The sequence below is a fragment of the Eulemur rufifrons genome, chromosome 8 (assembly GCF_041146395.1).
Source record: "Eulemur rufifrons isolate Redbay chromosome 8, OSU_ERuf_1, whole genome shotgun sequence".
NCBI classification, from domain to species: Eukaryota; Metazoa; Chordata; class Mammalia; order Primates; family Lemuridae; genus Eulemur; species Eulemur rufifrons.
The window spans coordinates 34,299,017-34,371,105 of NC_090990.1; the positions used below are offsets into that span (position 1 = coordinate 34,299,017).

Genomic DNA, 72,089 nt, shown 5'->3' on the forward strand with positions numbered 1-72,089 from the left:
AGAGAAAGCGCTAAGGAATTTCAAAGAAGGAAAGTATCACTTCCACATGAGGATTCCAGGAAGGTTTCCTGCAGGATGGGGAGGGGATGCAGACGACTAGCATTTAAGCTGGGTTTTGAAGGGTACACAGGGCTTTGAACCTGTGGAGAGTTTAGAAAGAAAGGGAGCAATGTGAGCAAAGGCAAGAAGGCTGGAAGGCGTTTGTGTGTGCGTACTGCCTTTTCTTTCCTTGGAACAGAGAGGCCCTGGGTTTGATTGCTCAATATCTAACTTTTTGACTCAAATGCCATGGCATATGATAGTATGGTCTGGGAGGCTAGAGTCCCGGGTTCCAGTCCCAGCTCTGTGCTTATGACACTGTGTGAACTTGAGCAAGTCCCATCTCTTCTTTGGGCCCCAATGTCCTCATGTGTATAAGGAACAAGTGATTTCTGAGGGCCCTGCATCTCTGACACCCTTGGATACCTGATGCCATCTTTTCCACTGTTTTTAATTAGCCCCTCCCACTCCTTGTGGCCCCAGGACCTCCCGTGAACAGGCAGGACACAGAGCTCTCCTCAAATCCATCCTTTTCCTGGAGTTCAGCCTCCCACCAGGAAGTGGGAAAGCAGGATTTCCTCTGAGGATGTTCTCTGCGACCCAGACAGTTCCGGTTTGAGGTGCAGAGAGGAAGAGATAGCACCTTTTTGTGGGTTTTTGTTTTTCTTCCACAGACCTGAGCTCCTTAAAAACAGGGAATGCGTAATTCGGAGCTGGAGAGTCATACTGGTACCCCTTTGAAGAGATATTACTCAACATTTTGGTGGGGAAAACTGTATTCTCTTTTTCCTTTTAAATTGTGAAATATATTAAACATTATAAAAAGTAGGTAAATCTTTTCCTCACCTCTGCCTGTGGAAATCCTTCAAAATCTTTAAGGTCCATCTTCAACACTGTCTCACGGACAGCCTTTCCTTCCTCTGGACTTTCAAACCACTGCTCACATCCGATTTCAGCATCATCATTTCATACAATCAGAGCATGTGAGAGACACTTGGGAATAACCCCTTCACCTCAAAAACTGGGGAAATTAAAGCCTGTGACTTGCCCATTGTCAGAGTTTGGAGCAGAGTGACAACAGAAACCCAATTGTTGCTGACTCCTAATTCAGTATTTTTTCTACTTGTGTATTTTCTCTTTGCTATCTTTGGTTCCCTGCCCCAAACCGTCTCCCCTCCAATGCTATACATATTCATAGCTCCATGCTTTCACACAAGTTGTTCCCTTCATCAGAAATATGTTTTTTCTAAAGATGCCTAAAAGCTATCATAGCAACCGATTTGCCAAATAACATCCCATAGTAGAACACTCTTATTAGAGAACTTTCTAGAGTAGGCTTCAGTGATGGTCCCTCTTGACACATATTTAGTAGAAAGAGACGTGTTTTGTCGAATCACCATGCAGTCTAAATTCAGTATCTCCAAAACTGAACATCTTATCCTTAATTAGATGTGGCCTTCAATTGGGTGTAGTAAAAAGCGATCAAATTAGGTTTTGCCTAAAAAGCCTCAGGTTGTTTTTATCGTTCAAATAGCTTCTGGTTTGTTACAAACATTGCAGGGCTCTCAGTGATAAAGGTAATTGATGAGATTATCAGTTAATTCATTAACACTGTTTTTTCAACAGTGTCAGTATAAATTGTACCCACATTCACCTTTCGGTGAAATACTGAGGGCTAAAATTAAACAGAACACACTGAAAGGTGGCATCAATAATTCCATTTCTTAAATTTGCTTCAGTAAAATGTGTAAGTGGATATTTATGCTATTTATTAAAATAACTAAAGCCCCAAATGATGCTCTAGGAAACACAGGGAAAGACATCACCATTGCCATTTTTGTCTTAATTTTAACTTCAGGGAGCAATGATGTAGGGAAGGATGTACTAACTGGTCATGGCTCCAGTGGGGAACAGTAGGGAGCCACCGTATTACTACACTTGGGCTTGCTAACCATAAATTGTTTTAGCAGGTTATTGTCTCAGAAAACCACAGCTGGTTTGGAAATGAATCAGCCTCTTGAGTCCCTGAGATTACAGACATGAGCCACTGTGCCTGGCCAATGTCAGTTACTTGGTTTTGATAATTTACTATGATTACCATAAGATGTTATCACCAGGGGACACTGGGAGAAGCATATACTTGAACTCTCTATCATTTTGGTAACTTTTGGGGAATCTAAAAGTTTTTTAAAAAGTGGGGAAAAACAAACTATAGCAGAGAACAAAGGAAAACAGTTAATCTAGACATTTTTTTTATTAAGTTTTATTAAAAATATTAAGATACTTGAAAAACTCACAAAGGTTATAAAGCACACTCTCAGTAATTTTCTTATTCTGCGATAGCTACTGCTATATACTGAAGATGTTACATTAACATTAACCCACCACACTGCAAAACTTGTATTTCTAGAATTTAATAAATATGCATCTTAAGGGGAAATATACTCCTTATATAAAACATCTTAAGTTATTTAAAAAAATAACTTTCCCCTTAAACTCAAGAAGGGTTGATTGATTTTGCTAATTTAGCCAAGGTCATAACTTCATGTTCTTTTAGTGAAACGGGGTAGATGCAGAGATGCAACATGCTAGGAAAATGGACTTCTTAAAATGTACAGTATAAAACAGCAGTACAGATTCAGAGTTGGATGGTATATGTTTTCCTAAATTTGCTGAAATAACTGATCTCAAGGTTTGTTTTTCTTAAAATTTTCAGTGATGCTGAACAGCTCTATTTGAACGAGAACTTAGCCCTCCCACTAGCCAGCCATCTTCACAGATGATCAAGTCACTTGTTCAGCTCTTTGCAATCAGCTGCTACCAAGAGACTGACTCCTGGAATGATTAGGAATCCCCAAATCACCAAAAGGCTCTGGTTTCCCTACGTATCTTCAGGAGACACTGTCCTTATATCAGGACAGAGAGTTAAAGGTTTAAAATAATTTTGGCAACTGTCTGAGACGCTTTATATCTAAGAAGGTGCCTACTGAATTCATGCTATTCATTTGCTTTAAAGTTTCAGAAGGCTGCAAATTTTCAGGAAAAATTGGAGTGTCCCTTTCATTTTCCTTCTCAGGATGTTGGGTAAACTCTGCTTTCCCAGTTCGGAGGTTCACTACAGGAGTTGGTTTATGGTTTTTTAATAAGAAAGCTGGGTTTTCACTCAACTGCTGTGATGCTTTTGGCCGCACAATTTCATTTGTTATATTTTTCAATACTGGCATATCTGTGTGGGTGCCCATGGATTCACAGTTATAACAATTAATTATTTCACAGGCATTCCCAGAAGGCTCTTTCTGACGTCCAAGTTGTTCAGGTATAGATGTAAGGTTTTCATTCAATAAATGTTCGTTCTTGCTATCTGCATTGTTGGAAGGCTCCTCTTCATCTTCACTGTTGTCACTGCTTTGTATGAGTCCGTATCTCTTCATATATTTTTTGGTTGCAAATGACATGTTGTTTGGTGAAATTAAACTAAGCCCCACTGTGCTTTTGTCTGTATTAATATGTAGAAGGCTAAACGATGAGTCACAGTTGTTTTGGTTTGATCGAGTGAGAGACAACTGTGACAGCTGATGCTCATTTAAATATTTCAGAGCTATAGCATTTGCTTCCATGCTCAAATCCACACCATTGGGGCTTAAGCCACTCATGCCAACATTAGCAAATGACATGTAGTTTAATCCAGAGATCACTGCTTCTGGGCTGATGCATGCCAACACACTGAAAGACACAAAGTAGTAGGCCATTATTTACCTTATTTTGAGTACTAAATAGTGTCGTTCTAAATGTGTTCCATTCTATAAAATAACAAAAGGTCTTCAGCTTTAAATTCATGGTGCTTTTTATCTGAGTACTCTGATATAAGTCTTGATGATCCAGATACACACTCAAGGGATAAATACAACAACCTAGAAGGTAATCCATGATTCACAGATTTAAAGTGGGATACAAATTCATTTTCCTAAATTTGTACATCAGTCATGGTTTTAAGACCAAATACAAGGCCAAAAGTCCTTCAATATCACTGTGAGTCACTTGATTTACATCTATTAACCCCAAACAGTGGGAGAGACCAGCTAATGTTCAAAGTAAAGTAAGACACGTAACTAAAACTGAATACAAAACACATCTGATGACATAACTACAAGCTTTGGTAAGTAGCTCAGAAAATTAAATTGCTCACAGTTGAAGAGATTCCATTTGTAATGAATAAAAAACATCAACCAGTCTCTGGATATGGGCGTGTACACACACTTTTTTTCATTAGATATAATCTTCAACTTACTTTGGTTAGTGTTATCTCAACTGACTTGCCTTTTTCTTTATATCACATATATAATCGTAACAGTTGCTAATTCTTACTGAGGTCTTGTATGTGCCAGGCACTCTGCTAAATGCTTAACATGCATTACTCACATATATTCCTCACAGTAACCTTCCTCAAGGTTAAAATATCTAACATTTCAACCTTATTCTCCACTTCAACACTTTATATTCCTTTTGCCCTACTTTGTTTTCTCCTCAGCACTTACTGCTATCTATATGTTTAACACACATCTTATTTATGGTCTACCTCCCTCATGAAAGCCAATGAGGGCAGAGATTTTTATCTGTTTTTCCCCTCATTGCAGTATCCTCAGCGCCTGGAACATAGTAGGCACTCAGTAAGTATTTGCTGAATGAATAAAGAATTAGGAACTATTATTTATCTTTAGTTTCAGTTGAGAAAATTGAGGAGTAGAGATTTGAACTAACTTTCTTAAAGTTTAACAGCTAGTAAGTGGTAAGCCAAGACCGAAACCTACGTCTGTCTTATTCTCTCGGGCTCTGTAACCACTGTTTCACTCTACTGTATTCAGCAACTTGTGTTTTGCTATCAGACTCCTTTCTGCATTTGTTGTGATAAACATTATATTCTAGTCAAAGAATATACTATGGCTTTCTATATCATCCCATGAAGAAACTCAGCTGTTTTTATGTGCCAGCCACTGCTTGGATCCATAACCCCACAAAATCCAAATAACTATCAGGTATTTTCATTGTCATAAGCACCTAAAATTTGGAAGAAGCTCTTTCCAACCATTAGTATTCCCTGAAACCAGTGATGTCATCACCAAACAATGGAACAACATTTGTGCTCAATAATGCTGTCTTTATAACTACCTTGGCATTCTCCCTTAACCACCTTGGTACTTAATGCTTTGGAGACTGTTTTAATAAAATGACAGGGATATTACCAATTTATCTAGATATATTCTTTTATTCATGGTGATAATAATACTGTCTTAATATATAGGCCTTTTCTACTTTGCCTATTTCCTCAGAATAAGCAACTTGTATATTAAATCAGATAACTTGCATATACTGAAGTATGCATAAGTATAATGTCTATAGATAATATTACTATAAATAATTTGACAAAAGCAAATAAAAACTTCTGGCTCAAAATTTAATATTTGAAAACTAAATATTTAACATAAATGTTAAATATTTATTTAGAGAAAGTAGGTCTAATTTTAATTAGATCTTCTTTTACAGAATGGTTAAAAGATCCATGAAGCAGTCAACATCAGTTTAGAAGGTTCTTCAAGTTTTACTAACACAGATAGCTAGTTTCCATTTGGGGGGCAATGAGACATCATTGCTTTGATAGCAAAACCAATCAAGCCAGGTGCAATGGTGCACGCCTGTAGTCCTAACTTCTTGGGAGGTTGAGGTGGGAGAACAGCTTGAGCCCAGGAGTGGGAGGCCAACCTAGACACAAAGTGAGACCCTGTCTCTTAAAAAACAAAAAAACAAATCAACAATACTCAAAACCAAAGCAAAAGGAGGCTGCTCCACTAATCAAATCCTAAAAGCCTTCAGCACAAACATGTTAGAATCTCATTAGATGAACAGTCACAAAAGGATGATGAAAGTCCCTGAATAATTAGAGTAAGAGAGTCACATGCCAACAATTTGAGAGAAACTCTAAAATTATTCCAACTTAAAGATGAAAACCAATCTTGATTTATTGTCCTGTTTGAATCCAGATTAGTTATCTCCTACTTTTCCTACATAGGGTTTTCCAACTAATAAGCACAGAGCCAGGCAGCAAGGTAAAGAAGCAACTAGATAGGCTACTTGAGATGTTCTGAATTACAAATGGGAACCTGCCTGTAGAGGTTGCTGCCAGACCTCAAACCCACAATCTCCATCTCCTGTATAATTTCTAGGTATGTCTGACATTCTCTTTCCCTGCCTTCCTGGATCTGGACCCTCTAAGATTCTGGAATAGGAATGTAGAAAGGAAGTTTTCCTTCCCTTGCCTCAGCCACTCTTCTCGTGGAAGGATGTGCTTCTGAAGTCAGAATTGGAACACAAAATGAGTTTTTACATAGATACAATGATAAAGATAGGTGGGTTTATAGAACTAGATGTCACAGGCACATGCTGTAATCTATTGGGAACAAGGTATTTCAAAAGTACAAAACATCAATGCTCTCTGAGGGGTCCAGGAAACCTTGACAAAGGAGGTGACATCTGAGTCCAGCTTTGAAGGATAACAAGGACTCTGGTGGGCAGGCACAGTGGCTCATGCCTATAATCCCAGCACTTTGGGAGGCTGAGGCGGGAGGATTGCTGAGGCCAGGAGTTCGAGACCAGCCTGGGCAACAAAGTGAGACCCCATCTCTACAAAAAACATAAAAAATTAGCCACATACAGTGGTGCATGCCTGTGGTCCCCACTACTCAGGGGCTGAGCCAGGAGGATGACTTGGGCCTGGAAGTTGGAGGTAACAGTGAACCGTGATCATGTGATTATACTTTAGCATGGGTGACAGACAAAGACCTTGTCTCAAAAAAAAAAAAAAAAAAAAAAAAAGGATTCTGGATTTTGGCAAGCAGAAAGGTAAAAAAAAGAGCATACCAGGTAACAGTAATGTCAAGGAACCTTGCAAGTGCCAAAGGTGGGTAAAATGGAACTTCATAGGGAATGGTAGGTGATTATACTAAAAAGGTAAGTTTAAGACAAACTATGGGCCAGGTATGGTGGCTCACACCTGTAATCCTAGCACTCTGGGAGGCTGAGGTGGGAGTACTGCTTAGGGTCAGCAGGAGTTCAAGACCAGCCTGAGCAAGAGTGAGACTACTCAGGAGTCTGAGGCAGGAACATCGCTTGAGTCCAGGAGTTTGAGGTTGCAGTGAGCTCTCATGATGCCACTGCAACTCTAGCCAGGCTGACAGAGCAAGACAATGTCTCAAAAAAAGACATACTTTGAAACAATATGAATAAATTAGGTAGGCTTCAGATAGGCTGGAAGAATATTCCAGACATAGGACTAAGACAACTGACAAAATTTGACTTCTATGTCAGAGAATTGGTTTCAGTGAAGTTTTATTTTTAATAAAAAATAACATATAGAACACATTAATAATAAAATAAAAATTTTAAAAATATATGTTTGCTCTCAATTAGCACAGATCTTTAAAAAGGACAATTTTAATATAGCGTAATTATAACAGTATAAAAGTACTAATGTTAGCTACCTTTCCTATATGTTCCATAGCATTCTGTATCTTTCCTTTTCATAGCAGGCATCAGAACATATTATAATTGACTATTTATTTGTGCATCTTCCCCACTGAACTGTAAGCTCTATGAGGGTAAGAACGTCTGTAGCAGGTTATCATGTGTATCATTATACCTCTCTCACAGCGGGCCCATAACAGAAGCTCATTATATATTTATTGAAGTGAAAGTACTGGTGAAATAGTAACACATATAGCTGGTAGGACTATAAAACCTCACTCTTTCAGAAAGCAACTTAGCAATAGCTTTGACATTTTTCATACCATTTTTGACTGGAGTATTTCCATTTCCAAGACTCCTAAGAAAATAAACCCTAAAACTGAAAAACGCAGTATTTGCAAAAAAAAAAAGTTCATCATATCAACATTTAAATAATTAAGACATTGTGGCCGGGCATGGTAGCTCAGGCCTGTAATCCCAGCACTTTGGGAGGCCAAGGTGGGAGGACTGCTTGAGCCTAGGAGTTTGAGACCAGCCTGAGCCATATGGCCAGTCATAGCAAGACCTCATCTTTACAAAAAATAGAAAAATTAGCTGGGCATGGTGGCTCATGCCTGTAGTCCCAAGCTACTTCGGGGGCTGATCCAAGAGGATCGCTTGAGCCCAGGAGTTTAGGTTGCAGTGAGCTATGATGACACTACTGCACTCTAGCCTGGGCAACAGAGTGCGACCCTGTCTCAAACAACCAAAAATGAAACAAAACAAAAAATCAAGTTCATTGTATACTGAAAATTTATTAATTTCAATGTTTCACACTAAAGATGTTAAAATAGAATAGCCACTGTGAGTAAATACATTACCTAAAAACTACTCTTTAAGGGCAGCCATACCAAAACATAACGGTTTCACAAAGATAGGAGGGTGATTTCTAAGTGTTCCAAGAAAGATTATATAGCTTCTACCTCACAGCATGGAAATAAATCCTTCAAAAATGCTAGCCTCATTCACCTACACTATTAGTAGGAATATAAACTGATACAACTATTTGGCGGGCAATGGTAATATCCACCAAAACTTTAAATGCACATACCCTTTGATCCTGCCTACCTATGAGTTTATCCTACAAAGATACTTGTACAAGCATCTGTAAAACAATGTTCACTTGGCATCATTTAAAAAAACAAATAAGAAATTTGGCCTAAAGGTCCATTAAGAGAGGACTGGGTTTCAATATATTATAGCACAAGAGTAAAAGAATATTGCGCAGTTATTTAAATGCATGAGAAAGAATTGTATGTACCTATAAGGAAATGTATCTAAAATATAATAATGTTAAGAAAAAAAATCAAATCACAAAACTTATCGAACATATATACTTGAATATTCATAGAATATCTTTAGAAGAATACAAAAGAAATGGCTGAGAGAAGTAACTTTGGAGGAGACGGATTAAGAAGTTTGGGAGTGGAGATTTTTGCATATTATCTTATATTCTTCTATATTGTTTTTTAAAACATGAAATTTTATTACTTTTATAATTAGAAAACAACAAAAAATAATTAAGAGAAAACATGCTGGCCTTAATAATATAATTTCCAGACTTTATCCTCTTTTTTTTAGAGACAGGGTCTCGTTCTGCCACCCAAGCTGGAGTGCAGTGGCACAATCATAGCTCACTGTGACCTTAAAGTCCTGGACTCACTGATCCTCTTGCCTCAGCCTCCCAAGTAGCTAAGACCACAGGCATGCGCCATCACACCCGGCTAATGTTTTCCCTTTATAGATAACACAACTATATAACTGCACACCCAGTAGCTGGCATAGACCCTCTCACCTCCAGGAAGACTTTTCAGACACTGTCAAGTAAAACTCCTTTCTCTTTCCACAAGACTCACAAAATATTTTCTGGCATCTCTACACAGGAGTTATCTCACAATCTCTTTCAAATTACTTCTGTATGTAACCCTCTCTCTGACTAAAATGAAGAATCTAAAATGTAGAGATGATCTCTTATTCATCATACATGTAGTAGGCCCTGAATAAATGACGAATTAACTGAATCGAGGCACAAATATATCTTTTCTCATGACACTACTGCAATACATCTAAAATGTATTCATCTTTTAAAACAAGCTTTTTAAAGTTACCTGGCATGGTCCACTTTATGTGCATTTTTTTTCACTTTAGTGGGAGAATCAATTTTTACTCCAAGGCTTCTTAGTTGCTTAAGGGTTGCATTAAGAACACAATCTTTGTCCACTAGTCCTGAATCATGCTTTTTTTTCTTTGTATTGTAAACATTTTGGGTTCTGGTGCATTCGTGGCTGATAATTACTGCCTTGGTAGATGGCTGCTCAGTTTCTTTGGAGGAATTATTTAATAGGTGGTTCACTTGACCCTGATTAAAAAGAAAAATGACACATCTAAAATACCATTATTAAAAATCTTAGGCTAAGATCTTAAATAATACCATAAGTAAGGCCACAAAAAAGCAAAATATTATCTTATCAAATTCTACAAAGTATCAAGTACATTTCAAGTATTATGGGGTTTTTATAAAAGAAGCCCATCTTAATGAATGATTTCATCAGACCCTAGAGGAAACAGAATGTTTGTTCAGAATTTGTTCATTTGAAAACCAACGTACTTAAAATCATTTGAGTAATAATCCAAGTGTTTTCAAGGATTTAGGCTAAATTCTTTATAAACAAAAGTTTTAAATTATACTTTCATTTGAAAAATGATATGTTTCAGAGTTACTAATATAAAAATTAGACCTTTATGTTACTTCCAGAATTAGGCTCCTTTCTTTCCTCACTTTCTAAAAACAGGAATGACTTGTGATACTCTCTCTGCCTTTCTGACATTAAAGCATATTTCATTCCCTGAGCATACAAGCTGCTAGCACCAGTGTAGGTCATAGCAGGCAAATAATAAATATGTGTTCACTGGTAAACACACAGGAGCCTAAGAAGTGTATTTAATTAGTCTTCAATTACAAATGGAGAAATTAAATGTTCCAAAGTCTACAATTTGGATAGAAGTGACGGCCAGAGTTCTTTCAACTTTTAAGTCCCAAATCACATTCTAAGTTTTCCAAGAAGTTTTCCTCCAACCAGAATTGCTGCTCAACCTGTCTTACTGTTTATTACTAGTGTCAGTGTGCTACTGTTTCCCCTAGGCTCTCAAGGGCACGGATTGTCACATTCATCTTTATATTATCTACCTTATTTAGTCCACTTTCTTAGACTAAGCTAAGTATTTAATAAACATCTGCTTACTTGAACTGAAATCAGTAAATATAAATATCCTACCACTTTCCAATTTTCAAACTTCCTACAAACTCTTATTTTTTTCTAATACAAATTTTAGTGTGAATTTGGCAAAATATCAACACATATTTTTTAAATAAGTCCTTTTTTTTGCTAAGTAATTGATGACTGGCATGTTTATAATAAATTACTGAATTTAATTATCATAATTTATGAAAGGCTCAAAGAAATAAATGAAATATTGTTAATTAGGCAAAAATCTTTTTATCTCAAGGTCTCAATTGGTTTAAATCCAGGAAAAGCTTAACTAGTATAACCTATACTAAGTAACAATGTCAAAAAGATGAAATGGTCTACATTTTCTTACCAATAAATCCTGGTAAATTTTCTGGTTATCTGATGGTTGATGAGGCAAGGGTTGCATTACTTGTTCTTGCATTACTTGCTCAATTTTTGGTTCCTCTGATGTTTCAGAGTTGTTACTAGCACCCTCTGTTGGTCCTGTCTGTAAGCACACGTTTACATTCTCTGCCAGAAGGCCATTTGGAAAGAACACAGGTATATCAGCTTCTTTTCTTGTAACTGGAGAAGAGCTGTTTGAAAGGATATATAAGGTAAGGGTTAGTCATCAAGGTACCTTTAACATATATTTGAAATGTAGGAACTCTGGAAGAAAGGGATAAGACTTAAGCAGCATCCATCCCTAGAGGAGGTTATCAGCTCTTAGCAATGCTATATTAATATACCCCATCCTGACAGGCTGCGCATAAACTAACCATAATACCTTTCTAAGTTATGTTATTTGTTTACTTCAAATTTTAAAATAATAGTGAAGAAAAGGGAACTTTTACACACTGTTGGTGGAAATGTAAAATAATATAACCATTATGGAAAACAGTATGGAGGTGCCTCAAAAAATTAAAACATGAACTTCCATAAGATCCAGCAATCCAACTACTGGGTATATATCCAAAGGAAATGAAGTAAGTATGTTGAAGAGATATCTGTACTCCCATATTTATTGCAGCATTATTCATAATAGCCAAGATAGGGAATCAACTTAAGTGTCTATCAAATGATGAATGGATAAAGAAAATGTGGTGTATATATACACAATGGAGTACTATTCGGCCATAAAAAAGGAAATCTTGTCATTTGTGACAACATGGATGGAACTGGAGAACATTTAGTGACATAAGCCAGGCACAGAAACACAAATACTGTTATGACTTCACTCATGCGGTTATCTAAAAAAGTTGATCTCATAGAGGGAGAGAGCAGAATGGTGGTTACCAGAGGCTGGTGTAATTGGGGTGGGGGGAGATTGGGGAGATGTTGGTCAAAGAATACATATTTATAATCAGATAGGAGGAATAAGCTCAAGAGATCTATTGTATACCATGGTGACCATAGTTAATGATGATACAATTCTTGAAAAACATTGTAAGAGGGGAGTTGAGTGTTCTCACCATAAAAGTGATGAAGTGATGACTATGTGAGATGGTGTGGTGTATTTGTTGATTGGCTAGATTTTTTGCTTTTTTTAAGACAATGTCTTGTTTTGTTGCCTGAGCTAGAATGCAATGGCATGATCATAGCTCACTACACCCTCAAACTCTTGGGCTCAAGTGATCCTTCTGCCTCAGTTTCCTGAATAGCTGGGATTACAGGTTTGCACCACCATGCCTGGCTAATTTTTCTATTTTTTGTAGAGCTGGGGTCTCGCTCTTGCTCAGGTGGGGATGGGAGGGGGGTGTCTTGCTCTTGCACAGGCTGGTCTCAAACTCCTGAGCTCAGGCAATCCTCCCACCTTGGCCTTCCAAAGTGCTGGGATTTATAGGTGTGACCCACTGCGCCCAGCCGGGCTAGATTTTTTTTTTGAGACAGTCTCGCTCTGTTGCCTGGGCTAGAGAGCCATGGCGTTAGTCTAGCTCACAGTAACCTCAAACTCCTGGGCTCAAGCAATCCTTCTGCCTCAGCGTCCCAAATAGCTGGGACTACAGACGTGCACCACCATGCCTGCCAGCCTGGCTAGATTTAACTACCCTGCAGTGTGTATATACTTCAAAACATCATGTTGCACATAATACATACAATTTTATATATGACAATTTAAAATATAAATAAATGTTAAAAATTATAGTCAAGATCCTTGTCAAATGAAAGTCTATAAGCTTCCATTTATAATCACATTACATATTTGCTTGTATTCCTTTTCTTCTTTATGCTTTTTTGTATTTTTTCAATTTTATACAATGAACATTATTTTCAAAATTAGAAAATAAATAAAACATTTTAAAAATAACTAGAGAAATCAGTATTAAAAACATATTTCTTATTAGAACAGTAATCCGTGACTCCTATAAAATAGAGAAAAGTAAGAATAGTAAATATTAGCTAGCAGAAGGCTTATAATGGACCAGGCATGGTTTCAAGTGCATTTTCTTATATAATCCTTATCAAAACAATCTATGAGACAGATATTATGTATTAGCCCCATTTGACAGGTAAAGAAATTGAGGCATAGAAAGATTAAGTAACTAACCTACACCAAATATGAAGAAAATAAAAGTCACAGGTAATTTAATACCTACAGAGAACCACTGTTAACACTTCAGAGTATTTCCATTTGTATATAAATTGTATGTATTGTCTCTGAAAAACTGTACCAGATTATAATAGTTTTGGGAGCTGCTTTTTAAAACCTAACATTATATCATGAGTATTTTCCTATTTCATTACATATTCTTTTTTATTATTTATTTATTTTTGAGACAAGGTCTCACCATTTTGCCTGGGCTAGATTACAGTGACACAATCATAGCTCATCACAACCTCAAAACTCCTCGGCTCAAGGAGTTGAGTGATCCTTTGGCCTCAGCCTCCCGAGTAGCTGGGACTACAAGGTGTGCACCACTATGTCTGGCTCATTTTTTAAAATTTTTTTGTAAAAATGAGGTCTTGCCATGTTGCCCTGGCTAGTCTCTAACTCCTGGGCTCAAGCGATCTTCCTGCCTCAGCCTCCCAAAGTGCTGAGATTACAGGTATAAAACCACTGTTCCTGGCCTCATTACATATTCTTAAAAATAAGTTTTAATCTTCACATAATATTTCATTTTATAGACACAGTATTATTTTTCTAACATCTCTTCTTTAAAACTTAGGTTATTTCAGGCCGGGCGCGGTGGCTCACGCCTGTAATCCTAGCACTCTGGGAGGCCAAGGCGGGTGGATAGCTGGAGGTCAGGAGTTCGAGACCAGCCTGAGCAAGAGCGAGACCCCGTCTCTACTAAAAATAGAAAGAAATTATATGGACAACTAAAATATATATATACAAAAAATTAGCCGGGCATGGTGGCGCATGCCTGTAGTCCCAGCTACTCGGGAGGCTGAGGCGGTAGGATCACTTAAGCCCAGGAGTTTGAGGTTGCTGTGAGCTAGGCTGACGACACGGCACTCACTCTAGCCCGGGCAACAGAGTGAGACTCTGTCTCAAAAAAAAAAAAAAAAAAACCAAAAAAAAACTTAGGTTATTTCCAATATTTCTACATTGTTTAATTTTAACTTGATATGAACTGCCAAGCACACATTTGGTACATAATAAGCTCAATAAATATTAGCTGAATCCAACCTTTAAACACCAGTCAAGATAATAGTTCTAAGAAAAAGTCAATAAATTTGACTACATAAAAATAAAAAAAAATTACATGGTAAAAAACAACATAAACAAGTCAAAAGTCAACTGACAAACTGGGAGAAAATATTTACAACATATACCACAAAGAGCTAGCATCTCTAATATACAAAGAAACTTAAAAATGGAAGGCAAAGGACCTAAAAGTCTATACAAAAATGGTAAAAGACATAAATAGGCAATTCCGATATCAAAATGATCCTTAACCTGAAAAGGTGTTCCAACTCATACATAATTTAAAAACAAAACATAAAATAACACTAAGATACCATTTGTCACCTGACAGACTGGTATAAAATTTTGTTTTTAAAATGTCAACATATTCTGTCAGCATGGCTATGGGGAAACAAGTCCTCTCATACACCGCTGGTGAGGATGCAAACTGGTAAAAGTAAAACCCTTTCTGGAAGGAAATTTGGCAATACCTAAAAAAATTATATATGCATTTAACTTTGGATGCAGGAATCCCACTTCTAAACAATTCAAATATACACATACACAAAGTAATTCACTGTACCACTGTTTGTAATTGCAGAATAATGGAAAAAAACCAAATGCTTATAAATAGGAGAGTAGTTGATTAAATTATGACACATTCACACAATGGAGTACTATGCAGCTATTAAAGGAGGAGGAAGGCCAGGTGCGGTGGCTCACGCCTGTAATCCTAGCACTCTGGGAGGCTAAGGTGGGTGGATCCCTTGAGCTCAGGAGTTTGAGACCAGCCTGAGTGAGACCCTGTCTCTACTAAAACACAGAAAGAAATTAGCTGGACAACTAAAAATATATAGAAAAAATTAGCCGGGCATGGTGGCGCATGCCTGTAGTCCCAGCTACTCAGGAGGCTGAGGCAGGAGGATCGCTTGAGCCCAGGAGTTTGAGGTTGCTGTGAGCTAGGCTGATGCCACGGCACTCTAGCCAGGGTGACAGAGCGGGACTCTGCCTCAAAAAAAAAAAAAAAAGAAGAAGATGAAGAAGAATGAGGAAGATCTCTAAGAACTGATCTGGAGTGATTTCCAAGGTATACTGTTAAGTGAAAAGAGCAAAGTTCAAAACAGTACTTACGGTATTCTTCTTTTCTACGCTTCATGGAAGAAAGGAGACATAAAATATATACATGTTCCTTTGTGTAAAAGAAATACAGGAAGAATAAGTCAGCCAGAAACTAAAAAGATTGGCTACCTAAAGGGGATGGGTGAGAAAGGGAAAGAAGAAATGAGATTTGAAAATAGGGGAGCAGGGATAGGAAGGGAGCAACCCTTTTCTTTGTATATACTTTTTTATACAGCTTTGTCTCTTAGAACCATAGTAATGTTTCACGCACACCCAAAATAAGTAAAACCAACCACAATGTAGTGAGACCCCAAAAGGGGATACAAACAGTAAAAAATGAACCTAATGGAATAACAAACCAATAAGATAAGCACACTGATGGGAATAGGGAAGAAAAGGACTAATCTAAATAACTCTGGAAAACAGTATTTTGACTGGATACTGTAAGGGTAAAGATAAAAGAACTGTGCATAAATAGTATACTCCTAGTTAATCTGTTTCAAAATTCTGCTTTATGTGTTTACTAGATTGAATACATTGAATAAATACATATAGCAAACAAAATGAGAACCAGGTTTCTCACTGTTGGAAAACAAAGCTTTAAATAAGAAAAGAGGGTTTTAGATTGGAACTGGAGGGTTAGTATGAAGTCAAGAATTTTTATATATACATATATATCTAGAAATAAGTATAGGTTTGTATGTATGGTTAGCAGGCATATATATGTATATTTATGTGTATATGCATGCATACATATGTGCATGTGTGTGTATATATATAAATAAAATAGGTCTGTCTGCAAAGAGGGCCTAGAAGCACAGAAACAACAGTAATGAAGAATATACCTAGTATAGTGACCAGATCTTGTTCCTAAATACCATTCTCTCAAACTAGCACTCCTGCTTTCTGTGGCTGCTTCCCGTGCTGGAGCAGGGAAAATACCAGATGAACCTGGAACATCTTGTGGTACCAGAAAATAAGATGTCTACAAAAAAGGATGGGGACTTGTCCAAAGTAAACAGAAGCCAATCTAAAAGAGCCTCCAATGGCCAAAACTGGAAGGAATCAAGCAATAAAATAATGACAGTATTAGATTATAACATAGAATGAAAGAAATATCCAAGAGTCCTTACTGGCATAAATAAATGCATAAGTAAGTGGAAACGAAGGAACAGCTTCTTTCCTTACAGAAAATTCAATTTATAAATGTAGAAGGAATGAGTAAAAGTACAAAATTGTCATTAGACAAATACTACAGTGGTAATCACGCAGGCAAGATCCATAGATGGATACCCAAAATAAATGGAAGAAAGCTTAGAAGAGGATATCTGCGGTTTCAAAGTATCTTCCTCAAGGGATTTATTTATTAATAAATAAATAATAAAATTACAAATAGAGATTATCATCACCATTTGGTATCTCAGACACAAAGACATACTGGTCTTAAAAATTAGGATGGCGCTCTCCAAGTCACCCAGTCCATCTCCTTCCTAAAGATGAGACTGCATTTAAATCAGTAAAGATACAAGTCAATTTATCCTAACCTCAAAAGAATTTCAGTGAAATTACATTATATAATTTCCTTTAGTATCCAAATTTGGTATGCTGAAATAGATAATTAAATCTTATATACTGAGAAAAACTATCTTTCAAAAAAACAAAAACAAAAACAAACAAACAAACAAAAAAAAAACCTTAACCAGGAGAAAATACTTGCAAGCCTTATTTCTGAAAAGGGGTTAATATCCAGAATATACCTATAACTCAACAACAAAAAAAATCAAATAACACAATTTAAAAATGGGCAAAGAACTTGAGTAGCCATTTCTCCAAAGAAGATATACAAATGACTAAAAAGCATTTGAAAAGATAGTGGATACTTATCAGACAAGTACAAATCAAACCCATAATGAGATATCATCTCTCACCCATTAGGATGGTTACTATTCAAAAAAACCCAGAAAATAACAAGTGTTGTCAAGGATGTGGAGAAATTGAGACCCTTGTGCACAGTCGGTGGGAATGTAAAATGGCACAATCACTATGGAAAATAGCATACAGGTTCCTAAAAAAGTTAAAAATAGCACTACCATATGATCCAGCAATCCCATCTCTGGGTATAAATCCAGAAGAATTAAAAGCAAGGTTTTGAAGAGAGATTTGCACAGCCATGTTTGCAGCAGCACTATTCACAATAGCCAAGAGGTAGAAGCAATCTGAATGTCCATCCATGGATGAATGGATAAACAAAATGTGATATATACATACAATAAAATATTACTCAGCCTTAAAAAGGAAGAAAATCCAGTCACATGCTACACAACATGAATGAACATTGAGGACATCATGCCAAGTGAAATAAGCCAGCCATAAAAAGACAAATACTGCATGATTCCACTTACATGAGCTATCTAAAGTAAGAAAATTCATAGAAACAGAAAGTAAAATATGGTTGACAGGGGTTGAGGGCAAGCAAAAAGGACAGTTCAATGGGTACAGACTTTCAAATTGGCAAGATGAAAAAGTTCTGGGTATCTGTTTCACAACAATGTGAATATACTTAACACTACTGAACCCTACACTTAAAATGGTTAAGATGACAAATGTTTTTTACTACAATAAAAGAATAAATAAAAACTCTAAATGGTTTATTAAAATAAACACTTCTTATTCTGACAATCACAGCTCTCTGAAATTTGGTAATCAATCTGGCTTTTCAGCCAATTTCTTACAATGCCCCATTTCACAATATTATTTTGAACAAACTAGATTACTAATAATACTCCGAATTTAGCCACATATCTTCTGTTTGCAATGTGGTAGTTCTCAATTTTGTCTGCATATCAATATTGCTTATAAAGTTTTTAAAAATATAACTGCTTAGACCTCTTCTGCACAGATTTTCTAAACAGGCAAATGGCCTGGATTTATCTTGGTTTTCAAATGCCATGGAATCAGAATTACTGTTCTACTGCCTCTTTTTTATTTTTTAAGAGAGACAGGGGTCTTGCTATGTTGCTCATGCTGGCCTCAACTCCTGGGCTCAAGCAATCCTCCTGCCTCAGCCTCTAGAGTAGCCAGGACTACTGGCCTGCGCCACAACTCCCTACTCTAATGCCTTTAATTGGTACACTCTATTCTTGTCAAAAGCCTATCCACCCTTCAAGGGTCATTTTAAAAGTATGTTTCCTCTAGTCATTTTTCTAAAACCCTAGCTGAATACATTCTCTTCCTTCTTTTAACCCCCATTAGCACCTTCTTTATGTCTTATGTCATTTATATTACAGCTATTTGTGTTCATCCCACCATGAGCAAATTTCTTTATCACTCTGAGCCTCAGTTTTCTCATGTATTAAACAGAGAAAACAGTATTTACCTTACTGGGTTGAAAAAAATGTGACAGGATTAAAGGAGATGCAAAGTGCATGCTGGGTGATCCATAATTGTTCTCTTTATCTCCTTTTACCCTTCCTTGTGCCCCAAACATCAGACTGAGCCTTTATCTTCACCCATGCTAACTAATTTTACTTTAATGAAAACACCAGAACTCTCAGTCAGATGTAAAAGCAGAAATCCAACCTTTAGAGATTTTATGGCTTTTTAAAAAAATTCCTTGCACTGAGCAGGATTTTTATCATCCAAACATTTGCAAAGCACTTTATTTTTAAGGAGAGTCCATGTCAGTTACTGAATTTGCCTTATTCCATCTTTAGCTAAAAGATAACAGTAATTAAGTACGTAGGTACTCTTCTAAGTGCTTTACATATATTAACTCATTTCATCCTCACAACGATCATATAAAATAGGCACTTAGTACCTAACAGATGAGAAAATGGAGTCACCAAGAGATTGTGAGAACTGCCCATGGTCATACTATTGTAATTCAAATCCAGGCAGTCTGACACCAGAGCCCATGCTCTTAATCACTCTGCTATACTGTGTGTTCAAGGATTTTCTTTTAAAAAAAAATTTTTTTAATTTAAAATCTTTTTATTTTTGGCTGGGCGCGGTGGCTCACGCCTGTAATCCTAGCACTCTGGGAGGCCGAGGTGGGCGGATCGTTTGAGCTCAGGAGTTCGAGACCAGCCTGAGCAAGAGCGAGACCCCATCTCTACTAAAAAATAGAAAGAAATTATATAGACAGCTAAAAATATATATAGAAAAAATTAGCCGGGCATGGTGGCACATGCCTGTAGTCCCAGCTACTTGGGAGGCTGAGACAGGAGGATCGCTTGAGCTCAGGAGTTTGAGGTTGCTGTGAGCTAGGCTGACGCCACGGCACTCACTCTAGCCTGGGCAACAGAGTGAGACTCTGTCTCAAAAAAAAAAAAAAAAAAAAAAAAAACAACTTTTTATTTTTATTTTTAATATGAAGGGGTGGGGGGTTGTGAGGAGGGGTGTTCAGTTGCCTTGTTTGTTTTTGTTGAGATAGAGTTGCACTCTGTAGCCCTGGGTAGAGTGCAGTGGCATCACTGTATTTAACAGCTCACCACAACCTCCAACTCCTGGGCTCAGGTGATCCTTCTGCTTCAGCCTCCCTGGTAGCTGAGACTACAGACTATACGTAGTCTGCAACGTCTAGCTGGGTTTTTTTTTCCTTTCTTTTAGGTAGAGACAGGGTCTCACTCTTGCTCAGGCTAGTCTCGAACTTCTGAGCTAAAGCAATACTCCCACCTCGGCCTTCCAGAGTGCTAGGATTATAGGCGTGAGCCATCGTGCCCGGCCTCAAGGATTTTCAAATATCTGCCTTGGTGTCTAACCTAGCAAGAAAAAGCAAAAATTGAAAAAAAGAGAAGAGCAGAAACAAAATATTAAAGATTTCAAACCTCAAAAGATTTAAGATTAAAACAAAATTTTAACGGACGATTCTAATATGCCAAGTATCATGTCCAAAGCATGACTTCTAAAGAAAAATAGAGATCATTTTAAAAGAAAGCCTCTATAAATACCACATACCACACTACTCACCGAGAAAAGATAATCAATAACCAATTAAACTGCAAGGCAAATAAATTTATCTTTCACAGACTGCTGCAACATCAGAAAGACTGATCTAGCAAAACATCCAAGGCGGACTGAGAGCCCAGGTAGCTAGGTGTCATCTAGGGATACTCGGCAGTGGGGACCACAGCATGAATCAGACCAGATGTTTGGAAAGGATCTTAGAGAAGCACCAAAACCACCATGGGCAACACTGGAGATATTTGGTCCAAATCAATACATTATGTTGAACAAATATTAGATTTACATCCAGTTATGTGCTAGAATCAATAGAGCTGATTAATTGTTATGAAAAAGCAATTAACTTCATTTTATCAATTAATTCGGATCTGTTTCTGAAGTTAAAAACCACAACAGAGGCCAGGCAAGGTGGCTCATGCCTGTAATCCTAGCACTTTGGGAGGCCGAGGTGAGGTGAGAGGATCGCTTGAGGTCAGGAGTTCTAGACCAGCCTGAGCAACAGTGAGAACTTGTCTCTATCAAAAATAGAAAAAATTAGCTGGGCCAGTGGTGTGCATCTGTAGTCTCAGCTACTCAGGAGGCTGAGGCAGGAGGATCACTTGAGCCCAGGAGTTGGAGGTTGCAGTAAGCTGACACACCACTGTATTCTACCTAGGTTGACAGAGCAAGACTGTCTCAAAAAACAAACAAAAAAAGACACAACAGATTGTAGATTTTTAAGGCTCTAACTCGAAAACCCCCATAATTCTAGAAAGTAGTCTGCAATTTATAGAATTAAGTCAAGGAGAACAAATAAGGATAACCTTTGTTGTGTTTCTATAATTATTCCAAATAAATTGTAGACCTGCTTTGGGGCTCACCCCAAATTGCTCTTTTTATCAGTGAACATTTATGAAGAAGCTAACATGGGGAATCAGACACTGGATCAAGTTCTAAAGATATAGAACTGAATATGATCCCTAGCCTTTAGGAATTCAATCTAATGTACACAAAAGATCTTTTCAATAAGAAAAGATGTACTGTGGTACTTATGAGTACTTAATTGACTTATATGATTTAAACATATACTATACTGAAAGGTGTTTCTCTGTAGTTTTCTTTTCTTTTCTTTTTTTGAGACAGGGTCTCACTCTGTTGCCCGGGCTACAGTGCGGTGGCATCATCATAGCTGACTGCAGGCTCCAACTCCTAGGCTCAAGTGATCCTCCTGCCTCAGCTTCTCCAGTAGCTGGGACTATAGGCACATGCCACCATGCCCGACTAATTTTTAAAAATTTTTATTTATAGAGACAGTCTTGCTATCGCCCAGGTTGGTCTCGAACTCCTGACCTCAAGTGGTCCTCCCACCTTAGCATCCCAAAGTGCTAGGATTACAGGCACCTAACCTTCTCTGTAGTTTTCCGAAAAGCCATGCTTGTTTTAATCATTATTGTAATCAGAATATTTAAAATGTCAAATACTATCACAAGGCTTATGATAATAAAAAAAAAGTAATCCACTGCCTGCTCCATTCTACCTCATTGCCAAGTTCACCTCTTTAAACTGTTTCATGTGATATTAACCTGAGGCATTTTAAACCTACATTATTCTTTTACTTTAAAAAGTTATCCTACACCTGATCCCTTCCACCAATTCTACCACAAGTCCAAGGCACCTTCATCTCACTTGGTCTTTAGTCTATTAACCATTACCCCGACTTCCACTCTTAACACCTTTCAGTTCTCCACAAAATGAGAATGGTCTTCATAAAATGAAAACCAGATCATACCACTCCAGTGTCTAAAATCCTCCACTGGCTTTAATGAACATGGAATAAATTTAAAACACTTTTCTACATCATATAAAGCTCCACATAATTTGTTTCCTGCCTATGTCTCTGACCTCAGATCCTATATTCTCCTTCTCAGTTACTATGTCCAGCCATACGGGCTTTCCTGATTGTTTCTGGGACTGTCATGCTCATGCATACCTCAGGGTCTTTACGCTCACCGCTTCTTCCACCTAGAACACTGTTCCCCCGATATTCTCATGACTGACTGCTTCCCATCATTCAGGTCACTGCTCAAATGTCACTCCCTCAGAGATGGCTTCCTTCACCCATCTACTTAAGATATCATATCACCTCACTCCCAGGCTATTGGCCCAGTTACACTCCACTTGATCACCCTAAGTTTACTTTTTCAGAGCAGTTGTCACTACATGAAATTATGTTATTTGCTGCTCATGTGGTTAAATTCCATAAAGTTAAGAGCTTTAACTAAGCTACTGTTTGATCTCTTACGTATAGTTTTGTGGTAGCACACACCAGAAGCTCAAAGAATGTTTCCAAATTTGCTGAGGATCTGAATTACACTGGAATCCTTATTTTTTAAAAAAAATTTCATAATGCAAAATTTCAAACACAACAGAGAATTGTTTAACAAACCACCATATAAAATCACTTTCAAATTACCAACTCATAGCCAATCTTACTTCATTTATACCCCTAGACATTTCATTCTCCCACTGGATTCATTTCAAGCAAATCTCAAATATTTTTTCCTCTGTATATATTCAGGTTGTATCTCTCAAAAATAAAGACCCTTTTATATATAATTGCAATATGGGGAATCTTTAAAAACTTGTAAATTTCTGGGCCCCATCTCCATGTGGAACCTAGTATCAGAAACTCTAGGGTGAGGCCTAAGCATATGTATTTTTGAAGTTTTCTTAAGATGTTCTGATTCAGCGAGATTATTAACGTATCCAATGACTGATATCTGGGATGGTTCTAGAAGGCTCAGAGTTGTCAGTTACACAGAAACCATATCAAGTAAAAACACCAATGAAAAACCATTCTGAAAACAAATAGTTTCTAAGTTAGAAGACCAAAAGAACATTAGAATTTAAAAAGAAAAAAATTGCACATAATAACAACTATAATAAATAACATTATATTTTTCAAAATTGCTGAAAGAGTAGATTTTAAAAGTTTTCACCACAAAAAAGTTAAGTATGTGAGTTGATGGATTTGTTGAGTCTGATTTAATCATTACACATTGTAAACACATATTGAAACATCACATTATATCCCATAAATATACACAATTATTTTTTGTCAGTTAAAAATAAAATTTCAAAAAGTAGAATGAAATATTCAACCAAAGAGACCTTACTTGGATACAGAAAGTGGTTGATTAAATTCTTCTTCCACAGCAATGTTGCTCTCTTCAAAACTGGGAATATCAACTGCTTTTAATGAAGATGCACTATCTGGAGGACTTGGGACTTCATTATTAATATCAACAGAAAAATTCATGTCCTCACTAGAAATCTTGGTATCATCTTGCTTCAGCTGAGAGTCAGGCTCTTGATCATCACTTGGTGCATTCCAAAACAAACTAGCACCTGGAGGTTAAATGAGTTAACAGATACTGAAACAAATACTGAACTAGGAAAATAAAACTCTTGACAAACCTTTGTTAAGAATGGCTGTGTTATTTTAACACAATTATCTAGAACTGTTATCTGATTATATTGTCTTAGAAATGCCACGAAGAAGTAAGTGAAAGGCAGAAGACAGAAAACGCGGGTGGGGCAAAAGGGAAAGGCGACCTTCTGGGCCCTGCCTCTTCAAGAGTAGCTCTGAAATGATCTGCTTTACATATTAAGGTTTTCAATACGATTTATGGGCCAGAAAGGGGTGGGGAACCTGCAGCCTTGGGGCCACATGTGGCCTTCTGGATCTTTGAGTGCGGCCTTTTGACTGAATACAAATTTCATAGAATAAATCCTTTTAATAAATATAGTTTCCCCAGGGGGGAGTGTATTAGGGATGCATCAAACATAGGCAATATCAGGCAAGTATTTAAAAATCAAATGTTCCCTAATCTTTATCAACCACTTACACATATTTTCAGAGTTATTTGTACATAATATTATTTGCTTACTGTTTTTCTTTAAATTAATTCTATTTTTACTAAGCCTCATCATTTTTGTGAAATCATAGATTTGATGAGCTTGTTATCTTTTCCAATACTCATAAGAATAAATACATCTACAAAATATAAATAATCATCTGTATACCACCCTAAATCATCTCTTGTACCATGAGCTGTATGCATTATGCAGTATGGGAAATACTGCTATATATAATGGTTGAAAGAAATGGTTAAAACCAAGAAGTAAATCCTAGTCAAAATGGTTTCTACTTTGAGAGGGTCTACTTGGGTGATTTTATGAAAATAAATTACTAACAGCAAGATTTGATTTTGCATTCACTTTTTTTAAAAAGGACAATTTTTAAAAATTACATAGGTACTGCTACTCTTTCTGAATACATGTCAATATAAGCCTTTAGGGAGTTAGGTACATTATAAAATAAGTGTGCTTCTAAAAGTTATTTAGTCCAAATGACTATCAATAATTCATTTTTCTTCATATAAGTATCAATACTCGGAATATGAATCTATGAAGTTTTTAAATACTTGAATTCTATATATCATGTTTGAAAACTTGTTTTAAATAATTTCAGAATATCAGTAAACATATGAATGATGTCATTCAATTATCACTTATTTATCCAGCACTCATTATGTTTCAGGCATCATGTTAGGAAATGAGACACCATGATGAACAGCCACTGCTCCAGATTCCAAAAGCTTACAATCTAGTGATAACAGATGGTAAGCAACTATAATACAATTAAATACAGAATTTTACAAGAGGACATTGTAAAAGGAGGACACTGCATTTTTTGGTATGTTTACTTAGCTTACAATACTCACAAGCTCCTTTATCTTACACACTCACACACACATACACTCACACTTTCCTGGGAATTATCACCCCTGCAATCCACAAAGGTGGGACTCTACCTGATATGCCCCTATTACGTATTTCTTAACTTCCTTACCATTGAACTAGGGATAAAAACCTAATCCAAACTAGGCCATTCAGGTTCTCTGCAATCTGAAACAGGGACTGAGGGATAGTAAAATGGTTTGTATATGTTGCTAGAACTGTGCAATACACACTTAGCTTGTATACCACAAGCTCTAGGTCAGCCCAGGTGGCCTGGCGTGGTGGCTCACACCTGTAATCCTAGCACTCTGTGAGGCCGTGGCAGGAGGATCGCTCGAGGTCAGGAGTTCGAGACCAGCCTGAGCAAGAGCAAGACCCTATCTCTACTAAAAATAGAAAAAATTAGCTGGGCATGGTGGCGTGCACCTGTAGTCCCAGCTACTTGGGCAGATTAGGCAAGAAGGATCGCTTGAGCCTGGGAGTTTGAGGTTGCTGTGAGCTAGGCTGATGCCACAGCACTTTAGCCCAGGCAACAGAGCAAGACTCTGTCCCCCCCCAATCCCCCCCCCAAAAAAAGTAAAGCAGTGAAAGTCAGATTACAGATAGCATTGAGTAAAATAGCCGTGTAGAATAACTGGACAGTGCTAATGGTATTCCAATTTCTAGTTATAGTCTTGTCCTGAAGTCCAGCTCTATTCTTGGCCTTGGCTTCCATAAAAGATCCTCATATCCTTCCAGTAAACTTCTCTTCCTTGCTTAAATTAGTTCAAAGTGGCTTATGTTACTTGCAGCCAAAGAATTTTAACTAATAGTGAATAGTACCTGAATTTGACTTACAAATATATATATGGCTCTTGCTACCCTCCCTCCTTGTTCCCCCCTGCACAGATAGTTTAGATAATATACAGGTTCAGAAAAAGAATATAGAAATTTGTCTTCCTTATTTTCCTTCTTAACTTTTTATTCTCCAGAATAAATCTTCATCTATTACTTCTACATCTGTCTGTCTACGTCATCAACCCATCAGCATTCCTGTTCCTCTTATATTTGAGTATTTCTATCCACATTTCCATAAGTAGCTCAATCTCAACAGATACTTAGAGACTGATTTTATCCTCTCTCCTCTGCTTCTCTAACTTGTCTCTCTGTGCTTAATGCTACTACCATTCTCCCCTGTCATCCAGACTTAAAATCCTAGAGTACCTTTTATTTTTATCTTTAATAAACTTAATTTTGGAATAACTCGAGATTTACACAAACATATAAGGTTCCCACCTACCCCTCATCCAGTTTCCCCTTATGTTAACATCTTACATTACCAATATATTATTTGTCAAAATCAAGAAACCAACATAGTATATTATTATTAATTAAACTCCAGGCTTTATAGGGACTTCATTGATTTTTCCACTAATGTCCTTTATCTGTTCCAGGATCCATTCCGGGATACCGCATTGCATTTAGCTGGAGCAACTTTTTCAGTCCTCGATCTTCCCCAACTGTGACATCCAAATAGTTAACAAATCTTAGCAACACCCTACATGACTCCTTCTCTTCATTCTTATCACCACCAAAACTATAACTTAAAGTTCTATGTTTTCTCACTGAGCCCATATTATTTTCTTTACCCATTCTGTTCTCTCATCCTTCAACTCCACCTACTGAAATCCTACATACCCTTTAAGATCAAGACTCAATAACACTGCATAGATGAAACCTTCCCTGATCCCACTTATTTAGAAGTGGGTCCAGCTATAAAAGTAGCAAAACCAAACAATGTATCATGTTGTATGATTTCATATGTTTTTCAGGTGTAGTTTGTAAAATTACACAAAGACTTAAGTAATACTCTCATCACCTTGGTTTTGGTTCTACTGTACTGTGTACCAACCTCAATGTAAAAATTTAAAAATCAGATATAAAAATCACCTTTAAAAATTTTCTTACAAATAAAAAAATGAAATTACCTGTGCTCACAGCAATGCTTACACTTTTTTTCGTGTGCAAGCCAGGAGAAGATTGTGCTTCCATGGAAACTAACTCCATTTGTCTTGCAGCTTGCACTGTATCTTCAACAGTGGTTGTCTTAGGGGAACAGGGATTCAGAGACTGTGCTTCTAATAAACGCTGAATCTGTATCAATTAAAAACATACTTTAAACCAACAGTGAAGTAATCAACAAAATTGGCAGCAGAGTTTAATAATGAAATACAAAATGCCCCAGTTATAAAAAACTGACTTTTAACTCTATTTTCTCACATTTCAATTAGATCATACCATAAAACTTATTCATTGTAGAAAGGCATTATCAGTAGTTATTAAGAAGCACTTTCAGTATTAATATAAACTGAAAGGTGAAACATACAGATGTTTAGATTAGTATTTATAAACTGACACTCATATAGAAAAGTCTGAATCATTAATATTTCAAACCACCATTTTATTCCTATTACACTTAAAAACCAAAAGTTAGACTGGAGGTATGCTCTGACTCCGTGTACCAAATACTGAACATTTTACACAAAATTCTTCTTAGAAAGGTTAATCAGAATTGCCCATATTTGGCATGCTGAAACTGGAAATATTAATAACAACACTTACTGAGTGCTTCTTGTTGGCAAGATACTATCCTATGAGCTGAGTGCTTCTTGTTGGCAAGATACTATGCTATGAGCTTTTATGTATAATTTTTAAAACAACCTGTGAAGAGTGTGCTACTATTATTAGGCTTATTTTACAGATAAGAAAACTTGAGGTAATGAAAAGTTATTTGTCCAGGTCATATAACTAACAAGCAGCAAAGCTGAGGTGCAAACACTAAAAACCTCCCTTCTTCCTTTTTAAATTGAGATTTAATTCACATACCATGAAATCATACAATTCAGTGGTTTTTAAAATGTTTGCAAGTTTGCAAATATTATCACTATCTAATTCCAGAACATTTTCATCAAATCCCCCAGAAATCTTTGCACCCATTAGCAGTCATTTCCCATTGGCCTTCTCCATAGCCTCTGGCAACCATTAATATACTTTGTATCTCTATGGATTTGGCTATTCTCAACATTTCATATGAACAGAACCATATTGTGGCCTTGTACCTATCTTCTCTCACTTAGCATGTTTTCAAGGTTCAACCATGTTGTAGCATTTATTAATACTTTATTGCTTTTGATTGCTGAATAATATTCCATTATATGGGTATGTCACATTGTATTTATCCATTCATCAGTTGACAGACATTTTTGTTTCCACTTTTAGCTATTATGAATAATGCTGCTATGATCATTTATATACAGACTTTTATGTGGACATATTTTTTCATTTCTCTTAGGAATATACCTAGAAGTCGAAGAGCCTGCCTTTGTAAATACTGTGGTTTTCTATTTCCTTATAAATAGCACTATTGTGTTCAATTAATCTACTTAATTTTAGTGGATTAACCTTATTAATATAGGAAAGTAAGTATTATCAATAAATTATTAAGGTCAGTAGAAATATAAACTGTATTAATAATATAAAATAGCACATGTATTTATAGTGGTTTGGAGCAAGGGCTTTGGTGTCACGTGGCTGTAAGTTTAAATCCTTCTCGGCTATGTTTTGGAAAAGTTATTAACCACTATGAGCTTCATATCATCTAAAACTAAGGTTGCTGTAAGTATTAAAAGATATAAATAAAATGCTTGTAATTTGTTGAGTGCTTATTTTTACAGCCAGGTCCTATACTAAGCAATTTATATATATATTAAATATAATCGAATATAATGTACATTATATAAATATATTTGAATTAGCTTTCAAATCTACATATAATACCAATCATCTCTCCCATTTTATAGATGAGAAAAGTTAGGTTTAGAGAGATCACATATGAAACACTCAATAGAGACTTATACACATTCAGGGCCTAAAATTATTCAGTTAGTTTGTTTTAAAGGCTGGGGATGGTGGCTCACACCTGCAATCCTGCATTTTGGGAAGTCGAGGCAGAAGGATCGCTTTAGCCCAAGACTTTGAGACCAGCTTGAACAACATATCGAGACATTGTCTGTACAAAGAACAGAAAAATTAGCCAGGTGTGGTGGTGTGCGCCTGTAGTCCCAGCTACTTGGGAGGCTGAGGCAGGAGGACTGCTTGAGGAGTTTGAGGTTACAGTGAGCTGTGATGATGTCACTGTACTATAGCCCAGGTAACAGAGTGAGACCCTGTCTCAAAAAATATATGTATTTTCATCTATTACCTTTATTTATAGTTTTTAATATTTTAATACATTGGTCACTGAAGTTTTATAATGTACTTTAGCATCTGAAAGAGCTAGTACTCTTTCTCTTTCAGAACTTTTCAGGATTACTTGGCAAAAGGAGTTCAGTATTATCAAGTTCCTCTCCTCAAGCTGTCTTGTTCATTAAAAAAAAAGGCATTTAGATTAGAATATTAAAATATCTTATAAAGCTATAGTGATTAAATCAAATGGTAACCAGTGCTGGAACAGATAAGCCAATCAATGGAGCAGAGGCTAGGCATAGTGGCTGATGCCTGTAATCCGCCGAGCCAAGGTGGGAGGACTGTTTGAGCCCAGGAGTTTCAGACCAGTCTGAGCAACATAGCAAGATCCTATCTCTGCAAAATATAGAAAAATCAGCTGGGTGCAGTGGCATGCACCTGTAGTCCCAGTTACTCAGGGGGGTTGGGTGGGAGGATTGCTTGAGCCCAGGAGTTTGAGGTTGCAGTGAGCTATGATCTTGTCGCTGCACTCCAGCCTGGGCAACAGAGGGAGACCCTGTCTCGATCAAGCAACGAAGTAAAAATAAAAATGGATTTCTAATCATTAATAAAAAGATAAAAGTTTTTATAATCTTGAAGGGGAGAAATCTTTTCTAAACCTAATATAAAACCCAGAAAGAAAATGATTGATAAATTTACCTATATCTAAACTGGAATATTCTGTACAAAACAAATGGTTAAAATACAAAACACTTAAGACCAACTATAAGAAATACCACATATATATGATGAAGGACCAATTTTCTTAATATACAGTGAGCTCCTAAAAATAATCAATATTACTTATAGGCCGGGCGCGGTGGCTCACGCCTGTAATCCTAGCACTCTGGGAGGCCGAGGCAGGTGGATGGCTCAAGGTCAGGAGTTCGAGACCAGCCTGAGCAAGAGCGAGACCCCCGTCTCTACTAAAAATAGAAAGAAATTATCTGGCCAACTAAAATATATATAGAAAAAATTAGCGGGGCATGGTGGCACATGCCTGTAGTCCCAGCTACTCAGGAGGCTAAGGCGGTAGGATCGCTTAAGCCCAGGAGTTTGAGGTTGCTGTGAGCTAGGCTGACGCCACGGCACTCACTCTAGCCTGGGCAACAAAGCAAGACTCTGTCTCAAAAAAAAAAAAAAAAAAAAAAAAAAAATTACTTATAAAAATACAATGAAAATCAAAACAATTTCTATTTAAAAGAATGATAATTTAAGAGTTTGATGTGCCCAATGTTGGAGATGTGGAAAATGGTTTTGGGGTAAAAAATTGGCATAACCTTTCTGGTGGCCATTTTCATTCAATCAAGTAACAAAACACATATTTAGCAACTATTATGTGTCAAGTACTATTCAAGTTGCTAAGAAAACTGTTGAATGTAAGCTCCCTCTCTGGAGCTTGTTACTACATTAATAGTTAACATCTACTGAACACTAATTATACAGTATACTAAGCTCTTTACCTAGTATTCTAAGCTCTTACCTAGTAACTCATTCAATCCTTAGAACTCTACACAATTTATGTATATCCCTATTTTGTATATGGGAAAACTGAAATGAGAGAGATAAGGTAACTTTTCCAAAGTTGCCTACCTTATGCTACCCAGAAATTGGATTAGAATCCAAAGAGTCTGATACCAGAGCCCACTTCCTTAACACCTACACCAAAATGAGACTTGGAATGCCAGCGCAGGAACAAGTTTGTGTATCTATGAACATTTAGAGTATATGTTCCCTTTGCCATCACAATTTTACTTCTAGGAATCTATGGTACAGAGACAATTGCACATACGCAGTTAGCTGCAAAGGGTAAGGATGCTGCTCACTGCTGCATTGTTTGCAATAGCAGAAACTTCAAACTGTTGAAATGATCAATAGGAAAACAATTAGAAATTTGGTATTCATCTTATAACAGAAATCTATGCAGAACAAGGCAGTGCTATGTGTATTTATATAGAAAAGTCTAAGATACTTTTTAAAAAAAGGTACCTAAAGAAATTTTTTTTAAAAATTCACATAATAGGAAAATATTATGTGTATTTATCACAGAGATATTTTCTAAATCATATTCTGTATTCTCCAAGTATAATGACTCAGATAATATAGACCAGGGCCTGTGGTCTATAATATCACATTTTAAGTATATAAATCCCAGCCGTGCATGGTGGCTCATGCCTGTAATCCCAGCACTCTGGTAGGCTAAAGTAGGAAGACCATTTGAGCTCAGGAATTTGAAACCAGCCTGAGCAGGATCTCATCTCTACCAAAAATAGAAAAAGTAGTTGTGTGTGGTGGCGTGTGCCTATAGTCCCAGCTACTTGGGAGGCTGAGGCAAGAGGATCACTCAAGCCCAGGAGTTTTGAGGTTGCAGTAAGCTATGATGATGCCACTGTACTCTACTCCAGATGACAGAACAGGACTCTCTCTCTCTCCCCTGCCAAAAAATAAATAAATAAAATAAAATAATTTTTTTTAAAGTATACTAATCCCAAGTAACTAAGATTTCTAAATAGCTTAAAGGATTAATCCTTTTAGCCTCTATTAGTTTTCTTTTGAAGACAGGAAATAAAAATGAGAAAGAATTCTTTTCAATGTGAAAATATTTAGCTATATTAAAATTTCTGCTACATGTTTATAATGATTTGTTAAAATGTAATTTATATTTTATAATTTCAAAGAATTTTTCTAGGTTTAAAAAATAGCAAAGCTAAATTTTTCTCAGGTGTTCCTAATCAAAGTGTTTTTAAGCAGAATTGAAAATGTCATTGTCCTTTTTAGCAAAATGCAAACGCTAAGACTCCAATTTTACAAAACAAAGATTTCTAAAAATGTTACATGCATATATATGCACATTATACATATATTTGCATAGTTATAAGATAATGCAAAAAAAATAAAGAATACATTTCAGGTTGTTCCCATTGGTACTGGGGGAAAGAGAAGGACAATTGGTTTGGGGTATGTATGTGGAAGAAGAATGTCTGTGAGGCAAGAAAAAAAGACACAATACTTACAGACTAAACTCTGCCCAAGGACATACTTAAGACTAAGAACTCTGCATTAAAGGCCTTGAAGAAAGGAAACATTTCAGAATAAAATGAGTAGAACAAGTGTAGTACTGGTACAGAGAAAGATGCTCCAACTATTCCCTTACACACACTGGCTTAGGGTTAGTATACATACTACAGAGTTGACAAACTAGAGACGTATCAGAATCTACTGTCCAGCCTTTATATTTAGTTGTATATAAAGGTTTAGTACATTATAATAGAGTTTTCATTAGGGGCAAAAAATGAAATAAAAATGCAGTTATATTGTAAGTTACGATATGTACAACATAAAGAGAGAAAAGAAAGAAAGAAAGAAAACTTGCTTTCTAGTCCTGTTTTTACTACTAACTAGCAGTGTGGCATTGGGTTTAATTATTCTCTGTCTAGTGCTCATTTTATTAATACTTATCTGTTAAATAAGAGGGACTAGAACTCAGTTTCGAAGATCCCTTCTGGTTCTGACCTTCCACAATTCTATTCTATAAAATGTAATTACTAAAGAGATTTGCCAGTTTTTAAGAAACCACATTAATACCAAGAATTTAACAAAACTAAGAAAGCTCCAAGCAAACCTGTGCCTGAAGTAGTCTCAGCTGTCTGTCTTGTTCTGTGAGGAACCGATATGCATCTGGAGACAGTCCCATCATTCCATTATCTGACTCAGTCTTGGGCACGTGTACGCACACTGTGCAAGGCTGTGGGTTACATGAGTCCACATGTGAAGGCAGTCTCACCACAGGTGATGGCTCTACATTGCTGTGTGAAGAACAACCGTCCATGCCTCCCTGAGGTCTCAAGGCTATAGGACTACTTGAAGAATAGAATGCAGTATGGTATAGAGCTGGACATCCACTTGGGTGAAATAACGCATGCTTTTGAAGGGTTTCAGACTGGAGGTCTTGAATAGATCCAACTGTATTTATTCCTTGCCAAGAATTTATTGGACTATACTGAATATGGCTATGATGCTGACAACAACTGCAAACATTTGTGTAAGATGGTGGTGGGGGAGTAGATATCTGAAGTTCCATCGGTCTTCTTGAATTATGGGGTGAAAAAACAAAATTTTGTGAGTGGGACTGTGGGGCAAGAGAAGATTGCCTAGAATTAAACGTGGAGGGTATTATAGGATACTCTTCTTTTTGTACATTTCCAGCAGAAACTGCTTGAAGCTTTTCAAACATACCATGAGATGGCTCATTATGAGAAGGTGGTTTAACACTGTTCCTGATATGGGGGTTCCCTTTCTTACATGTAGATGGCTGTCTTACTTCACAGTGTCTCAAAAGGGCAGTGCCCTGGTTTAACTGACTTGGTATCCCTCTCAAGGAAGGCTCTTCAGCTTCAGTTTCTTGGCTGCGTTCCTCATCATAAAGCTGGGGTTGCAATAGCTTCAAGTGGTCAGAGTGGTTAATCGACAAAGGAGGATTTTCATTATTCACTCTTTCCAGTGGATTAGGAGGGTTTGAGTCTATGAAATTGCCATCCAATACAAGCGAAAGTTCAGGAACTGAAGGTTGAATCTTAGAAATCTATAAATGGGAAAGAGGAAGAAAGTATTTTTTAGGAGAAAGACATATGCTTTATCTTCCTTAGACCAGTAGTTCCCAAATTATATCTAATTACATATTAAAAAGTGTTCATTATTTAGACCATCAGCAAATATCTTCTGGGGATCTTCCATGTGCTAGGCACTAGAAATACAATTGTGAGCAAAATAAACAAGGTCCTTGCCCTCAAAGAATACAAATAAGCATTTCTCAAATTTATTTAACAGTGGAACTCTGTTTATTAGAACACTAACAATGCTTAGATCACAGAACACAATATGAAAAGCTATTTTATACAACAGACTTTTTTTTTTTTTTTTTTTTGAGACAGAGTCTCACTCTGTTGCCCAGGCTAGAGTGAGTACCGTGGCGTCAGCCTAGCTCACAGCAACCTCAAACTCCTGAGCTCAAGCGATCCTCCTGTCTCAGCCTCCCGAGTAACTGGGACTACAGGCATGCGCCACCATGCCCGGCTAATTTTTTCTATATATATATTTTTAGCTGTCCATATAATTTCTTTCTATTTTTAGTAGAGGTGGGGTCTCGCTCTTGCTCAGGCTGGTCTCGAACTCCTGAGCTCAAACGATCCGCCCACCTCGGCCTCCCAGAGTGCTAGGATTACAGGTGTGAGCCACCGCGCCCGGCCAACAGACATTTTTTTAACCTTCTCTCTGTAAAAAAATTATCACAGGTAGAATGCTTTGACAGATTTAGGAGCAAATGTTTATGTATCTTAAATAACAAAGGATCTTCCAATAAACATTTCTCCACTAAGTGACATTACTCACTGTTACTCCTTCTACTGATAACAACAAAAAGAGTTGGAAGACAGTAGAAAAGAGTAAGCAAAAAATATTATGCTATTAAGTATGAAATGTTCAATTTCCTTAAGTACTAAGTTTGACAGTTGATATCTCTGACATTTCAATTTTACACTTCTTTTATTTTTATTGTGAAGGTGTATCCTCATTCTTTCAAACGCATAGTTTGGCTTGTGATTATCTTTCGAATTTTTTTTTAGAGCAATTTTTGTGGAACCATGGATAAGTCAAAAATTTGTGTCATTTTCGAATATGAGTTCTGTTGTGGAACCAACGCTGCACAGATGGCTAAAAATATCAACCAAGTGTTTGGGAAGGATGTGGCTAATAAATGCACAGTACATGGATGGCTCGAGAAGTTCCATTCTGGTGAGTTTAATCTTGAAAATGAGCCATGTGGGCAACCTGAGACCAAGGTGGATAACGATGACATGAAAGCTGTAGTGGAAGTGAATCCATCTCAACCTATGTGTGAATTAGCAGCAAGGTTTAACGTTACTAGTCCAACAATATTGGACCATTTGAAACAAACAGGCAAGGTAAAAAAGCTGGATAGTTGGGTACCATATGAATTAAATGAGTGTCAAAAGAGAAATCTTGAAGCTTGCCTTTCTTTGCTGTCATGACATAAAGGGGAACCATTTCTACACTGTATTGTTATGTGTGATGAAAAATGGATTCTTTTTGACAGTCACAAACATTCAGCACAATGGCTGGATAAAGATGAAGTGCTGAAACACAGTCCCAAACCAAATATTCATCAAAAAAAGCTAATGGTGTCTGTTTGGGGGTCCAGCACTGGTATTATCCATTATAGCTTCTTGAAACCTGGTCAGTCGATTACAGCGGATGTCTACTGCATCCAATTGGACAAAATGATGAGGATGCTTGCGATTAAGCAGCTGAGACTGGTCAATAGAGACAGGCCTATCCTCTTGCAAGATTAACACTCGACCACATGCTGCACAAACAAAACTGCTCAAATTACAGAGACTGGACTTGGAAACTCTCTTATCATCCACCATATTCACCAGACCTTGCAACAACTGACTACCACTTCTTCCAGGCTTTACATCACTTCTTGCAAGGAAAAATATTCAGTTCTCAAAAAACTGTGGAAAACACCTTTTGCAATTTCATTTGCCACTCACTCTCCAGGCTTCTTTGCTGCTGGCATAAACAAGCTACCACATAGATGGCAAAACTGTGTCAATACTTTAAGCGCATAGTTTGATTATACTGCTTCTTGTTTGAGATATAATAAACTTTTGATTTGAAATCAGGTATTTAATGACCTAATACTTGCTGTGGTAAATTTGGTTATAATTTGATATTAATTTTTAAAAATCTTTCCTTCTAAAATAAAATCAGTCCAGTTAAGGTAAACAACAATTCTAAAATAACTCACTGGTTGGTGGCAATCAAAAAATTATGACAGGTTATTAACGATTAACCTCTCAAAGTAGGTAGAATGCTTTCTCAATAGTAAAAAAAACCAATGTGAAGCTCTCGTGATAGTATAGAATGCTGAGTCTATATGGTTGTTAAAAACACCAGATTCTAAAAACAAACATCCTAGATTAGAATCCCAGCTTTACTACTTACTAGTTACTAGGTAACTTAACCAATTTATGCCTCAGCTTTCTCTGCAAATAATTATATGTACTTTTACTATATATTACGTGTGTATATATGTATATTTAATTACATATAACAATTATATGTACTTGTGAGGTATTTATATCTCTATGTAGATATAACCATATAGATATACATAGCTAGATATACCTTAGAATATATTTTTTTAAAGAGACAGGGTCTCATTCTGTCACCCAGGCTGGAGGGCAGTGGGACAATCATAGCTCACTGTAGCCTAGAACTCCTGGCCCCAAGTGATCCTCCCACCTTAGCTTTCCAAAGTGCTGTGATTACAGATGTGAGTCACTGCACCTGGCCAGAATGATAGTAAGTTTTAGGTAGTAATATTTAGTGCTTTAATATGATGAGACTTTTATGTCTCTAACTACAAAGGTGAATTCATTATAAGATGAGTGATACCTTTTGACTCACTGGATGAGGACTAGGAATTGGTCTTGGGGAAAAATCTTCATCTTCACCACCAGAATCGTGATCATTTACTGTCATTTTCCCAGGAGATAACTTTTGGGAAGACCTAAAGAATAAAAGAGGAGATAAGAAAATCCTTCAGTAATCTGTGTTTGTTCTTGAAATTGAATAAAGTCCTTTAATAGATCACAGTAAAATACTACTGTGATCATTTAATTTGGTATCTGACAACCACAGATTATTTTATTTTTCAGGCCGATGTTAATTGACCAGGAAAGATGGCCCAGTCAGACCCTTGCTTATTAAACTATCCCATTTGCCTGATCATGGCAGGTTCAACCTTATATTGTTAATGTCACAATAAATCAACGGTCACTAGGCACCTTCTGGTTGATCACTTTGATGAATGCAGAAATAATTAGCATTTGCTGTCAAAAAAAATTATAATCTGGCAATAGAGACATGTACTCACTGTACTATACACCATGTTAAGAAGGAAAACCAAATAAGGAATTATATTTTCCTATGTACTTATATCTGTGGTAGCTCTTATTTAATTTTCTTCAAGTGTATTTGCTTTAAAAGTTTTGTTTTGTTTTTTGCCTGTTTGGGTTTCTAGGTAGAGGAGTTGTTTTTATAGTAGTTTATCTGATAGGTCCAGATTTAAAACTACACAGAAGGAAAGAACACAAGGTACTAAACAAAAACGGGATGCTTCTTTCTAAGCAACTTTATTTCTTGACAAATACTTTGTTTTTCTTATATAATAAATCGACTCAAATGAAAACCATGTTAGTGTTGTCACTTCATTAAAATTATCATGCAACTTCCTAGTTAATATGAAGGAATGCACTTAAAGCAAAGACATCTATGGTACATAAAATTTTTAAGTAGTTTCATCAAAAAATTGGAGATTTATTTTAATTACTCATCAAAACCAAATGAATATAATTTTATAAAGCACACATAGTAATAAAAGATCTTTTACCTCTTAACTGAAACATTTTTGGAAGTCTTGTTAAAAAGCTCTGTTTCGGTATTTTGGCTTTCAGCACTCAGTTCAAAATGAATTAGATTTTTGTTAGAAGGTTCAACATTCTGAAATGAAGTAGGACATACTTTGAGATCTGACTTATAGAAAAACACTAGAGAATTCTATTTAGATGAAAAATAGCTCTTGAACACTGGGCGAGGGGGGGCACAGACTTTCGATATCTGTAACTGTAACCTTCTTTTGAAAACTGTCCATTTTCCCTACTACGTAAGTGAAAGTAAAAACTTAGTCATGGTATCATAATGCAGGGATTTAGTAAATACAGTAACTATGAACTGAAGATACAACCTAAAGAATAAAATGATAAATGATATGTGTCTCTCAAATAGAAATAAATTATTAGATCTCAGTTCAGATGATTGTATTTATAATTAAAACATAAAAATCAGATTCATGAACTGATATAACCTATAAATGACCTCAAGTCACAAAATAAGATCTGAGTGGAAACACATGGTTATTTATAGGTATTCAGTATTTTTTTTTTTTTTTTTTTAGACAGAGTCTTGCTTTGTTGCCCAGGCTAGAGTGAGTGCCGTGGCGTCAGCCTAGCTCACAGCAACCTCAAACTCCTGGGCTCAAGCGATCCTTCTGCCTCAGCCTCCCGAGTAGCTGGGACTACAGGTATGCACCACCATGCCCGGCTAATTTTTTCTATATATATTTTAGTTGGCCAGATAATTTCTTTTTATTTTTAGTAGAGACGAGGTCTCGCTCTTGCTCAGGCTGGTCTCGAACTCCTGACCTTGAGCGATCCACCCGCCTTGGCCTCCCAGAGTGCTAGGATTACAGGCGTGAGCCACCGCGCCCGGCCGGTATTCAATATTTTTGTAATAAAAATAAAGAATATACTTTATTATTGGTCTGAGAACTAAACCATTTTATTGAAAAGTAGTCTTCAAATGTTTTTATATAAAGACACTGATAGTTTCAGAGACCTACTTTTCTGTGATCATCACTTAGATGCATTTCTATGTATTTTATTAGGTATAGCAACAATCTACTCTGATTCCTTGGATTATATCATATAAATATTGACCTTTAAGTGTGAAAAACCATTTGTTATTCCCATGTTTTTAAAATAACGCAGTCAGTATAAAGAAAACACTGAGATCACAAAATTAACCCTCAAAGGTATAAAATGATACAACAAATAAACTATTCTTCAAAGATTTTAGAAAAATATGGGCAAATTATTCTGTGGATAACTTCTGATCCCCTATTATAATTCTGAAGACATGGTCTAAGATTTACAAAACAAAAATTAACCACAAATGAATAAAATTGATATTCAGTAAGACTGATTGTAAATAAACAAAGCCTAATAGTTTGAATTACTATTTTAAAGAGTAAAAACCATTAGCTTTAAATTGCCAAAGTGCAACCCTAACCAATCATTAATGTACTAGGTCAAATTATTAATGTAATAGGTAATCAAATCATTAAGGTACCAGGTAATCAAATCACTTACTTTGAAAAGCTGTAATGTTTCCTTGCTGGTTAGTAACTGAAACTTAAGGTCAGGTATCTTGCCATCACAAGGGAGGCATTCATAAAACTCAGGTTCCTTATGTGTCACAGAATAGAGAACTATGATGAAATTTCCAGATTCAGAAAAAACCCTGGACAAAAAAATGCCATTTAATTAAAATTTAAGGAAGATAAAATTATACTCAAAGAACTCCATATGAATCTCCCAATCTAGTTAATAGGTTGATTAAAGAATTCAATTATTGGAAGAAATTTGGGGAGCAAATTTATGCTTACTTTTTAATGTTATTGATTTTTAATTTTTTTATTATTAAATATATATTCCTTGTAAAAATTCCAAATAACGGGAAAGTATGAAAAAGAATATGAAAACCACCCTACTCCACTCTCCAGTTTACTGTATATACTTCCAGAATTTTTCCTTAGGCACATACAAATATTTTATGTAATTCAACAAAAATGGGGCCACACACACTGTTTGCTAATACAATTTCTATATGACAATCTATTTTGTATCATTTTCCATGTCAATATTCTATATTATATCTCAGACCTCCTTATTCTTTTTTATTTTATTTATTTATTTATTTTGAAACAGGGTCTCACTCTATTGCCCAGGGTAGAGAGCAGCAGCATCATCATAGCTCACTGCAACCTCAAACTTCTGGGCTCAAGCTATCCTGCCTCAGCCTCCTGAATAGCTGGACTAGTCACTTTGCCTGGCTAATTTTTTAATTTCTGTAAAGACAGGGTCTCCCAATATTGCTCAGGCTGGTCTTTCTCTTTTTTTTTTGAGACTGAGTCTCACTCTGTTGCCTGGGCTAGAGTGCCGTGGCGTCAGTCTAGCTCACAGCAACCTCAAACTCCTGGGTTTAAGCGATCCTACTGCTTCAGCCTCTTGAGTAGCTGGGATTACAAGCATGCACCATCATGCCCAGCTAATTTTTTCTATATATATTTTTAGTTGGCCAGATAATTTCTTTCTATTTTTAGTAGAGACAGGGTCTCGCTCTTGCTCAGGCTGGTCTCAAACTCCTGACCTCGAGCGATCCTCCCGCCTTGGCCTCCCAGAGTGCTAGGATTACAGGCGTGAGCCACCACGCCCAGCCCTCAGGCTGGTCTTGAACTCCTGGCCTCAAGCAATCCTTTTGCCTTGACCTCCCAAAGTCTGGGATTATAGGTGTGAGCTACCATGCCTAGCCCTTATTCTTCTTTAGTGACTACCCAGTATTTCATTTTGTAGATGTGCCATTCTTGATTCAACTAGACTTTTAAAAATGAATATTTAAATTATTTATAATATTTCACTATTAAGTACTGATAAAATGAACATTAATTTTATTATTCATTAAATGATTCAACAAATATTTGTAAAGTCATTGAGAGTCCTTAAAATATACACTAAAACTATCTATCTAAAAATACTTTTAGTAATTATCTCTGCTATGTAAAATATTGAATGAGAAATAATTTGGGGATATGTTACACTACCAACAAAACAAAGCAGTGGAAGATGAGGAGGCAGAATATCTGCTCTGCTTAATTCCTCTCTCTGGGGTCAAATAAGACTGCTACTCAAAATGCCACAAAGTACCAACCTAAGTTATAACTGTAATTAAGAGTACTGGTATCAGGAGTTTGAGATTGGATGCAGTAAGCTAGGATGCTGTCACTGCACTCTAGCTGGACAACAGAGTGAAACCCTGTCTCAAACAAACAAAAAAAAAACTGGTATCAAAGAAATTGCCTAATGCTTCACACTGAACAAAAATAACAAATAACAAAAAGAGAGCTTCAAAATTAATTTTACAGAACACTTACTATCAATACAAACTTAAAGCATGATCAGTAATTGATAATAAAACTTAATTATACCAAATCATACAAAGCATCAAAAGCTAACATTTAATTTCTTACTGCAAATAAAACTAATTATCTTGCAAAGTTGAACTAAAATGTAAAAAGTAGAACTATAAAAGCATCTGAAGAAAATACAAGAGGTTTTTTATTTCAATAAATATTCCTAGAGTGGGCAAATCCCTTCTAAACAAGACAGAAAAAAGACTGATAAATATGACTGTTGAAAAGTCTGGGAAAAATATTGTTAACCAAAGTTAAATGAAATGACAATCTGGGGGTTGGGGAATCTTTGATATGTCTTACATGTATATTTACAAATATATATTTCTCTATAATATATATTATATATGTGTGTGTATGTATATATATATAAAGAAAGTGAGAGAGAACAAACAAAGCAATATGAAAAAGATGCACAATCCAAGAAAAAAATGGCAAAAGACATGAATAGGCAGTTCCTGGAAGTTCAGGTTATAAAACATTAGAAAAGATCATCTTTCATCTATCAGATTAGCAAAGATCAAAAGTTTAACAATGGCCTTCCACTTACCTCTCTGAACTCCTCTGCTGCTACTGTCCCCTTCCCTCACTCCTCTCTAGCCACACTGGCCTCCTCCTTGCTGTTCCTTCAAGATGCAAGGTTATCTTTCACCAGGGGCCTTTGCACTTAATGTGTCCTGTGCCTGTGGCACTGCCCCCAGACAGCCACATGGTCTACTCCCTCACCTCAAGTCTTTGCCTCCCTGACTACTTATTTAAAATTCCAACTCTCTATCATTCAGACACACAACATCCTCCTCTCTGGCTTTATTTTTCTCCACAGCACCCCTACCTTTTAAAATATCATTTTTGTTTTACTTATTCCATTTACTGCCTATCTCTGCAGGATTTTATTTTGTTTACTACTTATCCGCAATATCGTGAATGTATTGTGGTCCTTAAGAGGTGCTCAATAAATATTTGTTTCACAGTGTTAGTGGGGGGAAAAGAAAACAGACACTCTTATACACTGTTGGAAAGACTATAAATTTGTAGTCTTTTTGCAGGGCAATTTGGCAATATCTACCAAAATTTAAAATTAAATGCTCTTAGGCCCAGAAAAAACACTTTTAGGAATTTATCCTACAAATATACTAGCATATGCACACAAAGATGTATGCATAAGATTGTCAGTCTACCACTGCCTGTAGGACATAAGGACCAGTTTTTAAAATATAATATATATTGTACGCCATTCAGTTGTAAAATATGTATATTAAGTCTGCATATGCCAAGCTGTAATCATCTCTAAGGTATAATGATATAGAGAAAAAAGCAACATGCAGAAAAGAAAGAATGGTATGTTCCCATTTGTAACTTAATTTTTACAGGCAGGGGGAAGGTGACACTTATATTTGTATTAAAGATTTCAGGAAGAAAGCAAAAGACACCATTTAACAGTGATTGCCTCTGAGAATGGGGTCTAAAAAAATGAAGCGTAAGACAGACTTACTTTTATTGTGTATCTTTATGTATGTCTAATTTATTATCATGCACTTATATTATCTTTCCGATAAGAAGTTGCTTTTTATTTTTTTACAAAAAGTTTATTATAGCCACTCAAGGTAGACAAAAACAGACTTTCTCATTTGAATGTAAGAGGCAAATAGTGGTACCATGTATAAAATAAAATTAAATGAGGAACTGAGACTAGAAGTAAAGTTTCCCTAACTATTCATTCCAATGCTTGCTTTAGTGCCAGGTAGAAAATTAAATATGTCATTTTAGTGTACTAGAAGTTGCACTGTGTAACTTAATAAAACACGTGTAAGGTAACAAATTCAAACTCATCTGCAGTCACTTCAGTGAAAGTTAATCTCTTTATCTACAAAATAGGATGCTATAGTGGATGATCTCCAGGGGTTTTTCCACCCCCAAAAGTATTTGTTCTATTACATAAGTAAATTCCTTGATATTTTCAGGTATGCTGCAACCTTATCTTTTTTATCTGGTTTTGTTCTCATTTAATATATAAGGTTTGTTTTTTCTTAATGTACTTATGTATAAGTATTGTAAAAGGTCAAGACATTACGTGGATTTTAAATGAGACCAATAAACTATTAATATGATCAAGGGAAAAGATCAAAATGAAATACTACAGAATAAAATATCACTTGCCTTTCTTGAATGGAAGAACTGAACAGGTATCGCAAGCAGCAAGCCCAAACCTGAGGACTATAGATATGTATAATTCCAGATAGCCAACTAGAAGAAAAAGAAAAAATTAAAAACTACAGTAATTTATAAATTAATATGCTTCAGATTACATTCTTCTCAAGGTAACATGGTAGATCCTTGGCATTTACATTGAAAGACTCACAAATAAGAAATCTACAAACACCAGACCATGCTGATAATTAAGAGGGAGAATATATAATCTATATCTTTATACATACCTATATATATAAATACATATCTAGAAGAGAGAGAGGCAGGGGAGGTTGGAGAGAGAGAGAGAAAAACAAGCATGTACTTCTTTCTCTTTGTCCTCTCCTACCTAAGATGTGGAAGAAGAAATGGTTAATCAAGGTAAAAACAAAATGCTAAAATGAATTAGCCTGGACTGGAAATAGGCTGAATTAGAGAAGACTGAAGTTCGTAGCCTAAAACTACTCTACAGAGTTGCTGAGAGTATTAAACGCTATAACATATTTGGTAGCCTGAAACAGAAGACTCTTAGTAAATATTCACTTAGACATCAAGAACCCATTGACAAAACCAGGAGCATAGCAAATATACAGCAAGTAGATTTCATACTCCAGAGAATATTTGTGCATTCTCATTAACTTTGTACATGTCATTCCCAAGCATGGGTTCTTTTCCCCAACAATCCTCCCTTCTACCATCTAAACAATTAAAGGTCTAGGTCAAGTTTGCCTTCTCTAGGAAAATGCCCTTTAGCTTCTTTTTCTTACAAATACTAATAGTGTTCACTGTATATTCTGTTCAATTCAAAATAAATCATATATTTCATTACTTATACTTCTATGTGTGAATACTTGAATATTTTATCATTTCATTTTGATTATAAATTCCCTGAGAAGGAGCTTTAAAGCTCAATACAGTGTCAACAGAATACTACGTATATGATAAGTGCTCGATAAGTACTGAATGAATATAAATTTCTCAATAGTCTGTCTACCTGTCATTAACCACTAACTATAAAGAGAAAGCCATTAACACTAAAGGGAACTTCTACAAGGTTGCCTGGCAACACATTTTAAATCATGTTATTTTGAGCTCTGGGTTCCTCAAGATGACTTGAGGACAAGGGGTAGTGAGAGAAGCCTGAAGAAACAGGGATCTAAGACTTCAATTTCAACCAGAAAAATTCAATGTTTATCTGTATTATATATTGGAGTTCTTCCTAAGATTCGGCAAAATCTTATTTTAGCTGATTCTATTATTAAAATAAGAAAGCTTGCAACTACTGGACTTTGTGGCTTTATAAGATGATATTCATAGTACATGATACTCATAGTATAAGATATTCATAGTACATGGTTCACATGCATATCATATACATTTGAATACACATTTGGCTGACAAAGTTTTCATAAATAATGCAACACTTACATTCCCACTAATGGTAGAGAATAAACCTTGGGATCAGATTCCAGTAAAAGTAACAATTTGCGTGTTTCATCCATGGTGAGATACCTGAACAGAAGACATTCATGTAAAAATAATTGTTAAGTATGTATTTTTTAATTAAAAGAGATAATCTGAGTACTTAACTATATTTTAGGTAGGAGAGATAATTCAAATGAACATTGTCTCTCACACAAATGCACACAAAGAAAACAGCTCAAAGAGTTTGACTCAGTAAAAGGAAGACTGGTAAAAGACATTAAAGAGATTTAATGTCTTCAAACTTCTATCTATTAAAATGGTAGTTGAAGATTACACATCTTTTAAAAAACATTTTGCTCTACAATTTTATTTACAACTTACTTTAATCAAAAGTGTTAACATTAAGGTAGACAATTTCAGAACCAAATAGGTTTCCCTGGGAGAAGTGAACTTCTTGTTACTGGAAGTGTTTATGCACCCAGGAGATTTGAAAAGTCTGCAACAGCTATGACTTCTCTGAAGTTAACTGAATTAGGGGAGGTATAATCAGCCCTCCATGTACTATATTCCTCCAACCACTGTCAAAGAACTTTGGAACCATCATGATAAGACCCAAAAGAGCACTTTTCCATAAAAGGACATTATACCACATTTATACTTTGTTATTATATTCATTATTGAAGGTAAGTTTTAAGAATATGAAATACCACAGTAGAATTGAGAGTTAATTTTATTATTATGGTTTTTAAATCACAGAAATAAAAACAATGCCATTTATATTGTGATATAAAGTCTTGATAGCACCACTGATGATATATTTTACTGGTATAATGACCATAAAATATAAAGATAACTTATCACGCATTGTGACAAGATTAAGCCCGAGTTGGCATAAGATTTATGTATCAATGATGACATATGTGTTTTAAAAGTTCTCCCCCAGCCTTGCCCACATGATAAATTCCTATTCCTTTCCATGATTTTGCCAGGGAATTTGGACACACCTTCCTACTTTCCCAGCACTGTACATAAATTTCCATTATGGCACATCATGTTTAGATGTTAACATACTGAATGGAAAATAAGTATAGTTTGGTGGTGTATTTTTGTGTTTATATGAGGCACGGTCTTGCTCTGTTACCCAGACTAGAGTGTAGTGGTGCAATCAAAGCTCACTGCAACCTCCAACTCCCAGACTCAAACAATCCTCCAGTTCAGCCTTCCAAGTAGCTGTGACTACAGGTGCATGCCATAATGCCTGGCTACTTTTTAAAGTTTTAATTTTTTTGTAGCAACGGGGTCTCACTATGTTGCCCAGGCTGATCTTGAACTCCTGGCCTCAAGCTATCCTCCCGCCTCGACCTCCCAGAGTGCTCGGATTACAGGCATGAGTCACTGCGCGTGGCCTAACAACTTCATTTTTTACTTTCCCTGATTGTTGATCAAGCTGCCGGGTCTTTGGCATATAAACTGACTGTACAATGATTTCATGTTACATGGATATCCTGAGAATATACTAATGCAACCAATATTTATAATTTTGGATTAATATATCTTTCACTTACCCATATTTATAAGTTCCTTGAACTTGAGAAATATTCAGGTTACTGCCCAAGTTTCTTGCAAGAGCTGTTGGGATAATGGGGATGGGCTTCACAGGTGTGCATTTAAAGCTATTTGCTAGAGTTACTGCTGCCCAATGCAAGTCAAAATCCACATTGTCCAAATTCTCCCTGGAAGTGATATGAGCTCTTAGGGAAAGCAGCTTACCACAGTCCAAGGAATCTTTGCTACATACATGGTGCTGTAGAGCCTGAGGAATCAATATTAAACAATTATTTTAAAACTTGGAAATGTGTCCATATCTCTAAAGTTGATTTTATACTGCTGTATATACACACATAATATCTTGCACTAACAAAATTAAATTAGTTCTGATTTACAACATTTCAGTTCTCATTTCTTCCATGTAACCAAAAGACTGCATGAATAATTATATCAAAGCAAATTAAGATATACTATCCTAAGCTCCATTATACAATTCCAACTTAGATGTCCTAGCAGCACTTCAAATTCTTTTTTTTTGAGACAGGGTCTCACTCTGTTGCCCAGGCTAGAGTGCCATGGCATCAGCCTAGCTCGCAGCAACCTCAAACTCTGGGGCTCAAGTGATCCTCCTGCCTCAGCCTCCCTAGTAGCTGGGACTACAAGGCACGTACTGTCACATCTGGCTAATTTTTCTATTTTTTGTAGAGACTGGGGTCTTGCTCTTACTCAGGCTATGCACTTCAAATTCTTATTGGGGAATGTCACCCCTCTCCCAATAAATATTTACTAGATAGGAAAAAATGGATGTAAACTAATTTTGACTCAGCCTCAGAGAATCTAAAATCCATTCCTTTTTTGTTCCTTTCTTGTTACCCTAAATTGTTAAGTTAGTTCTTCCTATGTATTTGCTTGTGCTCACTGTGTCCTCTCTAGTGTCATGGCTACCACTTACTTCAAGCTAATACATCCCTCTTTCATACACAACCAACTACTGCAGTGGCTACCTTCTCTGACTTCAGTCAGCCTACCCTATCAGATTAACTGTTTCTGATTCAATAGTGTTTCCTCTTTTCAAGAACCTTCAATGACTACATGTCTCATATGACAAAGTTCAAATTCCTTGGCCTGGCAGACAAGGTTCTCTATAATCTGGCCAAACAAATATTACAGTCTGACTGCCCATAAATCTGGCAAAAATCTACACTGTTTAACATTACCCCGAGCACACTTTGAATTTTCCTATCTTGGTCACACTGCATCCTCCTCTGGAATGCTACTCATATCATTTGCCTCAGAAACCATATTAGATTAGATTTTAGGCCCAAAACAATTCAATCAGAAATCACTATGAATACCTCCCAATTATGGGTTTATTAAAATACAGCATACTAAACATAGTTTGATTGTTGGGTTGAATTAAGAATAATCAATGAGGTCAGGTGTGGCGGCTCACACCTGTAATCCTAGCACTCTGGGAAGCTAAGGCAGGAGGACTCTTCGAGCTCAGAGGTTAGACACCAGCCTGAGCAAGAGCGAGACCCCGTCTCTACTAAAAAAAAAATAGAAAAAGTTAGCTGGACGTTGTGGCATGCACCTGTAGTCCCAGTCACAGGGAAGGTTGAGGCAAGAGGATCACTTGAGCACAGGAATTTGAGGTTGCAGTGAGCCCCGATGACATCACTGCACTCCATCCAGGGCAACAGAGTGAGACTCTGTCTCAAAAAAAAAAAAAAAGGCAATAATGACACACATATTAATTTTTTGCAAGCATATATATTCAGGTAGGCTGAGCATGGTGGCTCATGCCTGTAACCCCAGCCACTGGGAAGGCTGAGGCAGGAAGATCGCTTGAGCCCAGGACTTTGAGGTTGCTGTGAGCTAGGCTGATGCCACGGCACTCTAGCCTGGGCAACAAAGCAAGTCACTGTCTTGGAAAAAAAAAAAAAAAAAGAATAATCAAGGTATCTCACCTTAAAAGTTGAACTGAAGTCATCTGCATTGTAAACTATCACTTCTCTTGAACAAAGTCCCTGAGTTTGAACTTTGCATGGAATCAAAAAGTCCCCAGGAAGAGAAGCAGTAGGGGTTAATTCTAAGCATTCGGGTACTTCTCGTACTTCTCGACCCGGATCAAAGCGATCTACTGTCAGTGTCACACCTTCTTCATCTGAAGAACAAAAAGTAACAGCTAATATAGCATGCTGATTAAAAACATGAAATCAAGCAAGACTAGATTATAGCAAAGCACTTTGTTCATACCAATAGTATAGCAAACTCTTACTTTAAAAAATGACTTGCTTACATCTTCTTCTACTTGACTAGATTGTGAAGTTTGTAATAGTTTTACTCATCTTCACATCCTTGGTGCACAGCAAATAAAATTAGCACAAAGCACATATAATAGTTGGCTGAATCAATAAATATAAATTCTTTTATGGTCATACAAGTAATTTTTTAAAGTATATTACCTTCGTCCACTGTGAGAGAACCAAGTAAAAAGCATGGCAAATTTTTTCTATTCTGTTTAGCATGACGATAAGCAAGTCGAATGGTCTTTTCGGTCACCACAAGCTTTGGATTTCTGAAAAATAACAAAAATCTTTTATAAATGTGATGGAGCTGATATCCTAACCCCCCCCCCCTCACCATAAACTGCTACTTAAAATATAACAGATATCTTTTAAAAGATCATTGTCAAGAAATCCCAGGGTCAAAGGCAGGAGATAGGGAGGTCCACTTGGAAACTTGAACAATAAGCACACGTCAAAGCTACAGTTGTTCTCCAAGCATTTACTTAACTTTATGAAACTGAGCAAAAATTGACAAACTATGAGGCCGGTCTCTTGTTTTTGTAAATAAAGTTTGATTGAAACAGTCACATCCATTTGTTTACATATGGTCTATGGACTTTAGATAATAATATAGTAGGAAAGTTTACAGCAATAAGTGCCTATATCAAAAAAGTGGAAAAGTTACAAATAAACAACCTAATGATGTATCTTAAAGAATCAGAAAAACAAGAACAAACCAAATCTAAAATCAGAAGAAAATAAAGAGTAAAGATCAGAGCAGAAATAAATGAAACTGAAACCAAAATATCCAACAAAAGATCAACAAAAGTTTTTTTAAAAGGTAAATAAAATTGACACACTTTAATCAAACTAAGAAAAAAAAGAGAGAAGACCATATTAAGAAAAATCAGAGATGAAAAAGGAGACATTACAACTGATACTGCAGAAATCCAAAGGATCATTAGAGACTACCACGAGCAACTATATGACAATAAAGTGGAAAACCTAAAAGAAACGGATAAATTCCTAGTCACATACAACCTACCAAGATTGAACCAGGAAGAAATCCAAAACCTGAATATACCAATAAGAAACGAGATAGAAGCAAAAACGAAGTCTCCCATCAAAGAGAAGTCCAGGACCCAAAGGCTTCACTGCTGAATTCTACCAAGAAGAACTAATATGAACCCTACTTAAACTATTTTAAAAAATCATGGAGGAGGGAATATGCCTACACTCATTCTATCAGGCTTGTATCACCCCGATACCAAAATCAGACAAAGACACAACAAAAAAAGAAAACTATAGGCAAATATCTCTGATGAACATAGACACAAAAATCTTCAACAAAATACTACCAAATTGAATTCAACAACACATTAAAAAGATTATTCATCGTGATCAAGTGGGATTCATCCCAGGGATGCAAGGATAGTTCAACATATGCAAATCAATCAATGTGATACATCATATCAACAGAATGAATGACAAAAACCATATGATCATTTCAATTGATGCTGAAAAAGCATTATATAAAATTCAACATCACTTCATGATAAAAACTCTCAAAAAACTGGGTACAGAAGGAACTTACCTCAACACGATAAAAGCCATCAGCTAGTATCATGATACCACATGATGCCACATGATGCCACAGCTAGTATGCTCAATGGGCAAAAACTAAAAACCTTTCCTGTAAGATCCGCTGGAACAAGACAAGGATGCTCACTTTCACCACTGTTATTCAACATGGTACTGGAAATTCTAGCTAAAGCAATCAGATAAGAAAAAGAAAGAAGGGTCATCCAGATTGAAAAGGAAGAAGTCAAATTATCCTTGTTTGCAGATGGTACAGTCTTATAACTAGAGAAACCAAAAGACTCCACAAAAAAACTATTAGAACTGATAAACAAATTCAGTAAAGTTGCAGGACACAAAATCAACATACCAAATGGTAGCATTTCTATATGCCAAAAATAAACAATCTGAAAAAGAAACCAAGAAAGCAATCCCATTTACAATAGCTACAAATAAAATACCTAGTAATAAACTTAACCGAAGAAGTAAAAGAGCTCTATAATGAAAACTATAAAACACTGATGAAAGTAATTGAAGAGGACACAAAAAACATGGAAAGATTTTCCATGCTCATGGATTGGAAGAATCAATATTGTTAAAATGCCAATACCACCCAAAGCAATCTACAGATTCAACATAATCCCCTTCAAAATACCCATGACATTCTGCACAGAAATAAAAATAAAATAATCCTAAACTTTATGTGGAACCACAAAAGACCCAGGATAGCCAAAGCCACCCTAAGCAAAAAGAACAAAACTGGAGGAATCACATTACCTGACTTCACATTGTACTACAGAGCTGTGATAATGAAAACAGCATGGTACTGGCATAAAAACAGACACATAGACCAATAGAACAGAATAGAGAACCCAGAAACAAATCCACACATCTACAGTGAACTTATCTTCAACAAAGGTACCAAGAACATACAGTGGGGAAAGCATAGTCTCTTCAATAAATGATGCTGGGAAAACTGGATATCTATATGCAGAAGAATGAAACTATACCCTTAATTCTTGCCATATACAAAAATCAAATCAAAATGGATTAAAGACTTAAATCTAAGACCTGAAACTATGAAATTACTAAAAGAAAACATTGACGAAATACTTCAGGACATTGGTCTGGGCAAGGATTTCTTGAATATTACCCCCAAAGCATAGGCGACCAAAGCACAATTGGACAAATGTACAAATGGGATCACATCAAGCTAAAAAGCTTCTGTACAGCAAAGGAAATAATTAACAAAGTGAAGAGACAACCCAGAGAATGGGAGAAAATATTTACAAACTACCCATCTGACAAGGATGTATGGGATATATAAGGAGCTTCACCTTAATAGGAAAAAAATCAAATAATCCAATTAAAAAATAGGCAAAGGATCTGAATAGGCATTTCTCAAAAGAAAACATACAAATGGCCAACAGTTACTTGAAAAAATGCTCAACATTATTGGTCATCAGAGAAATGCACATCAAAACTACAATGAGATATCATCGCACCTCAGTTGAAATGGCATCAAAAAGACAGGCAATAATGAATGCTGGCAAGGATATGGAGAAAGGGGAACCCTGGTACACTGTTGGTGGGAATGTAAATTAATGCAACCACTATGGAGAAGAGTATGGAGATTCCTCAAAAAGCTGAAAACAGAACTACCATATGACCCAGCAATCCCACTGCTGGGTACATATCCAAAGGAGGGGAATTCAGTATATAGAAAAGATCTCCACTCCCATGTTTATTGTAGCACTATTCACAAGAGCCAAGATATGGAATCAACCTAAGTGCCCATTAACGGGTGAATGGATAAAGAAATTGTGGCACATATACACAATGGAGTATTATATAGCCACCAAAAAAGAATGAAATCCTACCATTTGCAACATGTATGTAACCAGAGAACATTATGTTAAGTGAAATAAGCCAAGCACAGAAAGACTAATCTCACATGTTCTCACTCATATTTAGGAGCTAAATATTAAAAACAATTATCTCATGGAGACAGAGAGTAGAATGATGGTTATCAGAGGCTGGGAAGGGTAGTGGCAGCGGTGTGGGGGGTAAAGTGGGCATGCAAAAATATAGTTAGATAATGAGATAGAATGAACAATATTTCATGGCAAAACAAAGTGACCATAATCAACAGTAAGTTAGGATATACTTTAAAATAACTAGAAGAGTGGAACTAGAATGTTCCTAACACAAAGAAATGATAAATGCCTGAGGTGATGGATACCACAATTACCCTGATTTGATTAATTCACACTGTATGCCTGTATAAAAACATCACCTGTACCCTATAAAGATATATAATTATTATCTACCCATAATAATTAAAAACAAAACAAAACAAAACAAAAATTACAGTAATCTCCCTTTACCTTTAGGTGATATGGTCCAAGACCCCAGTGGATACCTGAAACTGTGGACAGCACCCAACCCTATATATATTATGTTTTTTCCTATATATAGATATCTATGATAAAGTTTAATTTATAAATTAAGCACAGTTAAGAAAAAGAAAAACAAATTAGGCCCAATAAGAGATTAATAATAGCTAATAATAAAACAGAACAATTAAAATAACATAGTGTAACAAATGTTATGTGAATGTTGTGTGTGTCTCTCTCTCAAATTATCTTTTTGTTTTAAGAGATGGGGTCCGACTATGTTCCCTAGGCTGGACTTCTGGGCTCAAGTAATCCTTCTGCCCCAGCCCCCCATGTAGCTAGGACTAAGGTGCGATCCAGCTCAAAATATCTTATTATATTGTACTGCAGGTAACTGAAACCACAAAAAGTGAAACCAGGTATAACGGGGTACTACTGTATTGAATACAGAATATAAATGTGTGATTAAAATGTTTAAAGAAATATAAGAGGAAAACCAAAATAAGAGCAAGGAAAAATAAACTATGAAAAAAGACCAGGCAAATTTTAAAAAGAACCACACAGAACTTGCAGAAATAAAAAACATAATCAATTAAAAATCCATTGGATTATATAATCAACTGGGGATAGGTACATGAATGTTTATTATTATTCTATAAACTACATATATATTACAAACATTTTTGCATATTTACAGTATACTACATTTTAAAAACCTAAATGATAAATAAAAGAGTATAATTGGAATGTTTCTAACACAAAGAAATGATAAATGCCTGAGGTGATGGATACCCCAATTACCCTGATTTGATTAATCTATAATGTATGCCTGTATCAAAACATCACATGAGCCTGAGAAAGAGCGAGACCCTATCTCTACAAAAAATAGAAAAATCGGCCGGGCTTGGTGGCTCACGCCTATAATCCTAGTACTCTGGGAGGCCAAGATGGGAGGATTGCTGGAGATCAGGAGTTCGAGACCAGCCTGAGCAAGAGCAAGACCCCATCTCTACTAAAAATAGAAGGAAATTAACTGGACAACTAAAAATATATAGAAAAAATTAGCCGGGCATGGTGGCGCATGCCTGTAGTCCCAGCTACTCGGGAGTCTGAGGCAGGAGCATCACTTGAACCCAGAAGTTTGAAGTTGCAGTGAGCTCTGATAACACCAGTGTACTCTAGCCAGGGCGACACAGCAAGACTCTGTCTCAAAAAAAAAAAAAAAAAAAAAATTCACATGTACCCTATAAATATATACAACTACTATGTACCCACCATTAAAAATTTAAAAAAAAAAAAAAAAAAACCTAAATGGACAGGTTACATGGCAGTTAAACATAGCTAATGTGAAAACTGATAAAGATGAAAAACAAAGGAAATTACTCAAAATGTAGTACAGAAAGAAAACAATAGAAAATACAAAAGATAGGCTAAGAGACATAGAAAAAAGAATGAACAGGTTTAACAAACATTTAATTAAACTTCCATAAGACCCTCCTTGTTTTTGTAAATGGTACCATCCTTCTCTGTCAACTAGTTTAGGATTTGAATACTTTTTGACTTATATCTTTCCTTTCAAGTCCTTTATTTCCTCAATCATCAAATACTATACACTGTTTCTTCAGAACACTTTGTTTCATTCTTTCCTCTTGATTTGAATGCTGCTACACTGCTCTGGGAAGTCCTTACATACCATTTATTAAACACTTTCTATTCTAGGCATTCTGTCAACTGGTTTACAGAGTCTGTCTTATTTAATCCTTACAAGAGTACTATGAAACAGGTTTGATAGCTATTTTATAAATAAGGAAATGATCCCTGGTTACTTTACTGAGGTCCCATAAATAAGAAATGGTAGAAGGAGGATTTGACCCTCTAGGCAGTCTGACTCCATTATAGCACCTTAAACCACTACAGCATACATGTATGTGATTACAGAAGAGCATCTCACAGCTAGGCTGACTCTAGGCTCTCCCCACTATAATCTATCATTAGAATACTGCTTTTAACAAGTAACTTTCTTATATGCAAAATCTCAAGGATCTATCTTCTATTAATTTAAGCCAAAACTTCTATATCTTTCTTTCAAGGTCCTGGACATAACCATAATATTCTACTAATATAATCCTTCTAATATGATCCACTCAAAATCAGTTCAGTTTTCTCAATGTTCTACAAAGATACCATGCTGGCACATGATGAAAAACACTTTCAGTTTTTACTATATTTTGTCTCTTTTGAATTCCTACAATACTCAGAACTTTAAATTTGCAGAATATTTTAACTGTGAAATTAAGATTATTTCTCAAAAGCATGAAGAACAGATTTAAGAAGCAGAGGGAGTATTTTGCCTGAAGGGAGCTTCTGAATGGGTAAGTAAAGAAAAATGAATAATTGGCCATAGTAATCTACTTTGCCTTACCTATCCTTTTATGACTCCTGTTTATATTGGTTTGATATGAAAAAAGAAATATCTTATACCTGTAGTAATTGAGATGTAAGTAGATGAAATCTCCAATTGGCATTGGGTTCCAAAGTGCACATTTTGATGGAGGAAAGTGGAAAGGTACCATCCTGGTTGAAGGAAACCTTTAAAATAAATAATTTCAAATTAAAGCACAAGGAATAGCAAACGTGGTAAAAATTTTGTAAGAAACAACTATCTTTAAATGATGGTATTTTTCAGATTACTTTTGTAATTTTAAAAGTGTCAAAAATATTTTTTTAAAAAAGTTAAAAAAGAAAAGAAAACTCACTTGTAACTCTAATAATCAGGTGAATAAGCACTCAAAATTTGGGTATGGCTTTTCTGTCCTTTTTTCCTATGCATATATAAATTTACACAAGCTTTTGTGACTACACATAAGCTTTAAAAAAAAGAACTAGATAACTGATCCTATAAAATCCACTTTAAATAACAGAAAAACCGAGTATAAACCATCAATTTACATTTAAATTTAAAATTAAAATCTGTCTTCCTGCACTAATTTCTAGATAATTGGTAGATAATATACAATAGTTATAAAAAACACAAAAACTTAATAGATCTAAATTATTTCCCAGTGTTTCCAAATTTGGTATTTGGGGCCCTATTGTACAAGTTTAATTACTGAAGCATCAAAAGGACATTTATAATAAATAATTCCTCAACAAAGATCCCAAGGGCAATGTGAAGCAAGGTTTCAATGTTAAGTCATATAAGGTAACAATCATAAAGTTTTCATTTTACATAAGTGTATAACATGAGAAAACCACAATAAGAAAAATGACAACGGAAAGGAAAAATCAGGCAGAAAATATCATCCAAAGTCACATATAATTGAAGCAAAACAACTCTCACAGTTGCACTAAACTCTCACAAATGCACTAAAAGAGTGCATTTGCACGATGGTACACTATTAAATAGTTAAACTGAAAGAATATTTATCATATACTAAGAATACTTTGTTTTAGATCTTCCTTTCATGCATCATCTGAAGAAGCTTCTCAACTAAACTACTAGGCCCAGTTTATTATCATGTTCCTTTTGCCTTCCACACACTAGGCATCCGACTGGCACTTTACATATGTAATATTTTTTGCTAAAACATTCCAGAAACACTTCATTATCCATTTTATTAATAACAAACTGTAAGTTTCCTAACTCAGTACAGCGATTAAGTAGCAGAGCTGAGATTTGAATCTAAGTGCAACTGATTTCAAAACTCTTATTTTTAGAAGCTGAATTGTGTACCAGTTTAGAGCTTGGGTTCATATCTGGCTCCACCACATTCCTGCTGTGTGTTTTTAAATCCTTATCTACTGTCCGTCAATACATGAGTGCACTAATAAAATGTGGTATATGTATACCACAGAGTACTACTCAGACATAAAAAAATGTAAATAATAATAGTACCCATCTCATAGGTTTGTTGTGAGAATTAAATAAGAATAATGCATTCCTAGTGCTTAGTACAGCACCTGGCACATAGCAAGACTTAAACAAATACTGTTATTAGTTTTTTTCTTAACCTGGAGCATATAGGTAGATCTTGCAGCAGGGGAGACATAAACTGAAACTTGTACCTCAAAACTGGGTACAAAATTTTGCATAAGTATATTTAAGTGCTTGTTCTTAGGGAGTAAGATTCACAGCTCTTTGAATATCATATATTCAAAGGGGTGTGTAAACCACTCCCCACACATACACTAATCAGAACTGCCATGCCAACCCCTAGAGATTACTGAAAACCAGAGGTCACTAAATGAGCCAAAGAACCTAGAGTTGAATATGCCAGGAATAACCAGTGTAAATCATATGAGTTTTTACCTCACCTAGAATGTAAGGAATGAATTTGACTTCATAGTCAATCTGATAATAAAATTAAAAAGAGAATATACTGAACTTGTTACACAACTATACCTTTCCAAGAATAGAAGTTAACAACTTTTCAAAGAATAAAATGCAATGGGGTAGAACAGAAGGGCCAAAATTAAAGCAAAAGTAACGCGATAGCCCCCTTGAGTCATGTTTTCCATAGTCTTCATCAGGAACATCTGGTACAAAGAAAGACAATACAAAGAAAAAAAGGTATCCCATGGATGCAATTCTAGTTTGGAATTAAAAAAAATTCACAAGTCAGCATTAATTGTTTTTCCCTAGGGGAAAAAGAGCAATAAATGATCCAAAGAGCCAAATAACATGAGCCAATTTGCCTAGTCCTCAAAGTAATGACAGACAGAAAATTAGGAGACAGATGGCAAGCTCCTCCTTCCTGCTCCACATGAGTGCAAAAGACTTAGGACATTTCAGGAAACTTGGTATACCCATTTGTGAAATCATTCCCATTAAGAGATTAGCATCTTGAGGAGGGAAGGAAGCCAACCACTCCCACTTGTCTAGGATGTAAATAAACACCTACGTAAATTTTAGCCTCAGGTACTATTTCCCATCAATAAAAAGATCTTCTAGGCCGGGCGCGGTGGCTCACGCCTGTAATCCTAGCACTCTGGGAGGCCGAGGCGGGTGGATCGCTCGAGGTCAGGAGTTCAAGACCAGCCTGAGCAAGAGTGAGACCCCGTCTCTACTAAAAATAGAAAGAAATTACATGGACAACTAAAATATATATATACAAAAAATTAGCCGGGCATGGTGGCGCATGCCTGTAGTCCCAGCTACTCGGGAGGCTGAGGCAGTAGGATCGCTTAAGCCCAGGAGTTTGAGGTTGCTGTGAGCTAGGCTGACGCCACGGCACTCACTCTAGCCTGGGCAACAGAGTGAGACTCTGTCTCAAAAAAAAAAAAAAAAAAAAAAAAGATCTTCTACATAACTAAAATAAATGAAGGAGGAAATGGAACTAATACTTACTGAGTGTCTACTATGTACCAGACCTTTTAGTTTAGTTAACTTTCTTAACTGTTCACAGTAATCTTCTGTTAGAGAGATTAACATCCCCATTTTAAAGATGAGGAAATGAGGCTTAGTTAACTTGATCAAAGTCACCCACCTAACAAGTGGTAGAATTGGGATATATGGACTCAGATTTTCATGATTCTAAAGATTATGTTCTTCCTTCTCTTCCAACCTACATTCCCAAGTTATATGAACATCCGTAAAAAAACATTTTGTAAAAATATTTCTATACCTGGTATTCATCTGGGGCCTTGGAAGAGGATATATAGGCTCCATGATATTTGGTGAATGATTTAACTTCAAATCCTCAGTATCCTAAAGAAGTAAAGAGAATATTACTAATGAATAAAAACAAGGAATAAGAAAATGATAACCACATATTATCAAAATTATGAGCAAAATTAGGTTCCTTATATGAAGTGTGACTATAGATGAATGATAAATGCTTGTAGATTTTGCTGATCACTTTTATACTCTAAAGTCCTTCTGCCTATAAATTACTGTTAATATTTATTCTAAGCAGCAAAATCTACCAATATATCTATCCATTAAGAAAAGCACAGATTCTGCTCCAAAATCTTTGTATTGACTTAGTGAGCTGGGTAGGGAAGGTAGGATTTAATGTATGAGGTTTCTTTTTTGGAGACAGGGTCTCACTGTCACCCCAGCTGGAATACAGTGGCATGATCACAGCTCTCTGCAACCTCAAATTCCCAGGCTCAAGCAATTCTCCCACCTCTAAAGTAGCTAGGACCACAGGTGTGCACCATCACACCCAGCTAATTTTTTAAATTTTTTGTAGAGATGGGGTCTTCCTACGTTGCCCAGGCCAATCTCAAACTCCTGGCCTCCCAAAGTGCTGAGATTATAGGCATGAGCCACTGCGCCTGGCCCAAGGTATGAGATTTTGACCAAAAAAGCTTCACAATTCTCAGAAAAACCACAAAGCAGTAGATAGGAACAATTTGAGCTAGATATTTACTGAGCCTATAATAAAGTCATCAAAGAATCTTTAATCTTGTGGCACCAGAAGAAAAATACCAACTTGTATCAGTGAAAATAATCAATGTTCTTTTTTTTTTTTTTTGCTCCAAATGCCCTCTCTGGGTACTCTCATACACTCCCATTGCTTTCACTCATCTGTATAGGGCAAACCTTCAGCTTCCACCTCTCTTCTGAGTTTCAAATTCATATCTCCAATTGCCAGTTGGATAGCTTCATCTAAATATTGCTGAAGCAAATTACAGACCTCTTACCTTTCTTCATAGTTCAGTATTTCCTACATTCTTTTAGGTCTTAGAGTTCTTTAGGCCCTGCACATTCTGCTTGAAGTCTAGCAAAAAGGAATTGTCTGAAGCAAGATAAGGAATTATTAATGCAGGTGCAAACTAAAAATATTTGCAAAAACAAATTCCTCTTGAAAGTACCCTTAGAAGGTTGACTAAAAAGTCCTTCTTAGAGATATCTGGACTTCAAAGGTTTAATGCAGCTTTTGTGCAATGCAGGATTTAAACTCTAAAAGCTCTGTGCTTGGTTGTCATGGATAACGGTATTCAGATGGATAACTGTAACTCTGCAAAGTATATAAAGTGCCATTTTTTCTTCATTAAACAGAAGTGTCTTAAAATTCTGTATTTGTCTCTTCTTCCTTTATGCATTAGAGTGAAAGATGGATAATGTTGATGTATTTCTCATTTCAAAACAATGCACATAAGGTATTTTATTCTGACAGTATTGCCCAAGCAATTAAAGCCAATGAAACTAAAACCACACAAAACCTAGCAAAAAATATTCTCCTCGGATAATGGAATTATCATGTGTCAAATGGAAACCATCAAGTTATCCTCACCTCTTCTTCCTCCCTCTGCCACATCAATTCTCTTTCCATCCCTACCGCTTTAGTTGCTAACTTCATCAACTCTCACCAGATTTACTTAAAAGTCCCCACAGTGCTGTTAGAAGGGTATTGCTACATAAATCTGATCAAGTTATTCTCCAGCTTACAAAATTGATGGCTGTCCTTTATATACAGAATATAGGACCTTCACAATCTGGCCCCACCCTATTATTCCAACCTTATCCCTCATCTACGCATCCTACATCCCAGTCAAACTGAACTCCTTGCAGTCTCCCAGTTTCACTATCTCGGAGGCTGCCCCTCTTTACTTGGAATGCCCTGGTAAACCCCCATCATCCCTCACAATCCAACTCGAATGTCACTTCCTCTGTGAAACTTTCTCCTGGACGCCATGGTGATGTTACTACTGCCTCTCTTTTCATTCACACACATAGCATTTTCACCGTTTGCTGTTTACACAGTACTTCCAGTAGACCACGAACTTCAAACATTAACTAATTCCTTACTACGTAACGGAATCCGAGCCAGTATTGTGAGGAATGCAAGAGCAAGCATTCAGGGTTTCAGTCCTCTCTCAAAAAATTTCCACAATAAAAACAATTTTAAGTGGTTCGTTGTCGACTGCAAACCTCTTTCACATACCTTAGCACAGATGATTCCAAAGAAATTCGTGGTCCGTTTAGTTTCTCCCACTTAGCTCCCCTTCTAGTCATCGGCGCCCGGCTCTTAGAGGACTGAACCTACCACAGGGCTCTGAATGTTACCCCCTGTCCTTCCCCGGGCTCTGCTGCCGCTGTAGGGGGAGCTAGGAGCACAAAGCCCCACTTTCCGCAACCTCCGACGAGCTAAGAGTCGGTTTGTGGGGTCAGAAGAGAGGCTGGCTCCAAGCAGCGCCTCTCCCGATTGCGGCCCCGCCTCTGGGACGTTGGGGTCGCGGGAATCGAGGCGGCAAACACAGACTCGTGAAGGCGAGAGAGCTGCGCTGCGCCTGCTAACTGGTCAAAAACCCCGCCAGTCAGGGAGCGGAGGCGAGGCTGCAAGCGGCACGCGCAGTCGCCATGACGTAATAGCGTTCCAGCCAATCAGCATCCTGCATAGGTTCCATGCTGGACCAATCTCAAGCTTCCTTGGAGAACTAAGCGTGCCATTGGCGCTCCAGGATCAGGCTTCCGATGATTTAAATCCTTCATTTCATCAACGGTTAATTTCCGGGGTGGGGTGGGCCTTGCGCACGCGCAATGAAAAGCCCAGCTGGGTAGGCGTAAGAAGTCGGAAGTACTCGCTGCCTTGACCACTCTGCGAGTAGAATACCACAGACGCCTCAGGAACAGTTCCCAAACCCTTTACTTGAAAGGACAAAACAGCGAGGGAGTTAGATTTTTCAGTTTCTTTCCTAAGAAGCAGTCTCTCGTCTTAATAACAAAATTTTTTAAAAAGTCCTGTTGAGCAGAAAAGAATGTGATAAATTTATAAATCATATATATTTACCTCTGCAACCAATATTGGTATTATATATAGTATTGATGCTTTATATATTTATTTACCGTCAGCCCTCTGTATCCCTGGGTTCTGCAACCGAGGAGTCAACCAACCACGGATGGAAAATACTCAGAAAAAAAATAATAATATAACAAAAATACAAATTTTAAAATACAGTATAACAATGATTTACATAGCATTTACGTTATATTAGGTGCTATAAGTAATCTAAAGATGATTTGTGCACAAGCTATATGCAAATACTAGGCCATTTCATATAAGAGACTTGAGCGTTCCCAGATTTTAGTATTCCCCCCGGATTCCTGGAACCAATCCCTGAAAGATACCAAGGGAAGACCATATATATGGTATTAATATGAGTATGATAATATGTAGTTATCTCCACAGCTACTGTGGTAGTTGGGCCTCCTCCACCGGTATCTTATATGATTTAGCTAAAGTAGACAGGTGTTATCCCTATTTAAAAAGGGACAAAGTGTGTAAGATCACACAACTATCATAGTGCACAGTCAGGATTCAAAATGCCACTCACTTTGCTCGAGATGCCACTTTTGCTAGTTTCTTGAACAATATGGGAGCGTCTTAAAAGTCTGAGCTGCATTTGTAGGTTGTCCTGTTTGGAATAAGCATTCACTGTTTTGAAATAGTGAAAACACTGTGCTGAAAATGTATCAAACCAGCCAAGAAATATATGCTGTATAGAGTATCATTCTTTGCTTTCCTGGAAAAATTCTTGGAATCTAGAGTGCAGATTTTTAAGAGAAATGATGGTCAGTTCCTCAGCCCTGTTGTGAGAGCAGGAAAAACCTCAGACAGCAATGCATGTCTGACAGACTGTTAGCCAACCCAACGGGGAGCTCCAGAGCAAAGATTGCCCATTACAAGAGTGCCACATGAGGCAAAAATGGCTAGGCCTTAGAACCCTTGCTGTGCTTAGTCACTGCATGGGGCTTCTCAGAAGGAGCAAGCATCAAAGCTAAGGCAGAACCCAAAGGCCACAGCAGAAGGCTGTCAGTCAACTGTACTCTGCAGCTGACTGTCCCGTTCTTTCTGGATGGAGATCTAAGTGACACACCTCAAGGGCTGTCATGGGGTACATGAAGAGCAAAGGCTCTGAGGTGGGAGTTTCCTGGCATCTTCGAGGAAGAACAGGAGGCCAGTATGTCTTGAGCAGAGTGAGTGAGGAGAATAGTATTAACAGTTGAGGTGGGAAGTGATTAGGAGTGTCCATAGACCATATAGGGCCATGATAAGGACTTGGCTGCAGTCTTGAGTTAGATGGGAAGCCATCGGAAGATTTTAAGTAGAAGACTGGCAAAACCTGATTTTAGATTTTAAAAGAACCATTGAGAATAAACTGTCAGGGGCACGGACAGAGAAGCAAGGAGACCAATTCAAAGGCCACTGCAATAACCTAGGAGAGAGGTTGATGGTGGCTTGGACCAAAATGGTAACAATGGAGGTAGTAAGAGATTGTTGGATTCTGGATATGTTTTGAAGGTAGAATCAACAGGATTTGACTACAAATTGAATTTAAGATGTAAAAGAAAGGAACTCTGTGTGAGCCCCTCATGGTTTATGGTTTTCTTTAAAACTTTAAGATATCTGAAACAGAAATGTAATATGAGTTAGACAAAAAGGTAGGAGTGACCAAACACAGAACTCCCCACTCCTTAGGTGTGGGCTGTGCATAATGACATTATTCCAAAGTGTACAGTATGGAAGGAGGAGGGAAGTAAGGAGGAAGGAGGAAAAAGTAACTTTACAGTGGAGAAACCTGACAAACACTATTTCAACCAGATGGACGTGGCCAACATTAACAGTTATAAGTCATATGAATAGTATGTACACTTCATATGATGCCATGAAAATGGCACTTCATCTCTGTGGTCTTCCTCCCAATAACCTATAACCCTGTCTTAACCTGAGAAAGACAAATTCCAGTACCCAGAAATCTTATAAAAACACTGTACTCCTCAAAACTGTTAAACTCATAAAATGTAAGGAAAGTCTTAGAAACTGCCAGAGCCAAGAGAAACCTAAAATGATATGACAACTAAATGTAATGTGGTAACATGGATGGGATCATGGAATTTTAAAAAAGTCATTACATAAAAACTAAGGAAGTCTAAGTAAACTACTTGCTAATAATGTACCAATTTGGCCTATTAATTGTAACTAATGTACCATACTAATATAATATGTTAATAATAGGAAAAACTGGATGTGAGGTATGGAAACTTCGTACAATGCTCTCAATTTTTCTATAAATCTTAAACTATTCTAAAAAAAGTTTCTTAAAAAGAAAAAAGGAAGGGGCAAAGGGGACTATTGAGGTATATGATAATCTTTTGAATAACTAAAATAACATATCTTCCTTTTTTTTCTTTTTAGAGATGGGGTTTCACTGTGCTGCCCAGGCTGGTCTCAAACTCCTGGGCTCAAGCAATCCTCTCACCTCCCACCTCAGCCCCCCAAGTACCTGAGACTACAGGAGCGCACTGCCACCACGCCCAGCCATGTCTTCCTTTTTGTTTAATAATAACTCAAATACTAATAAGATCTCAATTAAATATTTTATTACTAATGGACTTCTATGCAGGATATACATTTAATACTATGCATAGAGTAAATACTTTCTGACTTGAATGAAAAGTAATTATTGACTTCATTTTAGGATTGGAATGATCCAGCTTTATGTTTAGAAGAGCTTGGAGGTGACTAAAGAGCTCACTTCCCCAGATATTTAAAACATTTTTTCCCCTGAGAATTTAGGAAAAAGGAGGGGGGGGGGAGAAGAAAAGAAAAGAAAATTTTTTTTAAGGCCAGGCACAGTGGCTCATGCCTATAATCCTAGTACTTTGGGAGGCCAAGGCAGGAGGATTGCTTGAGGTCAGGAGTTCAAGATCAGCCTGAGCAAGAGCGAGACCCCGTCTCTACAAAGAAAAAAATTAGCCGGGTGTTGTGGTGAGCACCTGTAGTCCCATCTACTGGGGAGTGAAGGAGGCTGAGGCAGGAGGACTGCTTGAGCCCAGGAGTTTGAGGTTGCAGTGAGCTATGATAATGCCATTGCACTCTAGCTGGAGTGACAGAATGAAACCCTATCTCAAAAAAAAAAAAATATATATATATATATATATATATATATATTTTAAGGCCGGGCGTGGTAGCTCACACCTGTAATCCTAGCACTCTGGGAGGCCAAGGTAGGCAGATTGTTTGAGCTCAGGAGTTCGAGACCAGCCTGAGCAAGAGCGAGCCCCTGTCTCTACTAAAAATAGAAAGAAATTATCTGGCCAACTAAAAATATATATAGAAAAAATTAGCCAGGCATGGTGGCGCGTGCCTAAAGTCCCAGCTACTTGGGAGGCTGAGGCAGGAGGATCACTTGAGCCCAGGAGTTTGAGGTTGCTGTGAGCTAGGCTGACACCATGGCACTCACTCTAGCCTAGGCAACAGAGTGAGACTCTGTCTCAAAAAAAACAAAGAAAAAAATATATATATATTTAAAGAAAATTATAATGCAACAAGCAATAGCTTTGGGGATCTGGCCCCAATTCCGCCATTTAATCTGAGATTGATTTTACTTATTTGCATACTGTACATTATCATAGAAAAGAGTTAATGCATAATGAGTGTGAAAGTTAATCGAAAGAGCTGCCCATTTATTATTATTAGTCTAGGTGTACTGACAATTGACATTATTAATAAATGAGCAACATAGTGCCCTATGTTCAAAGAGATTAAGGGGTTTGTTAAATTAGAAAGAGAATAAGTTTAATGAAATAAAATCTAAAAATGCTATACTAAGTATGGATTACACACTAAGCTTTGTGCTAGACGGTATGGGGAGTTGAAAGGAATAATAAGCATAAAACAAGGAAGACATAATTTTAAAGGCTGGCTAATAAGAGGTAATTACCCAAAGCAAATATGAATAGTTGTTAGATCACAGCCAGTTTAAATAGAGTGAATATATACCATGCTATTCTTTGATCCTTGTTTATATGTATCTGTCATTTCAAGACACTGTAGAATTGCTATGACTTTTGGCCCCTATACAGAAAAGCTGTAAGTCTTATTTTTCAAATTTCCAAGTACTAGCCCAGTGAAGTACTGGCACTCACTGGTAATCTCAGCGACTGGGGAGGCTGAGGCAGGAGGCTCACTTGAGCCCAGAAATTCAAAGCCATAGTGAGCAATGATTGCACCACTGCACTCCAGCCCTGGGTGACAGAGCAAGACCTGTCTCTGAAAAACAAACCAACAAGTGCTTTAATTTGCTTCACAGAGAACCATTTCCAGTGTGTCATGTTTTTTAAGAATGTAAGAATTTGTTGCATAAACAATGTTATAACAAGAAAAAAAATGTAAAGGGGAAAATTCATCCAAAATTCTACATCCTAACTGCTATAGACTGAATGTTTGTGTCCTCCTGCAAATTCCTATGTTAAAATCCTACCCCCCAATGTGATGGTAGGTGGTGGAGCCTTTATTTGGGCTTTGTGTCCTTATAAAAGAACCCCCCCCCAAAAGCTCTCTTTCCCCTTTCTACCATGTGAAGTCACAAGGAGAAGATGGCCATCTATGAACCAGGAAGCAATTCCTTAATCTCAGACTTCCCAGCTTCCAGAACTGTGAAAAATAAATTTCTGTTGTTTATAGACTACTCAATCTATGGTATTCTATGACAGCAGCCTGATGGGCTAAGACACTAATACACCAATTGTTTTTTCTTATTCCCTTTCAGTCCCTGTCCCTGTAACATGGTCTTTGTGATTAGACCAGGTAAATGTTCTTTTTTTTTTTTTTTGAGACAGATTCTCACTCTGTTACCCGGGCTAGAGTGCGTAGAGTGCGGTGGCGTCACCCTAGCTCACAGCAACGTCAAACTCCTGGGCTCAAGCAATCCTTCTGCCTCAGCCTCCCAAGTAGCTGGGACTACAGGCATGCACCACCATGCCCGGCTAATTTTTTCTATATATATATATATTTAGCTGTCCATATAATTTCTTTCTATTTTTAGTAGAGACAGGGTCTCGCTCTTGCTCAGGCTGGTCTCGAACTCCTGAACTCAAGGGATCCACCCGCCTCGGCCTCCCAGAGTGCTAGGATTACAGGCGTGAGCCACCGTGCCCAGCCTAGACCAGGTAAATGTTCTAAGTAGCATAAACCCTGATGCTAACAGGCTGGATGTGGGCATTAAAGAGCTATTGTTATTACCAGGAACAGGGAAGTTGGAATCAGTTATTTCTTCTCTTCTTGGTTCTGTTACTTATTTACTGGACTAAGTTTGTTCAAACACCCAATTTTCTCTCTCAAGTAACACTGCTGACCTAAGTTGTACTACTGCTTTTTTTTTTTAAACAGAGTCGCACTTCGTTGCCCCTGCTAGAGTGCCGTGGTGTCAGCCTAGCTCACAGCAACCTCAAACTCCTGGGCTCAAGCGATCCTCCTGCCTTAGCTTTCAGAGCAGTTGGGACTACAGGCAGCTGAGATTACAGGCATGCACCACCATGCCCGGCTAATTTTTCTATTTTTAGTAGAGACGGGGTCTCATTCTTGCTGAGGCTAGTCTCGAACTCCTGAGGTCAAGTGATCCTCCCACCTTGGCATGAGCCACTGCTGCACCCAGACCACTACTGCTTTTTTAAAACTACAGCTTTGAAGGAATATCTTATTGTTAAGAGAGATTGCTAATCTGTCAATTCACACAAAATTCCTTTTAGATACTTAAAACTCTTAGGAGAGGTAACAATAACATTTTATATCTCAAGTCATGCTGACTTATTTTAATTATGTTTTAAATCTTGGATTATTTGGAATGAAGACTAAAATGATCAAATATCACACACCAGTAAATTATCCAAAAGTATTTGCTAAATTGAGTTAATGTACCATCATCCTGATTTTGCAGACAAGGAAATTGTAGGTACAACCAACCTACCGAAACTTGTAAAGTTAGTGAGCAAGGACGCTGTAAATTAAAGACAATCTTCCTTCACTGGTCTCCCTGCAGTTCTACGACATGAAATTGACTAAGGTCAGAGGACAAAGTCACTCCCAGGAGGATAGGCATATTGTCTGCTGCCAGATTTGGCACATCAGATTTTTTTTAAAGACTATCTTTCCCTTAACTAGTGCTCTCAGAATCTTTGAGAAAAGGTCCTTTGATAAAATCTTACAGCAATAACCACAAAAATCTGAGTAGCAGGAACTTTCATTTAAAAAACTCCATTAAGTATCAGGTTATGCAATGGGCTAAGCATCAGTTCAGGAAATAGATCACCATATAATAGATGGCTATGAAGACCTGATATAATGTATAAGGTCTACTTGTTTAAGAGAATGAATCATGTTGTAACAATAATAAATTATCAGGCATTTAGTTCAATGCTGTGCAAAGAATAATCAGACATAGTCTCTTCCTTCAAGGGCTCTAAATCTAGGGCGAAATACCCAATACAGTGCTACAACAGAAATTAACAAGGCTCTTGGTGGGGAAGGGTAGAAACACAAAAGAGGGACACCTAACCCAGTCTTGGGAATCCTAGAGGAAGCAGAATCCGAGCTGAATCCTGAAATCCTGAAAAATGAATAAAACATAGCCAGCAAAGAGGAGTGGTCAATGATGGGAAAATGAAAGTATGAGAACAGATGATCTCTCTCTAAAGGGTGATTATGACAAACAGGTCTGATGAATGGTGACAAAGCCCTATTTCTTTCTTTCTTTCTTTTTTTTAGAGACAGGATCTCACTGTGTCACCGAGGCTGGAGTGCAGTGGCATGATCATAGCAGCTCACTGTAGCCTTGAACTCCTGGGCTCAAGGGATCCTCCTGCCTTAGCCTCCCAAAGTGCTAGGATTACAGGCATGAACCACTGGGCAGGGTCTGCCTTGTGGTCTTCTTTTTTCTTTTTCTTTTCTTTTCTTTCTTTTTTTTTTGAGACAGAGTCTCACTCTGTTGCTTGGGCTAGAGTACCATGGCATCAGCCTAGCTCACAGCAACCTCAAACTCCTAGGCTCAAGCAATCCCACTGCCTCAGCCTCCCAAGCAGCTGGGACTACAGGCATGCACCACCATGCCCAGCTAATTTGTTCTATATATTTTTAGTTGTCCAGCTAATTTCCTTCTATTTTTAGTAGAGATGGGGGGTCTCACTCTTGCTCAGGCTGGTCTTGAACTCCTGAGCTCAAACAACCCACCCGCCTCCGCCTCCCAGAGTGCTAGGATTACAGGCGTGAGCCACCATGCCCGGCCTGCCTTGTGGTCTTAAACAGAGTACTTCCACCTCCTGGCTCTCTTTATCCATCTGTAAAATAATGGTACTAGCTTCACAGCATTATGAGGATTTTACAAGGCAAGGCTGATGTTTAGCTAATACATAACTAGTAAGACTGTACTGGTGATTAAAATATTCAAATATTTTAATATTTAATATTAATATATTAATATTTAATATGAGTTGGTATATATCTACTTCTCTAAGCACTTCCAGTGCCCTCCACATCTCTCTTGGGACACCCTGAACCTCTCCATGATTCAGCAATTAGAGGATGTCTGACTTAGCAAATCCTGGCACAGAAATCTCTACAGATATTCTGATTATTTTGATACTTTAAAAGTTTGAATATTATGCAAAAAGATATGTAATATAAGTGAAGTGTCTGGCACATAGTGAACATTCAGTAGATATTCATCAAATTTATATAAACTATAGATTCCATCTATGGGTATGGATAGGGAATGGCCCTCTACTGGGTGACATCATTTATTCTATATACATTTATTGGGGCATACTATTGTTGCATGTCTAGTTATTTGCATTTAGATAGATTCATTGCCTCTCTGCAGCCTCCAAGGAGTGGAGGCTGATATATGGCTAAGATAAAAATGGATTCTTTGGGGATAAATTAGGACCCAGGTGCTAAGAGGTAGCCCTTTCACTGTGGACAAGTAGAAAGGTTGAAGGTGCAAACATCAGGGAGGTATGGTGTCTTTCATGAATCCTGGCCTCCTTGTCTTGGCTCTATTGACTGCCTGGTGTGATAAGATAGGCCAAAAGCTACTAGGATATTCTGACTTCCTTGGTTTGTTTCTCTTCTTGAATGTTCCATGTATCTGGTCTGGGGTTTCCAAGGAGGGAAGGTCATCTAGGCTTGACTTTATACAAGAGCGCTCTCTAAGCTCTATATGATCCAGTTCAGCTTACTAAAGCTAAGGTTCCACAGAGGGGTTTTGGAGCCTGCAAGCATCTTTAAAACATAGCTCTAAAATTCTGTGTCACAGAATTCAATAGCTCCTCTTATTGAAAAGTAGGGCCTATGTAGCCTCTCCTTGAATCTGGCCTTTGTGTCTGGTTGACTGAAAAAACACAGTGGAAGATTTGAGGCAGCAGTTTTTGTGCCCAGGTTTTAAAAACTGGCAGTTTCCCGTTGGGAGCATCGGCTCACACCTATAATCCTAGCACTTTGGGAGGCCAAGGTGGGAGGATGGCTTGAGCCCAGAAGTTCAAGACCAGCCTGAGCTACATAGGGAGATCTTGTCTCTACAAAAAATAAAAATAAAACAATTGTTTTATTTTTATTATCCAGGCATGGTGGCACACAGCTGGTCCCAGCTACTCAGGAGGCTGAGGCAGGAGAATCACTTGAGCCCAAGAGTTTGAGGTTGCAGTGAGCTAGGCTGATACCACTGTACTTTGGCCTGGGCAACAGAGTAAGACCCTGTCTCAAAAAAAAAAAAAAAAAAAAGGCAGTTTCCATTCCCCAGCTCTTGCAATGTTTACTCTTGGAACCCAACCATCATGTGCTATGAGAACAAACCCGAGCAACCTGTGATGAAACCCATGGTTTTGACTGAGCTCTCAAACAAGAGCCAACACAATATTGTCAGCCATGTGAATGAAACTTCTTTGAAGTAGATCCTCCTCCAATTCCCATGTGAGCTGCTCCAGCTGACACCATGTGGAGCAAAGATGAGCTGTCCCTACTAAGCCCAGCCTAAACTGTAGGTCATAGCAAAATAAATGTTTCTTATTGTTTTAAGCCATTAAGTTTTGGGGGTGGTTTGTTAGGTAACAACAGATAACCAGAACAGGTTCAAACAGCCAAATTGTAATAAAGTATTCTTTTATCTACCCTTGTCCTTCCTGGAAATGACTCCTTGGAAAATACTTAGCAGAGATGAGTATGTCGGTTTCACTTTTCTACATCTGTCCCACATTAATATTTTCCTCAGTTGTCTAGCATGGTTGGTGGAATGAGAAGGCAAGGTGCATGACATTAAGTATTCAACCTATGTGGACATAATTATCCAGGAAGACGAAGAAAAATCACTACAGATTGCTGTAAGTAGGTATACAAAGAAGTTTTAGACCCATACCCCTATGTGGAATCCATAGTTTGGTGCTCTGTCCTGGGAGCAACAAAGACTGTCTTTTTGTTTCTGGCTTAAAGCCTTCACTAAAAGCATGCCAGTAGCTTCCTATGCCTTTTCCCCACAGACGCCATACCCTTAAGTTCTTTCAATTCTAACTGCCAGAAGACATACAGAAAAGCCACTTAAGAGAATGCACACAAAGGAAAACGTGGCAGATTTGCTTTGATATGGCCTTTTTCATTCTCCTGCTTCCTCTTCCTAATATGACCAATTGTCTTTGTTCTTGGCTGCCTATGTCCTAGCTTTTCCTTCCCAGAAGCTGGAGGGTTTGAAGCCTTCTTTTGAGCTTTGATTGAACTCCTCTCTTTGCTGGGACACCACATTCTGGTTTTCCTCCTTCTGGTCTATCCAACTTTCAAAGGTCTGTGTTCACCAGGGCTCAGTACTCCTTTTCTTCTCCCTTAAGATTTTTCTCTAGGAGGCAGGGAAATGGAGTTACAGTTAAAGGGCTTCCCGTTGCAATTAGAATATAATCCAAATTCCTTTCCATAACCGAAAGGCCTGAATGAACTGCCTGCCACCTGTCTAACTCTCCCAACTCTTCATCTTCCATTCTCCCCTCATTTCATCCAGGTTTGGTCTCACTGGCCTTCTTTCAGTTGCTCTAACTTGCCTAGCCATTTTAGGGTTTTTGTTTCTTTTGAGACAGTCTCTCACTCTGTCACCCGGCTACAGTACAGTGGCGTCATCATAGCTCACTGCAACCTCAAACTGCTGGGCTCAAGTGATCCTCCTGCCTCAGCCTCCTGAGTAGCTGGGACCACAGGCGCGTGCCACCACGCCTGGCTAATTTTTTTCTATTTTTCTGTAGAGACGGGGGTCTCGCTGTTGCTCAGGCTGGTCTCCAACTCCTGACGTCAACTGATCCTCCCGCCTCAGCCTCCCAGAGTGCTAGGATCACAGGCGTGAGCCACTGCACCCGGTCCATTTTAAGGTTTTTACACATGCTTTTCTGTCTCTATGGGACGGACACTCTATCCCAGCCTTTGCGTAGTTGTG

The 72,089-nt window shown here is 37.1% G+C and overlaps 1 protein-coding gene across 4 annotated transcripts; it reads right to left on the bottom strand.

Annotated features, from left to right (window-relative positions):
• Nucleotides 1-2,972: 2,972 nt before the first annotated feature.
• On the bottom strand, nucleotides 2,973-58,566 carry STIL (STIL centriolar assembly protein). Of its 4 annotated transcripts, none has more exons than XM_069477894.1 (17): nucleotides 58,523-58,566; nucleotides 55,380-55,487; nucleotides 49,102-49,214; nucleotides 48,604-48,800; nucleotides 46,856-46,898; nucleotides 46,651-46,714; nucleotides 45,089-45,172; nucleotides 43,631-43,717; nucleotides 39,594-39,744; nucleotides 38,057-38,166; nucleotides 37,060-37,174; nucleotides 33,203-34,162; nucleotides 27,285-27,450; nucleotides 23,695-23,922; nucleotides 11,194-11,372; nucleotides 9,702-9,952; nucleotides 2,973-3,762 (listed from the first exon to the last, which is right to left on the bottom strand). In XM_069477894.1, exons 1-17 carry the CDS (start codon nucleotides 58,564-58,566, stop codon nucleotides 2,973-2,975), a joined length of 3,690 nt encoding a protein of 1,229 aa, XP_069333995.1. The 4 variants fall into 4 exon arrangements, with proteins under 4 accessions (XP_069333995.1, XP_069333994.1, XP_069333993.1 ...); XM_069477893.1 differs by having other exon boundaries at nucleotides 11,194-11,419; nucleotides 23,691-23,922; XM_069477892.1 differs by having other exon boundaries at nucleotides 46,651-46,898.
• Nucleotides 58,567-72,089: the final 13,523 nt, after the last annotated feature.

Excerpts from the sequence above, each read along its gene's own strand:
- STIL (XM_069477891.1), bottom strand. The coding sequence starts at position 58,566 with ATGGAGCCTATATATCCTCTTCCAAGGCCCCAGATGAATACCAG. Across the intron at positions 38,167-39,593 it reads AAACATTACAGCTTTTCAAA|AATGTTGAACCTTCTAACAA; the intron begins GTAAGTGATTTG and ends ACTTCATTTCAG. Across the intron at positions 23,923-27,284 it reads AAGCATTGCTGTGAGCACAG|GTGCTAGTTTGTTTTGGAAT; the intron begins GTAATTTCATTT and ends TTTAACCTCCAG.